The following is a 71,450-nucleotide window of genomic DNA, read 5'->3' on the forward strand; positions in this document are numbered from 1 at the left end:
AATTAATGAGAATTAAGTTTAGAGAAATACTCAAATATTATGTACATAATAACCTCACAACAAAATCCTAAATGGTATGATAATACTGCTGCTACTTTTGGATAAAAAAGATAATTTCAATAGTGAATTTAAAGCAAAACCAATAATAACTTGTCATCTCAAATTTATTGTGAAATAGTTGTCTCCTATAATTGAGTAATGCTAGGGTAACAAATTCTTATTAATTGGCAATTGGCATCTAAGCCGACTATTTACTTATCTTTTTTTTACTTATTAATAATCACTTAATCTAGTAATTTATTAAAAATTTTTTTTTTTTCATTTTCTTTGTACTGATAATTAGCATTCAAGTTTAAGCTAGTGAACTATTATCTATAGCCGTTAAATAGCAAGACAACAGAGACAAGCCGTGACTGCGCATATATAATTTATTAAAGGAAAAAAAGAAAAAAGAAAAAGAAAAAAAGATTGGCGCGAAGTTCGAGGATGGTTCTGGAGCAAAACTTAGGTGTGGCGTGTCGGAAACGTAGGCTTATTTATACTTAAAGCTCCATTCACCTCTCATTATAAATTTTACTAGTAATTTTTAAGCCCTCCATTGTGTTTTATTTTTACTTTTGTTCAAACATTATCGAATATATTTTTTTCAATGTTCTTTGATTGGTCCATGTTTTGTTGGGCCAGGTTCATTGTTTGAAAAGCGAGGACACCCAGGTTCAGATACTTTCTTTTTACTTTCCATTAGCGTACAGGCAGAGTTGTTGGAGCACGTTTCTCTGTAAGTTTTGAGAGCTTTTGATGAATTTTTGAATCTGGGTTTTGTTGTGTTTGACATTCTGATGTTCTGTTTGTTATTGTTTCAATCACTTTCTTTACATTTTTAAGAATGAAAGGAAAAATTTTCTGGTTCTCTCTCTGTGTGTCTTGTAACTGCTCTTTTTTCTTTTGGATAATGGGTGGTTGTCTTTTTGGTCTGAGAATGATGGGTAGTAGTTAGATTGCTTGGTGACTGGAGTTTATGCCTTATCCAACCCCCCTCTTGTTAACCCTTTAAAATTTAAATTTCTCTCTCTGTTTTTTCTTTTGGGTTGTTCCTGATTTTATAGGTTTTGTGGGTGCCAATTGTGACTAAGTTTTCTATATTTTATTGACTCTTAATTGATGAATTTTGAATTATTGTATGCTATGCTTTGAGTTGGTTGTTAATATGAAAGGGGATGACATATTGACATATGCCTTATTTTCAAAACAAGTTTGAGGAAGTTGGATGTATTGATGTTGGGCTGTGCTGATTTTTCTCTAGGGGGAGTAATTTGTGTTCAAAACATGTATTCGAGTTTCAGGATCATAGTGCTTCCCTTACTGATATTATTACTTTTTGTTTAGTTGTTACAGCTGATTTTAGCTGTTTGAATATTTTTTCTTGCTATGGATCACAATATATTGAATTTCAAAGGATGCATGAAATTTTAAAAGCTGATTCTTTTTGTGAAAGGTGAAGTTTGATCTAATTTTGAGCCTTTACTATTGTTATCTGGCAGAAGTATTTTAAATGACAACTTGTATACCTGCTGGAAGTGGCAACTTGCATTGTAGTGTGGCACCATGCAGGGGACAAGATTATAGAAAAACTTCTTGGGTTTCCGGTGTAGCATTCAACCGATGCATACAGAAAGAGCTCTTGTGGTATGTGATTGGTTTAGAAATAAATTTTGTATAGAGCTACTTCAATTATTCTATAAAAAGTGAGTCTTGTAGCTTAGCTGACACCTCCTGATATTTCCAATAGAGACGTATAGGGTTCAAATCCTCCACAACTGTCGAGTTATCAAAAATTATTCTATTAAAAGTTCTCAATTACATTTTTCAAGAACAACTTCCTTGTGTCTGAAAAGGCTTCTATTTGAGAATTAGTTGGATCTCTTCATACATTCTACTGTAGTTTACAGATACTGCTGCTCTACCAGAGCACTTTGGTTATAAATTTACTTTTGTTCACATATCACTTATTTTGTTATTCCTATATATTTTTTGTGAGATCTAACTTTCATTTTCACTTTGACCATGTTGTTCTAGGGAAAAGAATGCCATGGATATGAATTGTTGAGAAAAGAATAATCAATTTAGTAGTTTATTTAGCATGAAAATGATAGCCCAGAACAACTTGAATAGTTTTGGCACATTGTAAGTTTGCAGGAAATGAAAATATAATAATTGTTCAGCACAGACAGTGGTAGCTTGAACAGTTCCGTTGATTATATTCCATGTCAATGCACTAGAAATTTCAATTTTGTGGCTCATACTTGTATTCTAAATGTGTAAAAGAATTTTCTTTTGCATTCTTTCAGGTCATGTGGAGTATCAAAGTTCTTGCAGACCCAAAGATGTAATTATTCCAAATTTCCATTTAGTGAGAACTGGAAGTCTCTTAGAACTGTCACTTCATCATGCTTGAGAGAGGGTTCCACGAAGTATTTTGATTTTGCTGTCATTGGCAGTGGAGTTGCTGGCCTTCGCTATGCTCTTGAAGTTGCAAGGCATGGGTCTGTTGCTGTGATTACAAAGGCTGAGCCTCATGAGAGCAACACAAACTATGCTCAGGGTGGAGTTAGTGCTGTGCTATGCCCTTCGGACTCAGTGGAGAGTCACATGCATGACACCATTGTAGCAGGGGCTTATCTATGTGATGAGGAGACTGTCAGGGTTGGTTTCTGATTTGATCATTTTAGCTTATATCATCAATTAATGAACTTTGATCTCTGTATGAAATTTATTTAATTATGATATCTCATGGGCCATACCGCCCCTTTTCATTTATAACTCATGAATCTCTTGATGTTCTCAATCTAGCTATAAATTAGATGGGGATCAATCAAATTGAAACAGGATGTGTATGGTCCAGTATCTCAGGCCCTCATTTTTCCCAACCCCGTTAAAGTTAATAGAGGGAATTATAAACAATGCCCATGGTTTATAAAACTGAGAATGTCATAATTTTCCTCTGAATTAGTTTCACTTAATAAACACTTTGTTGTGAGAAAATCAGTACTTTGAAATTTTGTACATGCTCTCTGGTTGTGTTCACTTTTTTATTCTTGTCTCATTTGAATGCTAATTACCACCGTCTCTTGCATAACTGTTGAGCTTTTCCTTTTCTTTTTTAAATTTTTTTTTTTTTTTTTTTCATTCTTTATGTTATCCAGATTGTTTGTACAGAAGGACCTGACAGAATTAGAGAACTAATTGCAATGGGTGCCTCATTTGATCATGGGGAGGATGGAAAATTGCATCTAACAAGGGAGGGGGGACACTCTCATCACAGAATTGTTCATGCTGCTGATATGACCGGAAGGGAAATTGAGCGGGCTTTATTGGAGGCAGTTGTTTATGATCCAAATATTCATGTGTTTGAACACCATTTTGCAATTGATTTGCTAACTTGCCAGGTCACTATCTCCACCCATTCTATTTGTTGAAAAATGTTTGTTTCATATTGTATTTTACATGGTCCTATATGCTATGCTTTTGGGGATAATGATTCTAAGAAAGAAAGTTTAAGCATATCTTAGGGGTGGTATTAACTTTAAGACCCTGTTTCAACATATGATCACCAATTGAATGTTCTGAAGGTCATCTTTAGTGGTTTCCTCTATGTCGATTTGGTATTTCTAAGTGAACTTCGAGATTTCATTTTATAGGCATTCGCTAAAGTAAGTTTGTCGTTGATATTGCAGGATGGTTCTGACACAGTATGTCTTGGTGTTGACACAATGAATACTGAAACACAAGAGGTGACGACAGTATTTACTGTTTAAAGTTTCTTAAATTCTATGGGGGAAGTATTTTGCCAAAAAATCATAGTCTATATTCTATAACCTTTGCTTTCTTGAATTTTCAGGTTATAAGGTTTATTTCAAAGGTGACTTTACTTGCATCAGGTGGGGTTGGACATATCTATCCATCAACTACAAATCCTCTGGTACTTATGCTTTCACACTTCTACCATAAATTGTTGTTTCCATCTTCATATCTGAGGAAGAATGCTGCACAACACCCACACACCCCCCCCCCCCCCCCCCCCCCCCCCCCCCCAAAAAAAAAAAAAGAGAAAAGAAAGAAGAAAAATTTGGCCCTTTTTTTTACCACCTAATTACATCCTTTTACAAGGGAATTTCTTTGAATCCACAAATTCATAGCGATCAGTATGAATTTGCATTTTATGAATTTGTGGTCCATTTTCAAAATTGACTGCAAATTCGACTATCTCTAGGGCTTATCAAAATGTCTTTAAGTGGTTGTCTGATACCTATGACCTCATAAAGGTGATATACATTACAACAATAAAAAAGTGTTTTGTCTGAAAGGGTTATTTAATGTGGCTTTTTTTGCTGAGAGGAAAGAGCTTTTGAAATGTCGAAAGACCTCAAGGTAATTTATGAGAGTGGACGAAAATACTTGACATTAGAGATATAGCTTGGCCTTTTATTAAACACCCTATCGGTAATGGACAAACTTTCTTGTGGCTTGCCATTTGTCACCCTAATGGTGCTTTGTTTCCCAAGTTTGTGTTTAGGTTGCCAGCTCCATAAATGCTAAGGTTCCAATTACAATCCCTTAAGGGCAATGGCACTAGCTCCTTGGTCTTTTGGATGAGCTCAAGCTGGCATATCTTGAGTAATTTTGGCTGAGGAAGACACTGTACATTTGCTGTCATCAAATGTCAGGCAGAGTCACCTGTTACTCAGTATAGGATGAGATAACTGATAAGGCCTAAAAAATATGAGTTAGATTGATGCAAACTGGTGGGGGTATAGAGCTGCTATTCCCAAGCATTCATTCATATGCTTGTTGGCAATAAAGGACAGGCTATGATGGGAACCTGTTATGTGTGTATTGCAGAAGTAAGCTAGAGAGCATGACCATTTGTACTATGTGTGTTTATTGACTTTATTCACTTGAAGGATATGGCAAAAAGTTGTGGTTAAGCTTGGTGGATAAGGCTGAGTATGGATGGGATGCAGTTCTTCACTGGGGCATTAACAAGCTGCAAGGGAAAGGCTTTAAAACCACTGTGTCATGTATGGATCCAAAGAAATGCTCGGGTGTTCAATGGAAGAATTCTTTAACGGGAGGGAATTTTTTGATTGATCACAATTGATGTGAGGCATAGAGCTGTTAGTTGTAAGGGTGTTTGAAATTCCCTTTGTAACATGGTGTTATGTGGAAGATGTAATATCTCCTTGTCTGTTCTAAAGGAGGTGCAGCCAAAGAGTTTGCTTTTAGTTTTAGTTGTGAGGAAGGTTTTTTTTTTTTTTGTAATGTTTGCTTTGATCTGATCCAGTGTTCTTAGTGTGTGCAGCTTATTTTACTGCTTGTTTATTTGAGCTTGCTGAAGTGATTGTATATTCTTTGTTGGTTTTATTAAAAGCTGACTCCTTCATCCTAAACAAACAAAAAAAAAAAAAAAAAAAAAATGAAAGAAAGAAAATAGAAAACTAAAACTTAAAAATTATAATCAAATTTGAAAAAGAAAAAGAAAAAAGTAATATTAGAAATATAAAAAATGATCTCAACTTTTAATATTTTTGAAATCATCACTTTTGTGCCCTCACTGTTGCTCTTGCTCTATGTATCCTAGTTTTGAACATATTGATAATAATAAATGAATACTTTGGAGGCAACTGGATGCTCTAATTTTTTAGTTTTTCTCACTAGAAGTAGTGTCTGTAATTTTGCTGCTGCTGCTCTCTCTCTGTTGGCCATATTATCTCTTGGATCTCTTATCTTCTTTTGCATTTAATATTTATATTAGATACCATATTTCTGCCTATAATTGATAAAATCTGACTACTTGGATATTTAATCACCATCTAAAAAATTAAACCTGTTTAGGCATCAGTATAATGCTCTTTTATCTGCTTCATGCCAGGTAGCTACTGGAGATGGAATGGCCATAGCCCATCGGGCCCAAGCTGTGATTTCCAATATGGAGTGAGTAATTATTTATTAATTATTGTCTGAAATGTAAAAGCTCTCTGTCATAACTGTCTTACTTGTTAGTTTTTATTTGGAAATAAAAATAAAAATTGTAGTGCTGTGTTACTTACAAGTCATAATTATGTAATAGAAGTCTGGAAGAATTTGGAAGATTCCAAATTGATATCATAATGCCTTGATCTCATGGCATTTGAATATGCAAGGTCAACTTTCAGGATGATACCGGATGAGTTACATTGCTCTTATTTAGGGGCCATCCCCTTTTTATGATTGTGTATGAGGATTACTACTTTTCATTTGGTTGGTTAGCCCAAATGTGTAACATTTTATATGAAAAGAACTCTTAAATTAGGATTGTGCCTCTGCTCGTGTGCACATGAATCATTTTATTATTAGATCTTAATTCATTGTGTGTATATGCAGTGATTAACTGAGTATGCACTTATATGCCTGTATTGGTGTGAAATGGAAATAATAGTTTTTTTGGCATTATTTTGTTGCCCAGATTTGTTCAGTTCCACCCAACTGCCTTAGCTGATGAAGGCCTTCCTGTCAAACCAAGCAAGTCTCGAGAGAATGCGTTTCTCATCACTGAAGCTGTTAGGGGTGATGGAGGCATTCTGTATAATTTAAGCATGGAAAGGTTCATGCCCTCGTATGATGAGAGGGCAGAGCTTGCTCCCAGGGATGTTGTGGCAAGAAGTATAGATGACCAGCTTAAAAAGCGTAATGAGAAGTACGTGCTCCTTGATATAAGTCACAAGCCTAGGAAAAAGATTCTCTCACATTTCCCCAACATTGCTGCTGAGTGCCTACAGTATGGCCTGGACATAACCTGCCAGCCAATTCCAGTGGTTCCTGCTGCCCATTACATGTGTGGGGGTGTCCGTGCTGGGCTCCAGGGGGAGACAAACGTGCAGGGCTTGTATGTGGCAGGTGAGGTTGCATGCACAGGTTTGCATGGAGCAAATAGGCTTGCTAGCAACTCATTGCTTGAAGCACTGGTATTTGCAAGAAGAGCTGTTCGGCCCTCAATTGATCACATGAAGAGCTCTAAACATGACCTCGGTACTTCAAATTGGTGGTCTAGACCGGTTGTTCCTTTTTCACTTGGGAGTGAAGCTATGGACAAAATTTTATTAATGACAAGGAAAGTAAGGAGGGAATTGCAATCAATCATGTGGGAATGCGTGGGAATTATTCGGTCCACAACAAGGCTGCAATTTGCAGAGCAAAAGATTGGTGAGTTGGAGGCTAAATGGGAGGAATACTTGTTCCAACAAGGGTGGGAGCCAACAATGGTGGGCCTTGAGGCTTGTGAAATGAGGAACCTCTTCTGTTGTGCAAAGCTGGTGGTGAGCAGTGCCCTTGCTAGGCATGAAAGCCGTGGACTTCACTACACGATTGATTTTCCTAATCTGGAGGAAAGTAAGAGGCTGCCAACAGTGATTTTGCCTGGTTCATCAGTAAAGGGTACATGGAGTTCACGACAACTACACAAGCAGCCCCTATAGCACACAGTTCAGCCTTGCTGGCAATATTTGTATCTACAGGTCTTTTACCTTTACACGTGAAAAGCCAACATTGAGGCTGGGGTGGAAGTGTCTCTAAGAGTATTCACATCTGAAAATTCTATCCCATCCTATTTTACTATCCCAAAAAGTTAGTTTATCAATTATATCATAACATTTAACAATACTTTCAGCATCCCAACTTTTATTTTACAATACAATACATTAAAATAATATTTATACACAATAAAATAATATATCCCAAAACCCAAATAAAAACAAAAACCCAAAACCCAAAAACCGAGAGAGAGAGAGAGAGAGAGAGAGAGAGAGAGAGAGAGAGAGAGAGAGAGGAATTGATAAAGTAAGTGAATAAAATATTAGTTTTTTTATTTTTATTTTTATTTTAATTTTAGAATTGAGCTAGAATTGCATTGTAGCACTATTGCAATTTATTTATTTATTTATTTATTTTATTTTTTTGCAATAGTTGGTTTTTACAAGTCCAGATGTATAGGGGGTTTTGGGCTTTTATGCTAAATTTTCCCTACATATAGCGTATGCCATTTCTAATGTGAATGCTTTTACAGTATTAGTTGTTGGCTTCCAATTTGTTTTACATGTTATTACTAAGTTAAATTTTTTTTTTTTTTTTTTTTTTTTTTTTTTTTGTGAATAAAACAAAATTGTATTTAGAATAGTTTCAAAATGATTATGTTATAGTTGTCCAATTTATTTATTTATTTTAATGGGAAAAAAATGCTTGTTTTTAATGTTTAGTAGGCCTAGCTATAATAAGCAACATTAAAAAGAAGTATCTTTTACATTTAGGGTCTGTTTGGATACCGTTTATTGCTTAAAATTGAAAATACTGTAGCAAAATAATTTTTAAATATATGAATAGTGCTGTGGGACCCAGTTTTAAAAAAAAATTTGCTGAAATCCGTATTTGCGGATCTTGTGAATAGTGCATGAGACCCACATGTTTAAAATGCAAACACAGATGTGGTTGGATTTCATTGCAATCCAAACTCACACTTAATGGATATCCAAATGTTAACTTCTCTGCATAGGTTCATATTTGTTCTAATTAACTTCAGGATGCCATAACTTAGGGCAAGGATAAGGTGTTAGTTTCTATTCACTACTGGCAATCTTACATTATAGATGATAGTAATAATTGATAGTCCTTGTGCGAGTGATTATTAAATACTTTAGGAGTATAATAATATTGTATTCCTTTCTCTCACATAATGGTGGGATCTTATTAGTTAAATTCATGGTGAGACTTATTATTTATGTGAAAGGAGGGAGTACAACATTATTGTACTCTGAAAATATATTACTAAAAATTGAAGCGTAGTATTTAATGTTGCTACGCTCTCGCTGAGCCACATCAGCAGCCATGTTACTACCTTTCTTTTTTCTAAAATTTTCCCATAATTTAAAAATACTTTTTCTAAATATTTCTCATAATTTTAAAATACTATTAAAAAGAAATGATTTCCAAGCCTATCTGCACCATAAAGCCAATCTTACGTTAATGTTATTAATGTTGTCTTTAATGCTAACCCCACTGTCTCCCCTCCTTCTCCTTTTGCTCTTCTTCTCTTTCTCACTTTCAAAACTTTGGAATTTCACATTTCTAACGCCAAACTCTCTTTCTTCCCTCCTTGGTCTCTTCATCTCCTCTGAATCACTTCTTCATACCTGTTCAATTGCCACTTTGCTAAAAAAAATCACTTCTTCATACCTGTTCATCTCCTAGGTATGCATTATCTCTTCCTTTTGTAATTAACATTTTGCTATTCTTTCAATTAATTGAGCATTAATTCAGACTTTCTTCAAATCTGTCTCTTGATTAATGGTGATTCTTCCTATTCCCAATTAAGAGGTTTTTCAAAATGTTCAATTGTTGCTTATTGGAAATAGAACCCCCACTGCTTTATTTTTCTATATATATTTGCAATCTCTTTGCCTTCATAGATAAAGAGCCTATTAGCCTAACCTATACCAATGTAGAATCCAATCCTTCCCACTAATAAGCCCCCATGAAATTATCATATTTAAAGACATGGATATTTGTTGTGGGGTTCTCAGCAATCAAATAGACCAAAAAAAAAAAAAAAAAAACCAAAAGCTTTTAGAATCAAAGCCCTTCAACCTCCAAACCAAAACGTTGTCAACGTTAAAGAAGTGTTTGAACAATTTGTAATTCGGTTCTCATAGGTTCAGATCATATATATTATTATTATTATTATGGGTACTTACAGCCATTGTTGAAGCTTCAATCGCCATGAGATGCTATCAAACCATGAGATTGTCTTTATCTCTCTCGCTCTCGCTACATTTTCTCCATTTCTACAGGTCTTCTTTGCTTGACTGTCACGGTGAAGGTTTTGGCTGTTGCAGAAGATGGACTGGTTGTGCTTGACCCACCAAATGCTTAGGCAAGCTTAGCTGTCAGCCACTTTATAGTGTGTCAAACGCTTGCAAGCCGTCAACCACTTATTTCTTCCGTAAATTGCCTTGGGCTTGTGTTTTTACTTAATCGGTTTTTTAATGGGCAGACAAACCAATGTCCACCCCTCTTCAGTTTTTGTATTTTTTGATTAATGGGGTTAGGCATAATAAAAAAATATTGGGCAATCAAATGGGCTAGACATGATGTAAGATAATTTAAATAAAGACTTGCATAAAAAGTAGTAGAATATTAAACTCTACCAAAAAGTTTAAGTATATATCCATTGATTAAAATACTCAATATTTATTTATGTTTGCTTTTGATTTAATATTACTTATTTGTCTTATGAAAGTTATGATATAAATTTTTTTTTTTTGAAATATAGATATTTATATTTATTTGAATTATTTTAGTCAATTTTTATATTTTTACTAATTTAATATATTTATTTTTTAAAAAAATTATTAAATTAATTATGATGTCATCATGGTTCGACTTTAAAAACCTTAAACCTCTTTCTTTTACGGTTCTTTGAATGATCCGGATTTCAAAGCTATGTCTGTAAATGACAATGTCATAAACAATCTCTACCCACTTGGTGTCACAGATCCTATTTGATCCCTCAAGAGATTATCTTTGCTTGAATATATGTTATTGGTATAACAAATTGGAGAGCAAATTATGGAGAGAGATCACAACTCTTCTTTTCTTTGTTTCTCATGAAAAAAGTATATGGGAAAATGGTTTTTTTTCTTCCCAAATTTGGTAGGCTGTGGTTGGTTATGATTATTGAGAGTTAGAGTTGTTTCGTTGTTGACGATAAATGCATGAATGTTTTTAGGAATGGGTCATAAATGTTTTTAGGGCTTGACAAGTTAGTTGTCAGTTGGAGCTTGTGTGTGTATGTTTTTTATTTTTATTTTTATTTTTTATGTAGGGTCCTTGGGCCCAAAAGTGCATTATTTATTCATATATTGGGCATGTGGCTGAAGCCAAGAACAAAAATCTGCCTGAGGATGAGATGTCTTCGTCGGAGGAGATTGTGCTGATGAATAAAAGGTGGGGTTTGGTCCTAAAGGCTCCAGAAAGTGTGCCGAGGATGAAAACTTCCTCGGCCGAACTTGATCAAGGTCCTGGAAAATGGATTGACAGCAAAGATGACAATCCCTGAAATACATTTGGGGCGAACAAGCACTACAGATATATAAGATAAGGATGAGCCCCAAAATATCTAGGGAGAACGCTGCTGCCTCCGCATTAAATGCACTGTAGCTAATCCCCTGGCCGCATTAATGTAGAAGTGATACCTGAACAATGTATTTCAACCTTACAACTACTACTTGAGGACTTATGAGAAGGGCTGATGGGACAAGTATCAACCTTAGCCATTTAGCATACAGGTGGACGGTGGAGGTGAAAAGGGAGGTGAGTATAAAAGAAGACCAGAGAGAACAAGGAAGAGGATCAGAAATTTGAAAGAAGAAATACTGTAGCAATCCACAATCAAATTTGTAATACTTTCTAAGAACATTATATTAGAACTATTGTCCTCGGATTTTGCAGAGGACGTTCTTTCTTCATTGCATAATAGTCCATTTTTATCTTTTTGTCATCAAGCCTATCTATATCGTTATTTGATCAACTAAAACCTAGTTTTCCAACCCATTCCCCTACAAATCCATTATTTTGGGCTCCTTGGGCCAAAGTTCGTCCACGTGCTGGGCTAGGAACCCAAGTTCGGGTCTTTACAATTGGCGCCGTCTGTGGGAAACCTGGTGCGATAGTGAAGCAGACGCATAACGATGGTAGGATCGGGTCCAAATCCAGCAAAATCAATGGGCTCTCAACATCAAGATCATTTCCATGAACTTGAGCGAAAGAGAGACCGGGAGGGAAGTGTGCGCACTACACACACCAGCAAGAGTCAGTCTCGAGGTAAAAACCATATCTCTCATGAGGAAAATGCTCGAAACATGCAGGAGAAGATTGATCACCTAAAGAGAAGCTTATGCCACGAGCGCAGAAGGTGAGCTCCCTCCAATTTTGACTACTCTTCTGATGATGAGGAGGATCAAGACTATAGGCAAAGGTCAAGAACTCCCCCCAGTGAATCTTTCTTGTATGACGAAGATTACTGCCGTAGTCGCAGAAACAATAATTCATTTTTAAGAGGCTTGGTAAATGATGCTATGAATAAAGCGCTCAACCAAGTTTCTAAATCACCATTCACCCGTTGGATTGAGGAAGGAAAATTTCCTCGATGGTTCACTCAACCCACTTTCACCTTGTATAATGGCAGAACGGACCCTGTTGAACATGTTAGCCACTTTAATTAAAAGATGGTGGTACATTCTAAGAACGAAATCTTGATATGCAAGGTTTTTCCGTCCAGTTTGGGGTCTGTGGCGATGAGGTGGTTTGATGGTCTGAGGGCAGGATCCATCAGTTCCTTTAAGGAACTCACCCAGACGTTTGGGTACTGTTTTATTACGTGCAGTAGAGCGCCTCGTCCTTTGGTTTCTTTGCTATCTCTGTCCATGAGAGAGGGTGAAACTCTGAAAACATACTTAGACCGATATTGGGAGATGTTCAACGAGATAGAAGGTGACTTTAAGGACGTGGCCATCACTACTTTCAAACTTGGCTTGCCTGCAGGGCACGGTCTAAGGAAGTCTTTAACGGGGAAACCTGTTACCAGTATTCGTCAATTAATGGATCAGATTGACAAGTATAAGAGGGTTGAGGAAGACCAGCTGCAAGATAAGGGGAAGGGCAAGGTTATCTCTCAAGAGAGGAGGGATTTCAGGTCGGATCGTTACAACAATAACAAACCCCGACGATATTTTGTCGGAAAATCTGGACCTACAGCCCCACAAGTAGTAAACACCGTGTTTCGAGAACCGGTGCATCAAGTTTTAGAGAAGATCAAGAACGAGCCGTATTTTAAATAGCAGAACAAGATGAGTGGAGATCCTTCAAGACGTAATCAAAGCCTCCATTGCCAGTATCATCAGGACCGAGGACATACCACTGAAGATTGTCGAACATTGTGGAACCATCTAGAACAATTGGTTAAGGAGGGGAAGCTGCAACAATTTTTATATCGACCTAATAGACAGGGAGACCATTCAAGGTCATAGGGCCAGGGGAGTGCTTCTTCAAGGCCCTCATTGGGTACAATTAATGTTATATTTGCTGCACCTGGAAGGACTGGCTCTCAACCTGCCAGGGTGATGTCTGTGGCCAGGTCACCAGCTGAGGACCCAAACTCTAGACCAAAGAGAGCTAGATTAGAGATTCGACCTTCACTGAGTTTCTTGGATGAAGATAAGATTGGAACTATCCAACCACATGGTGACACTTTAATAGTCACCCTTCGGATAGGGGGGTATAATGTGAAGAGGGTTATGGTGGATCAAGGTAGTTGTGTAGAAGTCATGTATCCTGACCTATACAAAGGATTGAACTTGAAACCTGAAGACCTGATAGCTTACGATTCGCCTCTGGCGGGTTTTGATGGAAAACTTGTTGCCCATAAGGGTCAAATTAGGTTACCAGTGTAAGTCGGTTCAGAAGTGGTGGAAATAGATTTCATAGTGGTGGATGAATATTCCCCCTATATGGCCATTGTTGCCAAACCTTGGCTTCACACCTTGGGTTCCGTTTCTTCAACTCTACATCAGAAGGTTAAGTATCTGTCCGAAGACAGAGTTGAGAAATTAGTAGGGAACCAAGCTATGGCTAGGCAATGTCTCGTGTCTGCAATTTTGCATCAGCCAGCAGCTGCGTCCTCGGCCATAGTCAAAGAAGGTTTATAGCAGTCAATGTCTCTTGAATTACCAAAGAGGGGGCCTACCAAGGATGCCAAATGTGAGGATTTGGAGAAATTCCCTATTGGTGACGATCAAGGCCTGAGATGGATGAGGTTCTGTTCGCTTACCTTGCCGTGGCCACTCATGCGGTAAGTCTATTACATAAGCAAGTCATTACATGAAGTTGAAGTTCGATGCTTACCACTTGAAAAGGTTATTTTGGCGGTAGTGCATGGCACACATAAGCTCCCCCACTATTTCCAATCACACACAGTTGTTGTTTTGACTCAACTCCCGCTGAGATCCCTACTTCAGAGTGTCGATTACACAGGGAGAATTGCGAAGTGGGGCACGATCCTAGGGGCTTTTGATATCAAGTATATGCCTTGCACTTTGGTCAAAGGTCAGGTCCTCGCTAATTTGGTAGCTGAGTTCACTGAGACCCCATCAGAAGATAAATTAGAGGAACAAAACATGGATGAAAAATCGGTTGGCATAATCACCTTGTAAGAACCTTTGTCATGGAAGGTTTACGTTGATGGTGCAGCTAACTACAAAGGATCTGGAGTGAGGCTAGTCCTAATATCCCCAGAAAGGATCACAATCGAGAAGTCCTTGAGATTGGGATTCTCGGCTACAAACAATGAGGCCGAGTACAAAGCTCTCTTGGTAGGGATGACCATGTTTCAGAAAATGGGTGGAAAGAGAGTGTAGATGTTCTCTGATTCAAGACTAGTGTTAGGTCAAGTCCAAGGGGAGTTGGAGGCAAGGGATCCCAGAATGTAGAAGTATTTGAGCTAGGTTAGACACTTGCAATCTGGATTTGAGTCTTTTGCTTTATCACAAGTTCCTAGAAGTAGGAATGCACATGCAGATTCTTTTGCCACATTGGCAACCTCCTCCACACAGGACTTACCTCGGGTAATCCTTGTGGAAGACTTACACAAACCTTCCGAAGAGGTAAGGAATGTGATTCAAATTCATTAGGTCAGGGTGGGGCCTAGCTGGATGGATCCTATTGCACTATTCCTTAAAGAAGATGTTTTGCCCGAGAATAAATCCGAGGCTGACATGGTGTGAAGAAAAGCACCTCAGTTTTGGTTGTCCGAGGACCAAAAACTATATAAAAGATCTTTTTCTAACCCGTATATGTTGTGCGTGCATCCTGAAGTGGTGGAGTTGCTCCTAGAAGAATTGCACAAAGGAATTTGTGGAAGCCACACAGGAGGTAGATCTCTATCTCATAGGGCCCTCACACAAGGCTACTGGTGGCCAAACATGCAAAGGGAAGCTCAAGACTATGTAAAGAAGTGTGATCAATGCCAAAGATTTGCACCAAACATCCACCAACCTGGAGGAGTCCTTAATTCCTTGACCAGCCCTTGGTCTTTCGCTCAGTGGGGCTTAGATATTGTGGGGCTTTTCCCTAAGGTAGCAGAGAATAAGAGATATTTGTTGGTCGGCACAGATTATTTCACTAAATGGGTCGAAGCTGAACCCCTGTCAAACATCAGGGATGTGGACGCCAAAATTTATTTTTGGAAGAATATTGTCACATAGTTTGGGATTCCTCACACTCTCATCTCAGATAACGGGCTTCAGTTTAATAGTAAAACCTTTAGAAGGTACTGCTGCGATCTTGGAATAAAGAATAGGTATTCCACTCCGACCTATCCACAAGGAAGTGGGCAGATCGAGGCTGTCAACAAAGTTATAGTGAGTGGACTCAAAAAAAGACTAGACCATGCAAAGAGGAAATGGGTAGAAGAATTGCCACACGTCCTTTGGACTTACCGAACTACACCTCGTAGATCTACTGGAGAGACGCCTTTCTCAATGACCTATGGTGCCGAAGCTGTCATCCCTTTGGAGACTGGTTTCCCCACACTTAGAACAAGTTCTTTCACTCCAGGCGGCAACGATGGGCTGTTGGAAAAAAGCCTAGATTTAATTGAAGAACGGAGAGAAAATGCCAGGGTCCAATTAGCTTATTATCAACACAAGCTCAAACAAAAATACGATGCTAACATGAAGCTAAGGCCACCAGCACCTAGAGATTTAGTTCTAAGAAAAGTTATGGGGATTGCCAAGAACCCAACATGGGGGAAGTTGGGACCTAACTGGGAAGGGCCCTATCGTATTACATCAGTGGCTAGAATTGGTGCTTATTATCTAGAAGATCTAGAAGAAAGGGCGGTACCACGCCCTTGGAATGTATATAATCTAAGGAGATATTATTATTAATGGAGATTCTCTTCACTTCAGTCTGGATTTGTTATGTTGCTTGTCATGTGTTCTGGACATCTATCTAAGTATCAAACTGAACTTTGGTCATGCCTGACTCCTCAAACCACATGCCTTGGGAAAATTGATAACTTTAATCATTATTCTAAGTATTAAACAGAACCTTAGCTATGCCTGGTTCCTCGGACCATCTGTTTTGGGAAAATTAATACTCATTGGCATTTATCTAAGTATCAAACTGAACCTTGGCAATGCTTGGCTCCTTGGACCACATGCCTTGGGAAAATTGATAACTTTATTCATTATTCTAAGTATTAAACAGAACCTTAGCTATGCCTGGTTCTTCGGACCATCTGCTTTGGGAAAATTAATACTTGTTGGCATTTATCTAAGTATCAAACTGAACCTTGGCCATGCTTGGCTCCTTGGACCACACGCCTTGGGAAAATTGATAACTTTATTCATTATTCTAAATATTAAACAGAACCTTAGTTATGCCTGATTCCTCGGACCATCTGCTTTGGGAAAATTAATACTCATTGGCATCTATCTAAGTATAAAATTGAACCTTGGCCATGCCTGGCTCCTCGGACCACATGCCTTGGGAAAATTGATAACTTTGTTCATTATTCTAAGTATTAAACTGAACCTTGGCCATGCCTGGCTCCTCGGACCATATGCCTTGGGAAAATTGATAACTTTATTCATTATTCTAAGTGTTAAACAGAATCTTAGCTATGCCTGGTTTCTCAGACCGTCTACTTTGGGAAAATTAATACTCATTGGCATCTATCTAAGTATAAAACTGAACCTTGGCTATACCTGGCTCCTCGGATCACATGCCTTGAGAAAATTGATAACTTTGTTCATTATTCTAAGTATCAAACTGAACCTTGGCCATGCCTGGCTCCTCGGACCACATGCCTTGGGATAATTGATAACTTTGTTCATTATTCTAAGTATTAAACTGAACCTTGGCCATGCCTGGCTCCTTGGACCATATGCCTTGGGAAAATTGATAACTTTGTTCATTATTCTAAGTATTAAAAAGAACCTTAGCTAAGCCTAGCATACTCTGGGTACAGTTACAATGGTCTAAATTAGATATTCGTTAGCATCACTTAAAGCATTTGCAGGCATACCCATGTCTGTATGAAAGTGGTTTGCTACTCAGCTCCTATAAAGTTATTTTTAAGTAAGGCAAGTTGCAACTTTAAAACCCATGCTCATGTCACAATGTTGAGTAAGTTTTTTTCAAAAATTAGGCAGGGCTAAGGTGTTTAGCTTAGTGAATTCAAGTTGTTTTAATATTGATCATATTTTTGCGTAAGGCATGTATTGTTACTTAGACGGATTGGTCACTCAAGATATATTCCATCACAACAAGCAAAATCATAAAAAGAAAATCTGCAACTTCCATTAAAGTTTAGGCCTTAACAAAGGCAATTAAATAACAAGGAAAAGATATAATCATTTTTTCATCTTTATTACAAGTTTTTCCTTCACATCTTTGGGAGGCTGGGTATTTCCTGCTGTGGTGGATACTTGAGCCTTATCCTTAGGGTCCACTTTTGGAGGTATGGCAAGGGTTGCCAATACTAGCTCCATACTCTGGGAATTTTCTTTTTCTTTGAGGAAATCCTCTGGAACAGTTGGAGCTAAGTTAGCGCCTTGGACTGCACCTTGGTTGGCATCCCCAGCTTTTGTAATGTCCTCGGCCTGCTCTCCACCCTCAAAAGAAGTGTTAGCTGCAGGAGGGGTTATGGTTGGACTTCCTTTGGCTTCAGCTGTTTCCGAGGACGCTGGGTTGGCCTTAGAATCTGAAGAGCTCACAAGGCGTATGGCCGGCGGGTAGTAGAAACTTTCTGCCCTCCTGAGCATGGAAGAGGCCTCAACCCCAGCCTGGTTGAGGGCTTCTTCCTATGTCTGGGTGCAGCAAGTTCTGCAAATGGCAGGGACCTCGGCCCTAAGGGTGTCCTCAGTCTCAACCACGCCTATGTCATAGCCATGTTGCTTTGCTTCATCTTTGGCTTTCTCTGCCTCCTTTAGAGCTTTCTTGGTGATACCTCTGGCCTTCTCGGCCTCTTCCAGTTTCTTTTTTAATGTGGTAATCTGAGTTTTGGAAGAGCCCAGGTTGTCCTCAGTAGTACGCAGCAGCAACCTCTAACTTTCAGCTTGTTTTTTAGCACTCTCCAGGGATGCCACCGTGTACTTTCTCTCTTTCTCCTCCTCTTGAAACTTTTTCTTAAGCTCCTGGATACTCTTCTCGGCCACATGAAAGGCGTCCACAGCAGTGTTACACCTCCCTTCTTCCTCCTTCATTTGTCGATGGCAGGAGTTGGCTATCTCTTTAGCCCAAAAAAATGCTTAAACAGCCTGCCAAGGAAAGAAAAAAGAATCAGAAGAGAAAAGTGAAGAGAATAAGTTAGAAAGAAAGGAGAGGAACGTACCATAGCCAGATATCTTTTGAGACTGAGAAAAACCTCATGTCTCATAGCTCGGCCATGTCCTCAGGGAGCAGCAAAGCTTGCTCCACTGTGTCGGCCACATAACCAGCTACTCCTCTTTGAAAATCGCAAATTGAGGCGTTAGCAAGGAGAGGTTCCCCATTCAGCATTGGGACAGGGAGCCAAGCTGGAGGCCTAATCTGGGGGTTGCTCCTCTTCTCGACAACCTTTTCGTTGCCCCTCTTTCCCTTTTTGGCTTGTTTGGACGCCTTTTGAACCTCGTCCTCGCGAAGGGGGGGGGGGGGAAGGGTTTGTTTAGCTCCCATCACCCCCTTCCCCTTTGACTCTTTCTTCCTCTTCAGTTCTGCTGCTTGGGAGGGCAAGGCAGGTGGAGGAGTGGGAATCCTAGTTTGGGATGGAGTGGGAAGCTTAGCCTGGGTAGCCTTCCCAGGTGCATCCCTCCTAGGTTGTGACTCTATTAAGTCAAGCAAACTGGACTTTGGTTTGCGTTGTATCCCCATCTCGTCGATTAATGGTGAGAATGGAAGGCTGAGATCAGGATTTGAAACTTCCGGGGACAATGCTCGGTTGAAAACTTCAAACTTGTCCTCGGAATCAACTACTTCTACCACTTCTTCTTCTTGTATATTGGGGGGGGGGGAGGGGGTTAAGATGAAGTGGCCGCACTGGTTGTCTGTGGTAGCGATGAGGCCCCTACTGTTGGTATACCTTTAGGAATGGGGGTTGTAACTTCTTTGATTTCTACTTTTGGACCAGGAAGAAGGAAACCGGGAGCAGGTACGCTTATTCAATGTAGGTGGGGGTCTCTAGCCCTTATGACGCACTTCGGAGCTTGGAAGCTGGACGAGATCGGCGTGTATCCGAGGATCAAGTGAGCCGCTCGTAACTGGCCGTCCGAATTTACAAATACCTCGGCCTTAAGGATTTTGTCTAGGCTATCCTTGTTGACCAAGTTGAAATTCGATTCAGCAGCGCGTCTGTTTGCAAATCCATTAGTGAAATAAAATTTTGTCAGATAAAAAAAAATACAGTAAATCAAAGAAAGGACTTGTAAATGAATACCCTAGTCTAATTATCCCACCTGGTTCTCCTTCTCTCGTCGGGCAAGGGAGACCATCACTCCACTCCCCTTGCAAGATTAAGAAGTCTTTATTCAGCTCCTTGTTGGATTCGAGGAGGCATTGAATGAGCCTAACCTTGGGATACCTTGATTTCAAGTAGTATCCCTGTCCCTTTAGGCGGTGAAGGTTATAAACCCAATTGATATCATGGTGGGTTAGACTTAAACCCATCTTTTCGTTGAGGGCATCCACAGAGCCTAGGATCCTAAACATATTAGGGGCACACTGAGTGGGAGCCAACCTATGAGCTTTAAGGTAGTCTTTAGTGACTCCACCCATGGGGATTTTCATCCCTTCTTCTATGAATGCAATCATCAGGATCATTACCTCCCTGACTTGCCTATCCTCATGTCATTGACTCTCATCACAGTATCTAATTCCTACTTCTGGAGGGATATTATAACGAGCCCTAAAGCTTTCTATCCCCTCCTCGGAATCTACTAAATTCTTAAATCTACCCATTTCTAGAAGAGGCTGAGAAAACTAAAGAGATTGACAAAGAAAGAACGTGAAGAAAAGAGGAGGATGTAGAAAATTAAAGAGCAAAAGTTTAAGAAGACTTACGAGGAGAGTAAAGGTGTCCTCGAACGGGTCCTTAGTATTTGTAAGGGCTCAGGAAGGTTGAAAAAGTGTACAGGTTCAATGTATGAGTGCTAGAACGAAATGAATGCTAAAGTGAGGGAGAAAGTTGATTTAATAGGTATTTATACCAAGGAGAGAATAGAGAGCGCGAAAATATGAAAAAGAGAGAAAAAAGGGTATAAAAATTGTGATTCCATATGAAAATCTCATATGGTTAATAGGCTACAATGAGCACTTTCTACCTCAAAATTCTGTCTTGTCCATCCTGACCCTTCCTATTAAATTCCACAAATTGTAGGAGGGGAGTTAGGAATTCCACTTATATTAAAAAAATTTAAATTATCCATTTTCTCCTTGTGATGTGAATTTATATCTACTTCTTTAAGGCTAAATTTGTTTCGACGTAAAATTATTTTACCCCAGTTTTGAGTGTTTGATGCGACTAAAAAAGCCGATTAACTTGGAAATATTTTTCGAGTTTATCGTAAAATTTTGGCTCAGGAGGCATAAAATGGTTTACGCCTAGGATCATGTGTAAACAGGGCCGGCTCAACGAATTTGGGGGCCCTAGGGAAAAATTTTAAATGGGGCATTTTATTATAAATTAATATATATTTTTTCAATTAAAATTTATTTTTCTTACTTTTTGAGAGACAAAATTACTAATTAAATTTTTGCATTCAAGTTCCGCTAACATTTCCTTTTCAATTGATAATATAGCTAATCCACTTAATCTTTCCTGTGACATAGTTGATCTTAAATATGATTTTATTAATTTTAATTTTGAAAAACTTCTTTCTGCGGAAGCAACTGTAATAGGTATAGTTAGTAATATTCTGAAAGCAATACATGTATTTGGAAAATATTCTAGCCTTTTTATATAATTTAGTACATTAATTGGAGAGTTATCATTTATTTGCAAAACTTCTTTTAAAACTTTTAGCTTTGAATATAAATCAAAGCCATCAATATCAGAATAAGTTTCATGTGTAAGAAAACATTCAAGATTAAGACAATTTTTTTTCAAACTATCATCATCTAGTGATTTTAGTTTTTCAAAATTAAATAAAAACCCAAAAATATTTTCATATATTTGAAATTGTTCAAACCTACTTTCAATTGAAAAAATAGCTTGATCTACTATATATAAAAAATAATTAATTCTAAAATATTCTTCAGCGGATTGTGTTGTCTCATCATTGACATTCTCATCAAATTGTTTCTTCCTACGAATTATACGTTTTTCATGAAATATAGGCTCTATTTCCATTTTGCTTGCAATTTCTTTAGATGAATTCATAGCAGATGTAAATCCATCTTCTCTATATTTTTTTAAAAAAGACATGAGACCTTTTAATTGATCTATAGCAATATCAATATGCATGTCTTTCGATTGTAAATTTTTACTAATAGAGTTAACAGCAAATAATATATCATACCAAATAGTCACAGATAGCAAAAACTCAAAACTTTCAATCTCATATGTTGCTAAACAATCAGCTTCACTTTTTGTTTTGGGATCTTCACTTGTTTTTGCCAATTGTAACAAAGCATCTCTTATTTCTAGAACTTGAAATTTTATTGCTTTCACACTTTCAATTCGACTTTCCCAACGTGTTTGTGACAATGGCTTAAGAGTTAAACCTGTCACATTATCTTGTAAAATGTTCCATAATTTTGTGGAAGAAGAAAATAATGTGTATATTCGTTGTACTACTCCAAAAAAAGAAATAGCTTTAGGACAAGAATTAGCCATATCACACAGGACAAGGTTGAGATTATGACAACCACATGGTGTGTAAAATGCTTTAGGATTTATATCAAGAATTCTTTTTTGTACCCCTTGTTTTTTCCCTTTCATATTAGACCCATTATCATATCCTTGTCCACGTACATCATTAATATCAAGTTCAAGATTTTTTATTGCATTTATAATTTCATTGAAAAGACCTTTTCCAGAAGTATCATCTACCTTTAAAAATTCCACAAAATGTTCGTCTATTTTTATCAGACTTGTTGAAATATCCACACATCTTAGTATGAGAGTCATTTGTTCTTGATGACTTACATCGGGGGTACAATCAAGTATAATTGAAAAGTATTTTGCTTCTTTAATCTTTTTTATAATTTTACTTTTAATTTCATTTGCTAATAATTGTATCACTTCATTTTGTATATTATGTCCAAGATAATGATTATGGATTGCACCATTTTGAATACGTTGAACATGTTCTTGCATTATTGGATCAAATTCTGCAATCATTTCAATTATATTTAAAAAATTTCCGTTATTTTCTTGATAGATCTTTTCGTTTTTTCCTCGGAATGCCAAATTATTTTTACCAAGATTTTTTACCACCGCTATTATTCTTAATTACACTTTTTTCCAATGATCTTTCTCTTTCTTAATTTGTTCTTGGACATTTTTATCAATTGTTTTATTCTTCAATAATCTAAGTTCTAAATCAATCCAAGTATTCATATTAGTAATATGCTCATTAGTTGTTTCGTGATTTTTAAGAATAAAACTAATATTTTTCCAATCCTTAGTTCCTCCATTAGCTAGTTGATTTGTATTAGATTTTGAATTAAACAACTTGCAACAAAAACAAAATACTTTATCTAGGTCTTTTGAATACACTAACCATTTTCTATCATGTTTCTCTCCATTTGGTAATTTTCGAATATAATGCGTAGTAGAAAAATGTCTAGAGTTCTTATCTATAGGAAAGTTTAGATCATCAACTCTTATTGGACCATTTTCTACTAACAAATCTCTTAATTTTATATCAATAGTTTTCCATTGACTTGGATCAAAAATATTTGTAGGAATATAATTAGGTTGATCATTAATATTTTCACTCTCCTCTAAATTATTTTGAGCTTCATTATCAAGAATGGTGACATTACATGTTTGAACATTATCATGACCACCTTCATTATTATCATTTTGTTGTATATTTTCATTATCTTCTAACTCTTTTTGATGAATTTCTTCTTCATTTATGAAACTTTCACTCAAATTTTCTACAAGATTTTGTTTTTTACTAGTAATAAATTTGTCCATAGCTCCTTTTTGAGATTCAATTAGTTCTTCTCTTTGTCTTTTCTTTTTTAGTTTTTCATATCCGGATGGATATTTTCTAGTAGACATTTGTAATTAAAAAATATTTACAAATAAATGAAATACAATCTATAATAATAATAAAAATTACAATTTAACTAGAATAATATAAATTTAACGTATAAAACAATAGAACCTGGTTTATAAAAAGCACAATTGTAGCTTTACTTAATATGATCACTTTACACTTTAAACCTGCACAAAAAAATTAAAATTAATATTAATACAAAATAAATTATTCTAAATTTATAATTTTGTTGTCAATACTCTTCACTAACAAAATATGTAGAACTCAACTTGATTCACACATTCACTGATACTAAAAGTTCATCATGGCATCACACTAAAAAAATCTGATTTCTTAAAAAAAAAAAAAAAAAAAATCAAATATCAAAAAGCAAAAGGCAAAACGCGTAAGGCTTTCTCTGATTTCTTAAAAAAAAAAAAAAAATCAAAAATCAAAAAGCAAAAGGCAAAACGTGTAAGGCTTTCTCTGATTTCTTAAAAAAAAAAAAAAATCAAAAATCAAAAAACAAAAGGCAAAACGTGTAACTGTGTAAGGCTTTCTCTAGAAGCCACAGCCAGCTTATTTTCACTTTTTGTAAAGTGAAATCAATGGTCCGGATGAATTGATGCTTCTAGAGATATCTTTAAGGGCCCGGATCAACCTTTTAGAGAAATCTATTTCTCTTTTCACTTTTTGTAAAGGCAAATCCTTTAGTCTCTGTGTTTGTTCTCTCGCCGCAGCTGCTTGTGCTCTTTACTCAGCAGCAATGAGCAATAGCAGAGCTGAGCAAACTCCTCTTCAACAAAAAAAAAAACCCAGCAAACAATGAAGAAGACGAAAGAGGTAAAGGAGGAGAAAACAAAAAATGAACCTGAAATGAAGATCTGTGAACACATCAAGTCTATTGCCAACACCAATTGATGAGTAAGTCAACAAAAAAAAAAGTGTTTTTTGTTTTTTTGAATCAAGATGGAGACTGGAGAGAGTCAAAGAGTGGGCGATTTTTTTCTTCTTTCTGCCTTTTGTAATATTTTCTTTTACAAACCAAAGATTATTGCTTTTTGTAATCTTTTCTTCTGCAAGTTAAAGATTTGATGATGGGATTTCATGTCACTTCAATGTAAGTAACGGGCAATTTTTTTTTTTTCAAGATGAGAAACGGGTGTTTTGTGATCTTTTCTTCTGCAAGCTAAAGATATCATGTCACTTCAGTGAGAAACGACCCCTTTTTTTTTTTTTTTTTTTTTTTTTTTCTCCTCAAATGAGAAACGGGCCTCTTTTCTTCTGCTGCTGCAACCTAAAGATATGGTGACTTAAATGTGAGAAACGGTTTTTTTTTTTTTTTTCCTTCTTCAGATGAGAACACAATATTATATACTATGTTTTTTTTTTTTCATCATATGAGAACACAATATTATATACTATATATATATATATATATATTTTTTTTTTTTCAGATGAGAACACAATATTATATACTATATTATTGCTACTTGGGGGCCCTCTTACATGTGGGGGCCTTAGGCGACCGCCTAGCTCGCCTATAGGTTCAGCCGGCCCTGTGTGTAAAACAACTTACATTTCTTCTTCAACATCGCCTGAGCCCTCCCAACCTCACATATTGGGATTGGCTATAACGAGATTGGACTACTGATGACGAGATCGAACCGCCACAACTGAGATCGAACTGGTTCTTTCATGGTCCAACTGAGAGAGAGAGAGAGTCGCTGAAACCCACCCATGGCTAGAGGACCGCTGTAATCCACCACTCTCTTTGACTCTCAGTTTCATGCATTTTTTTTTTTTTTTGACATTCAGTGGATTTTGGGTATATTTTTTGAAATTATAGTGAATTTGTTTAGATTTTGTGGGTTATACTATTGGTATGGTAAATTTTGTCTTCATGAACATTTTTATTTTCTTTACAAGCCAAACACAACATTTACAATAATACAAGTAGATACTAGAAAACAAATTGTTTTCTCTACAATATTTTTAACTGAAAATATTTGGCAGTCAAAATATATTACATCAAAACAAATGCAGTCCAAAATTAGCAAAAAGATGACCTCAATTATCATTTTATATGAACATTCATCTCTACAATATTTCGAAGGACTACCATTTCTTGTGTTGTCCCTACGTATCATTTCTAACATAGAAAATATGTCTCCTTCCTAAATGTGATAGGGTGCTTTATAGGCACGGGACACTGGTCCAAATAGTCCCTACTATTTCTCATGTGAGATATATATATATATATATATATATATATATATTATATGTAACAAGGACCACCTCAAGCTAAAATTGGCTGTCGAGGGACTTATCGCTTTTCTACTTTAGTTCCATTCATTACTGATGAGACGGTATTATTTGTAGCTGTTGCATTCGTATCTCTCTTACATAAAGGTGGATAATATATTTATAGGGTCTATACCTAAGAGAGATGTTACATAAAACTATTAAACAAAATAATAATAAAAAGTCCGGTTAAAGAGAGTGCAATATGAGATTGTTTAATGTGAAAGGTAAATCAGTCTTTATATGCATCATTTCTTTTATAGCATATATTCTGTGAGAATAAAGATACAATGTATTTGATGCATGACATTCTTGTGCTTCCATGTAACAAATGCCACAGGTCCGCATCTGTCAAAATCCTGATTCCAAAATTTGTCGGTGACTAATGACAAGTCATGAATTAAGAAAACAACAAAATCAGCCACTCATTCTTGTCCACATAGTAAGTAAAAACAAACAAGTATATATGTGAGACTGAGTGCATACTTTTTGATAGGATGCTACAAGGAAAACCATGGACTCAATGAGGCTATGCTGTGTGTTGGTGGTATTGGTTGTGAGCCTGGTAAGATTTCCAGCATTGGTGGTGGGTGGTCTAAGATGTGATTTTCCCGCTATATACAACTTTGGAGACTCAAACTCAGACACAGGAGGCATTTCAGCAGCTTTATCAGAGATTCATACACCCAATGGTGAAACCTTCTTTGGACACCCTTCAGGAAGGGCTTGTGATGGTCGACTCATCATTGATTTTATAGGTAAGTAAGGTTGTAAAGCTTCCTCCTTTTTTGTTGCATCAATAAATTGCATGTAAATAGAAAGTTCATACAAATTGTACATGTTAATGTGCTATACTGTTACTAATCATTGTATTGTATTGTCTTGTCATGCTTCATAGCTATGATCATTGATCAATTCTAACATCTTAATGTTACAACTAGTCCTCCCAATTTAAAGGGGTTTAAGACTTAATTGAATTGAGTTGATCTGCTATATGTTAGTGCAGCTAAGGAGCTGAAGTTACCGTACCTGAGTGCATACTTGGACTCACTAGGTACAAATTTTAGGCATGGTGCAAATTTTGCAACAGGTGGTTCATCAATTCGCCCAGGTGGTTATAGTCCATTCCATCTTGGCATTCAAACATCCCAGTTCATACAATTCAAATCTCGTACAACTGCTCTATATAATCAACTCAGCCCCAACAGTAGTGAGTCTCTCTAGCCCTCTCTCACTGACTGGTTCTTGTGTGCTAAAGATGCTGGGAAACACAACATTTTGTGGGTACTAAACGCTTACTAACAATGAACATTGAATTGGTAAATTTTGGCACCAGGAGAGACCCCACTACTTAAAACACGGCTCTCAAGGCCTAAGGACTTCTCAAAGGCTATTTACACATTTGATATTGGACAGAACGATCTTGGTTTTGGTTTTCAACACACAACAATAGAAGAAGTTCGACTGTCCATTCCTAATATCTTAAGCCAGTGGTCCCAAGCAGTGCATGTAAGCAACTGATGATTATGCTAGAACAATATATGTACTAATTGATAATTCTAACATTTTTTAGGGCTCATGTTTTAGCTATTATACAAGGAAGGTGCAAGAGTATTTTGGGTACATAATACTGGCCCAATTGGTTGCTTGCCATATACTGTTATATACCAATCAAAGTCAGGTAATCTGGACCAGATTGGGTGTGTGAAGCCTCAGAATGAGGTAGCTCAGGAGTTCAACAGGCAGCTTAAGGACATGGTGTATCAGCTGAGGGCACAGCTTCCTAATGCAGCATTTACATATGTTGATGTGTATTCAGCTAAATATGCTCTCATTAGCAATGCAAAGAATGAAGGTAATCTTAATTTATTTTACAAACATAAGTGTGAGCTTTTATGCACTGCTTAAGACCTTTTATTTGGCCTGTTCGGATATGGCCACGTATGGGTGGCGGTGGGATAGTGATCCACTAAACATTGCAATATACTATGTTTCTAATCTTAGCTGTTTGGCGATGACAGGTTTTGTTGATCCATTTGAATTCTGCTGTGGGAGTTTCTATGGGTACCATATTAATTGTGGGCAGAGAGCCACAGTTAATGGAACAGTATATGGTAACCCATGCCACAATCCATCAATGCACATTAGCTGGGATGGCATACACTACTCTGATGCAGCTAACCTATGGATTGCAAAGAGAATTCTTAATGGTTCCTTATCTGATCCACCGGTTTCTATTGGGGAGGCTTGTTATCATCCAAACAATTCGTAAGCACATTGCAGTATGTTAATGACAGTTATTGCTCAATTTCTTAGAAATGGTTAGGAGTAAGATTTTCACAATCATAAATGTTGGTGATGTTGAACATGTAGCATTCATCAAGTGAGCCGTGTCTCAATCATTATGTCTTTCTGGACAATCTGGACATGTGTCAAACGTTTGCTCTTTGATAACTTGATGTTGCAATTAAGAAAACATTTAAGACTTCAATATGCTACAAATGGCTAGGTTTTCTATCCATATAACTTTGACTAGATTTTAATATACTACTTTTTCCATCCATCAATTTAGTTATTTGGTACCACAAAAAGCTACTTTATTTATTTTATCTTTCTTACTTTACAAAATACCCAATATCAGTAGTTTTATTTTAGCTTTCAATACAATAAAATAATATATCTACTCTAATAAACAATCATCACAATCATTATTGCAGTGGATTTGGCTTTCTATTTTTCTTTTAATCTGAACACACTAACACACAAATTTGTAATAAAAAAAAAAAAATCAAAAAATTCCAATTTGCAAAACCCATAAAACAACCCAACATATCAAATATAAAAACTAAAGAGAGCTGAGAGTCATTAGCTGAAAAGTAGCATGCAAGGGAGAGAGGCCAAAAAAAAAAAAAAGAAAAAAAAAGAAGAAAACAGCATGGAAGGGAGAAAGAGAGCCTGGAAGTGTAATAAAATAAAGGTAAAAATGTAAAACTGACCCTTTAATTTTTACATTTTTTCATTTTAGTTCTCTAACTTTCAGTTTTGTCAATTTAGTCTTCTAATTTTCAATTTTTGTCAATTCAAGGCTCCATTAGTGCTTCTGTTACTGTTGCCGTTAAACCCACTAAACGACGCCGTTTTGCATGTGGTTTTTTTTTTTTTTTTTTTAATTCGAAATTAAAAGAAAAATCCGAAAAAAAGAAGAAAAAGAAAGTTCACCAGTTCACGGCCATCGTCTAGAAGCTCGTGGAGTAGCTCGAATGCCGTCAACAAATACCTCTCCTCCAACAGAAAGTTCACCACGCAATTGCACAGCGAAGACCTCTCCACGTCCATCTCTCTCTCACTCTTGGTCCGGAGTGATAGATCCAAAACCCTAATATTATCTATCTCTCTCTATCGCCATTGAAGAAGGAAGAAGAAGCTTGTGTGCTAGTGCTAGATGAGATCTCCGTGGGCTTTGTAGTTTGTGCGTGAACGTGAACGAAAGCTCAGGTCGTTAGAGAAGAGAAGGTAGAGAAGAAAACCCTTAATGTATTCTTCTTCTTTTTTTTTTTTTTTTTTTTTTTTCTTTTTTTTTTTCAGATTTTTCTTTTAATTTCGAATTAAAAAAAAAAACCACATGCAAAACGGCATCGTTTAGTGGGTTTAACAGCAACAGTAACAGAAGCACTAACGGAGCTTTGAATTGACAAAAATTGAAAGTTAGAGGATTGAATTGACAAAATTAAAAATTAGAGGACTGAAATGAAAAAATGTGAAAGTTAGAGGGCCAATTTTACATTTTTGCCTAAAATAAAATTTTTTGCTTTAGTTTTTTTGCTACAGTGTACAGTTATAGATAGTTGTGCATTGTAGCAAGAAACTAAAATATTTTGGCTATGACACCACTATTGTAGCATGCTTTTTAATATTAGTGGTGCTAAAAATAGTAACAGGACTTTTTAGCATCATCAGTAGCAATGCAAAAGAATGAAGGTAAATCTTAATTTATTTTACAAACATAAGTGGGAGATTTATGCACTGCTTTCAAACTTTTTTTTTTCACCATATTCAAAGGACCACCATTTATAACTCAGAAAATATATGTTTCCTTCCTAAAATTGTGCACGCTTCAAGTAAATTAACTGTTGGCAACAGCTAATCATATTCATGCTTCAACGCTAGTTATAAAACACCAAAATTTTTAATACAGTTAAAAAAAAAAAAAAAAAATCCAGGTTGAGAATATGAAATTATTCGTTGTAATACTATGCTTCTACAGAAAATTTGAGCTTAGCCGTATAAAGTATAAACCCAAGCCCAACCCAAATCCTGGACCTGGAGGCCTAGTATTGTGCACTTCGGTTACAACTTACAATGGCAAACCAGCCCATAAAAATATAAAACCAACCAACGCCGGTTTCGGTTCAGTCGGTCCGCCTGTGTAGCGGCCTGGCTCACACTTCAGCGTCACTCGAATCTAGTTGAAACATGAAATTACTATTTGGGAGTACCAGCTAGCATTGGACCATGCTTCTGGAGATTAGCTTCTGTTTTAATGTTCAGGTGAAGATCATCAACTGTCCAAATGCGCTACAGAATGTTACAAAGCATCCCTAGTCCCTACTATTTCTCATTTGATAGATATATTACACGTAACAAGGACCACCTCAAGCTAAAATTAGTTGACAAGGGGCTTATCTCTTTTCTACTTGCTTAATTTGTTGCATTCCTTAATGGGATTGTATTATTATCTTATTTTTATCGGGGTCTACCTCGATGCGAGAGAGATGTTACATAGATATGTCAAACAAAATAAAATATGGTCTAGTTTAGAGAATGTAGCATCAATCTCTATAGTTGAAAAGATATCTCATGTATTGAATATATGCATTATATCACTTGTAGCATATAGGTTTCGCATTACTATAAACTTCATACACTGTGAGAAGAAAGATGTAATATATTTGATGAATAACATAATTATTGTTCCATATGTTTGTGCCACTTAACAAATGCCACAGGTCAAAATCTGTCAAATGCTGATTCCAAAATTTATCGGTGACTATGACAAAGTGAATTAAGAAAACAACTATAAAGATTGAAGGTCATCAAAAAAAAAGAAAACAACAAAATCTGCCACGCACTCTTGTCCTCATAGTGAAGTGAAAACAAACTAGTATGTGAGTGCACACTTTTTGATAGGACAATGTTGCTAGGAAAACCATGGACTCAGTGAGGGTATGCTGTGTGTTGGTGCTATTGATTGTGAGCTTGGTAAGACATCCAGCATTGGTGGTGGGTGGTGGTGGTCTACGAAGATGTGATTTTCCAGCTATATACAACTTTGGGGACTCAAACTCAGACACAGGAGGCATTTCAGCAGCTTTGTCAGAGATTCATGCACCTAATGGTGAAACCTTCTTTGGACACCCTTCAGGAAGGGCTTGTGATGGTCGACTCATCATTGATTTTATAGGTAACTAGAGTAGTAAAGCTTCCTACTTTTTTTGTTGAATCAATAAATTGAATGTAAATAGAAAGTTCATACAAATTTTACATGTCAACTAACCTGCCATACTTTTACTAATCATTGTATTGTCTTGTCATGCTTCATAGCTATGAACATTGATCAATTCTGACATCTTAATGTTACAACTAGCTCTCCCAATTTAATGGGGTTTAAGACTTAATTGAATTTAGTTGAGTTGCTATATTTTAATGCAGCTAAGGAGCTGAAGTTACCGTACCTGAGTGCATACTTGGACTCACTTGGTACAAATTTTAGGCATGGTGCAAATTTTGCAACAGGAGGTTCATCAATTCGTCCAGGTGGTTATAGTCCATTCCATCTCGGCATTCAAACATCCCAGTTCATACAATTCAAATCTCGTACAACTGCTCTATATAATCAACTCAGCCCCAACAGTAGTGAGTCTCTCTAGCCCTCTCTCACTGACTGGTTCTTGTGTGCTAAAGATGCTGGGAAACACAACATGTTGTGGGTACTAAACGCTTACTAACAATGAACATTGAATTGGTAAATTTTGGCACCAGGAGAGACCCCACTACTTAAAACACGGCTCTCAAGGCCTAAGGACTTCTCAAAGGCTATTTACACATTTGATATTGGACAGAACGATCTTGGTTTTGGTTTTCAATACACAACAATAGAAGAAGTTCGACTGTCCATTCCTAATATCTTAAGCCAGTTGTCCCAAGCAGTGCATGTAAGCAACTGATGAGTGTGATTGAACAACTTATGTACTAATTGATAATTCTAACATTTTTTATGGCTCATGTTTTAGCTATTATACAAGGAAGGTGCAAGAGTATTTTGGGTACATAATACTGGCCCAATTGGTTGCTTGCCATATGGTGTTATGTACCAATCAAAGTCCGGTAATCTGGACCAGATTGGGTGTGTGAAGCCTCAGAATAATGTAGCTCAGGAGTTTAACAGGCAGCTTAAAGACATGGTATTTCAGCTGAGGGCACAGCTTCCTAACGCAGCATTTACATATGTTGATGTGTTTTCAGCTAAATATGATCTCATTAGCAATGCAAAGAATGAAGGTAGTCTTAATTTATTATACAAACATAAGGGAGCTTTATGCATTGTTTACGACCTTTTATTTGGCCTGTTCGGATATGGCAACATTAAAATGGGTGGCTGTGGGATAGTGATCCACTACACATTGCACATATAATGATTATAATCTTAAATTTTTGCTGATGACAGGTTTTGTTGATCCATTTGAGTTCTGCTGTGGGAGTTTCTATGGGTACCATATTGATTGTGGGAAGAAAGCCACAGTTAATGGAACAATATATGGTAACCCATGCCACAATCCATCAATGCACATTAGCTGGGATGGCATACACTACTCTGATGCTGCTAACCTATGGATTGCAAAGAGAATTCTCAATAGTTCCTTATCTGATCCACCAGTTTCAATTGGGGAGGCTTGTTATCATCCAAATCATTTGTAAACACATTGCAGTATGTTAATGACAGTTGCTCAATTTCTTAGAAATGGTTAGGAGTAAGATTTTCACCGTCATGAATGTTGGTGATGTTGAACATGTAGCATTCATCAAGTGAGCTATGTCTCAATCATTATCGTGTATCTTTCTGGACAATCTGGATATGTTGTGTTAAACTTTTGCTCTTCGATAACTTAATGTTGCAGTTAAGGAAACATTTAAGACTTCTAATATGCTACAAATGGCTAGGTTTTCCATCCATATAAGTTTGACTAGATTTTAAAATTTTAATATACTTCTTTCACCTTTTTTTTTTTCCTTGTTTTAAAAAAAATATTATATATATATATATTTAACTGTTTCATTCTATTTTGTGCTAAAATTAGTTGACTAGTTGAGATTGGTATAACATAAATTTTTTATAATCCTATCAATATCACTTACATTATTTTTATTGTACACCAATTACAACACGTCACCTTAACAGTTGAGAATTACAACACGTCACCTTAACAGTTGAGAATAATTGTGTATTTTTTTTTTGGTGGTCCATAGACTTTTTGAAACTTTGAAAGCATCTCTTCCACTATTAGAGCAAGTTAAAAAAGCTGCATTTTTAGGACCAAAGGGAAGGGCAAGGATGCTTATGTATGGCATTTAATTTTAGTTAATCTCTACAAGTTGGGTCCCTTTTAGTCATGGGATGAGGGAATGTTTACAGATGTTCTTTCACCTCAGGACAATTGCAGTCCAACTACAACCATAAATGTTTAAAGTCTGGAAGTAATTTTTGAGAATTGAATGTGGTATTCTGGTATTGGTAATAGATTCACCTAATTGCATAAATCCAGCAAGCTTAGCTACTGCATGATGGTTGTAGTCTGCTGGATTTATGCAATTAGCTAAGCTTGCTGGATTTATGCAATTAGGCAAAATCATGCACTAATTGCATTGGCCTAAGCTTCAATATATTGCTGCCAAAATATGCAGATACACTATCAATATCAGAATCATTTTAGTCATTTATGAATCAAAACTTGCAACCAGTCTACTGAACTTGCAAGCAGCTATAAATTTAACCCTCCTATTAGGTTATAGGATTGAGATATGGTGCCATACAATTGCACTATAATGTATAATGGCTAAATTTGAAAGTTAAAAAACTTATTTTTAATCTCAACCTTTGGATAAAAATGTTAACTTTTAACTTTTATTTTTTATTTTTTTTATTTATCATTTTAACTTCTCAACTTTTTCCTCTCACAATTTCATGGCGGTGCAATAGCCCAAATCCCAAGTTCTCTAAACTAACACTAACAATTAGCTACAATTAAACCCTACATAACGTGTTTTTATTTCAAAACTAAGATAAATTAAATTAAATTAAATTCGAGGGACCAAAGCAATAGCAATTTGAAAATTCAGGGGTAAATGGCAAGTTTTAAAATTTGAGAAATCAGAGGACGACAACAACAAAGTTAGAGAGACTAAAATGTATCTTTGCTAAAAGTCTTATTCTTCTTCTTAAATGGTACAATTTCTTGATGGTCATCATTATCAATTCCATATCATCACCTAAAAGAAGAAGAAGAAAAAAAAGGGTCCACATGCATACTAGTTGGACTTGCGTGCCAATTGCCATCCATGAAAAATTCAATTTCAAAGAAAGATGCATAAAATAACTTTGCTCTAGGGGCTTGTGCCACATGACAAATGTCAAAGTGAAAGCCAACTATTATGTGAATGCACACTTTTTGATGGGATGTTGCTGGGAAAAGCATGGATTCAATGAAGCTATGCTGTGTTTTGGTGCTCTTGGTTGTAGGCTTGGCAAGATTACCAGCATTGGTGTGGGGTGGTAATGGTGTACGAAGATGTGATTTCCCAGCTATATACAACTTTGGGGACTCAAACTCGGACACAGGAGGCATTTCATCTGCAGCTTTGAAAGAGGTTCCTACACGGCTACACCCAATGGTGAAACCTTCTTTGGTCACCCTTCAGGAAGGTTTTGTGATGGCCGACTCATCATAGATTTTTTAGGTAAGTAGGTTAGTAATCATCAATAATTTCATGCAAATAGAAATTTCATACAAATTGTTCCTGTTGCCTAATGTGCTATGCTTTTACTAATCATTGCAGTGTCCTGTCATGCTTCAATCATAGCTATCATAATTTATGACAGGTAAATGTTACAGCTAGTCCTCCCAATAATTAAGAATTCATTGAATTGAGTTGAGTTGTTATGTGTTAGTGCGGGCCGCGGCTCAGGAGCTGAAGTTACCATTCCTGACTGTGCAGACATGGACTCACTCGGTACGAATTTTTGGCATGGTGCAAATTTTGCAACAGGAGGTTCATCAATTCTTCCAGGTGGTTATAGTCCATTCCATCTTGGCATTCAAATATCCCAGTTCAAACAATTCAAATCTCGTACAACAGCTCTATATAGTCAACTCAGGGCCAACAGCGAGTCTCTCTAGCCCTCTCTCACTGACTGGGTCTAGTGATCCTTGGAATTGGAAACAACATTTTGTGGGTAATAAATGCTTATTTAATAACTAGTCGCAGACTCACGTGATGTGTGAGAATAAATAATTATTTTGTATTGTAATAATTTTTTCTTTAAAATTTGTTGAAGATAATTTGTTCTTAAAAAAATTTAAACAATTTCTATTTGGTCCAATTAGGTCCACTTTTGTCCAATTAGGTCTACTTCGGTCCACTTGGTCAATTTTGATCCCCTTCAGTTCATTTTAGACTAATTGAGCCTTCAGTTGATTCTTTTTGTAGGTTTTCTTTCTAAGTTTAGCTCAAAATTTCTTTTTTTTTTTCTTCTTAATTTTTGGGTTGGAAAGTATGAAATTTTATTATATTTGGGCCAAACTCTTTAGTTTTGAGTTAAAAAATAAAAATAAAAAAACTAAAATAGACATGAGAAATTAGAAATATGAGCCCAAAAATGCAATAAAAATGATAAATATTCAAGTCTTATTCAGTCCACATTGGTTCTATTCGGTCCAATTTGGTCATATTTGGTCCATATGGTGGTAATCGTTCTATTCAGTCCTATTTAGTCCATTCTGTCCACTAAAGTTATATTCAATCCATTAGGTCTTATTCAGTCTGCTTTGGTCTCATTCAGTCTATTCGGTCCACATTGGTCCTATTCTGTCAATTTTGCTCCTATTCAGTCCATTCTGTTTATTCCGGTCTTATTCGGTCTATTCTGTCCACTTTGGTTCTATTTGGTCCTATTTAGTCCATTTTATCCACTTTGGTCCACTTCAGTCCTATTAGGGCCATTCGGTATACTTTAGTTCTATTCGGTCCATTTTGACCATTTCTGTTCCATATGCTTCATATTGGTCCTTTTCGGTCCAGTATGTCCACTTCAGTCTAATTTGGTTCTGTTTGGTCCATTCCATGTACTTTGGTCCTATTCGGTCCACTTCGATCCTATTATGTTAAATGCCAATCAAAGGCAGGTAATCTAGACCAGATTGGGTGTGTGAAGCATTGGAATGAGGTAGCTAAGGACAAGGTGTTTCAGCTAAGGGCACAGCTTCCTAATGCAAGATTTACTTATGTTGATGTGCACTCAGCTAAATCTGCTCTTGTTAGCAATGCAAAGAATGAAGGTAATCTTAATTTATTATACAACATTTAATTGAACTTTTGGTCACATTAAAATGGGTGGCTGTGGAATAATGATCCACTAAACATTGCATATATAATGATTCTAATCCTAACTGTTTGGTGATGGAAGGTTTTGTTGATCCATTTGAGTTTTGCTGTGGGAGTTTCTATGGGTACCACCATATTATGTGTGGGAAGAAAGCCACAGTTAATGGAACAATTTATGGTAACCCCTGTGACAATCCATCAATGCACATTAGCTGGGATGGCATACACTACTCTGAGGCAGCTAACCTATGGATTGTAAAGTGAATTCTTGATGATTCCTTATCATCCCAATGATTTGTAAGCACATTGCAGTTTGCTAATGACTGCTGCTCAGTTTCTTGAAATTTTAGCCATATAAATGTTGGCCATGTTGAACATGTATCATTCATCAATTGAGCTGTGTCTCAATCATTATCAAGTATCTGTCTGAACTCTTTGGATATGTTGTGTCAAACGTTAAGAAAACATTTAAGACTTCTAACATGCTACAAATGGCTAGGTTTTCCATCCATGTAAGTTTTGACTAGATTTTAATAAACTTTGAGAGAGAACCTTGAGATCCAAAAGATTTCACAATTCAATGAGCTGACCAGTTATTATTAGTGCAACATCACTTATATGTAGTCTTATCACTATCACTAACATTACTTTTATTATACACCAATCATAACATGTCACCTCAAAAGTTATGAATTATTTATTTATTTTTGTGTTTTTTTTTTTTTTTTTTGGGTCTTTAGACTTAAATGAAACTTTGAAAGCATCTGTTCTACCATGAAGAGCAAGTGAAAGAAGCGTTATTGTTGGGAAGTTCTCCATCAGAAATTACTTTCAAGAAAAGGAAAGGGCAAGGATGCTTATATATGTGCCATTGAATTTTAGTTAATCTCTACAAGTTGGGTGCCTTTTAGTCACAGGATGGTAATGTTTACGGATTTCTTTCACCTCAAGACAGTTGTAGCCCAACTACAACCACAAATGTTTAAAATTTGAAGCAATATTTAAAAAATTGAATGTGTTATTGGTAATAGAGCCGTGGAATGGCGTGTAATAACTAAGAAGTGTTATATAACGGTTTGTGGGCGTTGAGATAGTGAAATTTTGCCTAACAAGAAGCTGGATTACATTGCTATAACTGCCTTCAACTTCAATTACAGGACTGTGACCGATATTGACCAATGTCTGCCATGAATTTCTGAAATTTATTATTAATATGTAAATAAGAATTTTGTTTTATTTTTTACAATAAAATTTTAAAATTAGTGTGTTGTCCAATTTGATGTCAATGAAGTAAGAAAATAATAGCCTTGAGCATATTGCCATTGCGTAGACCTTGAAGACATGAAACAGAAAAGGGCAAAAAAAAAAAAAAAGAAGAAATCTTTAAACTTATAAGCAAGTGTAGAATTATGGCCCTTTGAATCTTTGATGTTATAATTTTTGTATTATTCTGTGACTTTTTGAGGCGTTAGGCATTGTCCCAACCATTATACATGACATGAAACATAGCGAAACGAAACTTCTTAAAAAATTAGGACATGACATAGAGATATTAGCCTTAAAATTGGCCATTGCATAGACTTCAAGGATTGATTTGTTACTTTTGAAACTATATGGATTAATATGTTATATTATTGAAATAATAGGGTTTAAAATGTAATTTTTTTGGGCTATTGAGGAGTTTAGTTTGTATTTTTTTTTTTTTTTTTTTTTGAGAAGATTTTAGTTTGTATTTGATCTGGATTATAACCTGACCTAGTAGAGGAGTAATACTTAAGGATAGATTTTCAAAGGTTTAGTTCATGACCCAAACCAAAGTAATATTTTTAAGCTTGCTTTGTAAGCTTGAACTCACACATCTTTGTCTTTTACTATTTATTGACTTACTTTACATCAAACTTTTAATATTGAAACTCCTTCCCCAAGGTTATATTATGCAAAAACTAGGGCGATGCACAGGTAATGTTGTAGTGTTTATGTAAAATGATTTTGAAAACTAAAAAAAAAAACTACGAACATGGATAACTAAAAAAAAAAACTCTAAAACCAAATTCATAATTCATTATTGCACCTAAATCCTAGACAAAACTAAAAAGAACCACCGAAAGTCACTTCAAAATCATAGTGATAGCTTAATTATGCTCTTCATTTGGATAAGTATGTCTGTTGAAGAGCCAAACTGAATCGGCAGCAACGGCTTCATTATCGTCGTTACGGTGCCAAGTATAGTGGGCATGAGTGCTATTTTTTATCTCGAGAATTGCATGCCCAAAGCTTGCTTCTCTATATGCAGAATAACTTGGTTGTGGATCAACAAAACTGCACAAAAAATAATCATGTATAAAATAAGTGCTGCTACTTAGTTTTATTTTAGTGGGTGATAGAAATCATTTTTAAGACTAAATGAATGAGACTCACCCAGAAGCAAGGCCTTCAATGTTACCTCCATCACCAATAGTTATGTACACTGGTGCAGAAGGGTCCTTTACCGGGGTGCTCACTCCATTTGTTATGTTGTACTTCACATTCGATATGCGCTCCTACAATACATTAGAATGACTTAGAAAATTGAATCATTGATTGACACAAATCTACTAAATGTAAATTAGAACAACTCACCGAGCGTTCATAGGAATGAACATGACCAGCAAATACTAGATCAACTTTGTGTTGAACAAACCAAGGTTCAAATGTCACTCTCATGGCTTCCCCTTCCATGTAATGGTAGCTGTTGCTATTATACCATGGTGAGTGCAGAAGAACAATTAGCCATGGGGTTTCAGCTCTATTAACCTTTGAGAGCTCTTTTTCAAGCCAAGTGTATTGAGGAGTGTATTTGGCTGTAAAACAAGATATATATATATATATATATATATACCATCAATATCAAACTGCTTTATTTCAATAATTTTATCACTTTGTAGGTGATATCATATACAAATTGGAGGAAAATTTCTCACCAAATGCAGAGTATGAAGACAAGACAATGATGTGTGCAGATGCTCGCCTAATGGAATACCAAAGTGGCGACGTACTCTGTGATTCCTGATAGGGTGTATAGTACCTATGCAAATACGGCTTGAAAGGAACATTTTCTTCCTGAAAAATTACATGAACAGGAACCATCATTAGTACCATGAACAATCAACAATTAAAACCAAGATTATCTATATATTAGAAGGCAAACAGTGATAAAGCTCTTACAATCTGTGGCGCAAAATCAAGCTCATGATTGCCAGCAGCCCAAATCCATGGTTGATATGCAGTACTCTTTTCTACGAATCGGCCCCATTCATCCCATCTCTCATTGTCATGGTTTGGGTGATCATCAGCATAAGAAAGATCTCCCACAAACAGCATAGCTTGGGCTTTTGGATTGGCCATATAATGCTTTAATGTCTCATAAGAGTCAAATGTTTGTCCCAAATCACCTGCACAATACACCATACACGTTACATCTTATAGCTAGCTAGCACTAAAGACCAACAATACAATTCATAGCATGTAATTTTTGGTACTGACCGATAACGCCAAATGTGTATGGAACATCTGGCCCTATTTTTGGTGGAGTTGTGAAATGAAATTGACGAGCTGAATTGCCTTGCCCGATCTCATAAAAGTATTTAGTGTCATACTGAGGAACAAGAATATAATCAAAATCATGTCAATTCCCCAAGCACTACTACAAGTATGGCCTAAAATGAATCTATCTTGCTTAAGCAATGTAAAGTAAGTAACATTTGCTGCCATAGGCAATGTCAAAGTAAATCTAATCCACCAAGACTGATGAATTGGTTTTTCAATGGGAAAAATAAATATAAATTCATATAAATACATTAGAAACACAATGCATGTATAGTATCCAAACATACTAAGACTTGAAAATCAATCACTTACTTCCAATCCTTTAATGGTAGCATGGTGAATGTAGCCTGAGTTATAATTATAGTATTTGTAAGTAGTGATTACAGAATGAACTGTATGCTTATGCTTGTGCTTGCCCTCTGCACCTGCAGCCCAATAAGACACAACATCTGGGTGTTTCATAACTGGTGTCACCCATGAAATGATCACACCTCGCCCATCATAATCTCCTTGAGTTATATGAACCTTCACGTATATAAAATCTTTTAGCTAACAAAATCTTAAAGGCACACCACATATAATTACATAAATATGATTTTTATTTCAAATTTTAAATATGAATATATATATATATATATATATATATATTTCAATGCATGAAGAAGCTTTTTGATTGCTAAAAAAACATGAAAAATCAATAATAAAACATGAAAAAAGTTTATGATAATACCTGCTCTGGTGCATTGAAACCTGGAGGAGAAGGAAAAGTATCTTTTGGCAAGTCATCAGAGGCGTATAGTTTCCTAACATAAGGGCTTGTTTTCCCTCCATTGCACAAACCAATATACAGCAACACAAACACCATTGCTACCATCCACAGTGCACCCATATTTTTGGAATGCATATTTGGGTTAGAGAGAGTGCAAGTTACGTGAACAGTGTATGTGTTGTAGAGCAAGGTATACGTGAATATGTATATATATATATATATATATATATGATTATATAGAGCAAGTTCGAATAGTAGATGACTAAGGACTCTAAAGTTTAGGAGTCAGAGATAACTGATAAGATTTTAAACTTTTCGAATTTGATAAGGAGATCACTTCCAAAATCTCTAATACAGTTTGGAAATTGATTATGATGAGTTGTGAATTGGATCTCTTCAGAATTTTTTTTCTTCTTAGAAAGTATCTCTTCCGAATATTGTTTTGCTCTGTTTTTATTTCTTTTGATTTTTTTTTTATAGTTTTTTTTTTTTGGTTGGACTATAACGGTTGGCCTAAATTTCTAATCTTGCTATGTAAACAATAAAATTATGGCACATAAAAAAAAATTATGACATATAATAAGTAAAATATATATATATATATATATATATATAACCAAAACCTTTGAAACTCTCATAATTTTCTACGTCAACATAATATTTAAATAAAATTGTCATTTTATTTAAATAAAATTATTTTTGTTTTGTTCAAACTTAACAAGGAGTGAAACTCTATCTCTCTAACAAATCCAACTTAAACTCAAACTCATCATCAATTTTTTAAAACAACTATATATATATATATATATATATATATATAACCGAAACTTTTGAAACTCTCACAATTTTCTACGTCAGCATAATATTTAAATAAAATTATCATTTTATTTAAATAAAATTATTTTTGTTTAGTCCAAATTTAACAAGGAGTGAAACTCTATCTCTCTAATAAATTCAACTTAAACTCAAACTCATCATTTTTTTTAAACAAAATTATTTTTATTTAATACAAACTTAACAAGGAGTGAAACTCTATCTTTCTAACAAGTCTGATTTAAATTCAAATTCATACGTTGATAATTTATCTCAAAATTTGAAAGGTTAATCATGAACACTATAAAAGCAATGTAAACACCAATATATATATATATATATATATATATATAAAGCCGAGTAAAAGTATGAGCTTTTTTTTATGTTATTTTCTTCTCCTCTACTTTGTAAAAAAAAAAATATATTTTATGGTTTTTCATGTATTTTTTTTAAAAAATAATTTTTGTATATGAATCACCAAACTCTAGTTAGCCATTTTTTACAAGATAAAAAAGCTTACAATAATTGAAATTATTATTTTAAATGTAACCCATTTTTCTTTTATATTTCTCTATTGTTTAGTTATATATATATATATATATATATATTTTTTTTTTTTTGTTTCAATAATTTTTAAGTCGTGAATCATCTGAGTCTTTAATATTTTTTGGTCTTTTAGAAGTTTTAATATTTGAATTTTTGAGTTATTTTTTTGTAGTATCTAAAATTGTCTGACAATTTTTTTGTAAACCATTACACGTTCAAGCAATGGCTTCTTCATCAAATTGTAACACAAATTAAAATCATATAAGAGCAAATCATGCAATGGTGTAGTTTCTAAATCAATTTCAGATTTTATAAAACTATTTTAATCTATCTCACAAATAGGTAGGTTCCCGTGCATAGCACGGGTTAGCGACTAGTTAACTACTATAGTAGTTTTTCTAAAAAAAACTACTATAGTAGTTATTGGGGGCATATTTTCGGATTGCCCATATGATATTTGGGAAGTCAATAACGAGACTTTACTTTGGGCTTAAAATATGGCCTAAAGGCTATCGGTGAAGCGCGGAAAGCCCATTTTTGCTCATGGTCTGGGTTGCATCCAACAAAAATTATAATAAGGCCCCAAAAATACATTCTACAAAAATAAGCTAGCACAAAGGATGACCCACCACAATAAGTGCTTAAATAATAGTCCAATGGTAGATGTTTAGAAAATTAATAAATGTATTTGCATAGTAAAAAATTATGCATTTCCTCTATAGTCGGTTAATATAAAAGTGGGCCTGTTATAACAAGTACACAAGAGGAAAATGATTTAGCAATGAATATGACAGACTTCCAGCGATAGACGTTTGACAAATTATTAAGTGTATTTACATGATCAAAAATCATATAGTTTCTTTATTATTATTATTATTATTTTGGAGAAACAACCATCTAAAATAAATTAATCAAAGAGCTAGTACATCAGCAGAAACAAAGTTGACAACATTTGGAGGGACATGCTCCAACCAAAGTGTAGAAGGAAATGAAAATTTGGCTCTCTTAGCTAAAGCATCTACCACAACATTACCCAGCCTAAGAGTACGCGAGATCGACCAACTCTTTAAAGAGTTTAACAAACACAGAGTATCAAAAAGGAGGTGTCCAAAAGCTGAGTTAAAAATATCACCATTCGTAAGAGCATTTATGATTATTTCTGAATCGCCTTCTAGGACAGTGCCATCCAGCCCAAGCTCCTAAACTAACATGACAACGCGCTTTGTTGCCAACAGCTCTAGCACAGCAACAGAGGATGGGTTTGGGATTCTCTCGGAGAGAGAGGCCAAGACCTGACCTCGAGAGTCCCTAATAACCACCCCAATTCCAGCTTCATTAGTATCCGCGAAGACTGCCTCGTCAAAGTTTGTTTTGATACTTCCACTTCCCGATGGCTTCCATTTCACACCTCTGACTGGTTTCACCTTCACTGACGCTGCATTGAATTTCCTGTACTCAAGGAGGTAGTGGCTGACTTCACTTGGTACCTGTGATAGCGGTGTGATTGTCTGATGCAAGTGAATTTTATTTTGCCTATTCCAGATGAACCAGGCTGTGACTGCAAACTGCTCCCTCGCCTGTGGTTTGGAGCTAAGCAATTTCCAGAGATCAAAGAAGTCAACAAGAGGGAAAACTTTCATAGTATCCAAGACATTATGACTTTCATTATAATATCAATAAACAAGTATTAAAGGTTTTATAATTACAAGTAAAATAGGAAAATTAGGATGGACTAAGGGGAGAGAAAGACCCCCAGCTTAGCGCGGCAAATATGTAACCAAGATTCTTATGCCCATGATGGAATACATAGAAGGATGTATGGTAAATGATGGAAACGACTCTTATATGAGTGGGTGAGCAAATATATGGTGATGTGGGAATAATATTACCAATGAGAAATATTGTTCATCATTGGACTTTAAGTGTAATACTTATGATATAGTATTTTGCCAAGTATTAATAACCTTGGGCTTTTGACAAAATAGTGACAACGTAAGTTGGGTTTTTGATATTGTCAATGTAAATTGGGCTTTTAATATTGCCAATGAGAATTGGGCTTTTGATGTTGCCAATGTAAATTGGGCAAATTGGGCTCTTGATATTGCCAATATGAATTAGACTTTTAATATTGCCAATAAGAATTGAGCTTTTAATATTGTTAATGAGAATTGGATTTTTGATATTGCCAATGCAAATTGGGTTTTTGATATTGCCAATGCAAATTGGGCTTTTAATGTTGCTAATGTGAATTGGGTTTTTTATATTGCCAATGCAAATTGGGTTTTTGATGTTGCTAATATAAATTGGGCTTTTAATGTTGCAAATGAGAATTTAGCTTTTGATGTTACCAATGTGAATTGGGCTTTTGATATTGCCAATATGAATTGGGCTTTTAATATTGCCAATATGAATTGGGCAAATTGGGCTTTTGATATTGCCAATATGAATTGAATTTTTAATATTGCTAATAAGAATTGAGTTTTTAATGTTGTTAATGAGAATTGAGTTTTTGATGTTGCCAATGAAAATTGGGCTTTTGATGTTGTCAATGCGAATTGGGTTTTTAATGTTGCTAATGTGAATTTAGCTTTTGACGTTGCCAATGTGAATTAGGTTTTTGATAAATAAATTGTAATGGGTTTAAACCATGGGCTTTGCTTATAGGATTTGAATTCCATTGATAAAATTGTCATGAATTTAAACCTTGGGCTTTGATTATGAATTTGAATTCCATTGATAAAATTGTTTTGTCATGGACTTGAATCATGAGCTTTTCAAATATTGCCAAACATAAGTATTCTTGAGCTTTAAATAGAATGGGATGTGTGCAGTGGGCTCATAAGACGAGTTTTGGGCTTAACTAAATAATAATAATAATAAAATTTGATAGAATATGAGTTTTTAGGATTTTTTGTGATAGTTTATATCATGACCCAATTTAGATAATAAGATATGAAATATTTGTGAGCCAATGGGATGAGATATATTCATGGAGGCCCAAAATAATTTATGGGTGATATTTTGTTATTTTTTGGTGAATAAATAAATGTGATTAAATATGATTGGGGCACGTGGCATGAGTGAAAAAATTGTACCTCAACAGTACTATGATGTTCTTCTAATTTTTAATAATTTTTTTAAAGAGTTTCAATTTATGATGTCCTCTCTTGATGATAGTTTTTTTTTTCTTAAATAATGTGTTTGAACTTGGTGAGAGAGTGTCATTAAGTATGTGTATTTAATAGTTTATTTCTAAAAAAAAAAAAATCACCAATCGGTTTTTAGTGTAAGTGGGGATTGAACTCCAGATCTCTTATTCAACCATCAGAAATTCTACTAGTTGAGCTAACTGAAACTAGGGATGGCAAAATTTGACACGACTTATGAACCCGACATGAAATTAGTGGGTTATGGGTTAAGGCTTAACGAATTTGAGTCATATTTGGGTTGACATGGCTGACTCGTTTAATAAACAGGTTGGGTTAGTGTTGAACATATAGAACCTGTTTGACCTGTCTCACCCGTTTAATTAAATGACATTTTACTAATATACCATTCAAAATCTAGGTATATAAACTTATTAGTTGTTGTGATTTATTTTCTTTGACATATTGTGATTAATTATTTGTGATCTTGGGATATGCTTTAGTTTTGAATTATTATTTGTAATGTAATTACTCGTTAGTTCTGAATTTATATTACAAATATTTATTTGTTTGTCTTTTCATATATATTTTTTCATTTTGATAAGATTTGATAAACCGGTTGATACGACTAACCCGTTTAATAAATGGGTTGTGTTAGGGTTGTGAAATCTTGACCCATTTTATAAACATGTCCGGTTAATGTTGACCTATATAGTCGAATACTCATGAGTTGACACGACATGAACCCGACACATGAAGACGAATTGGCACCCCTAATTGGAACCCACAACTTTTAATAATTAAGTATGCGTGGGAATATACAATTGTTTTGTAATGTGATATAATATATAATTTATTCTATAATTATTTTTCTTCTCTCCATCTCTACAAATATATCATTCTATTATTTTGAGTTTTTTAATTTTAAAAAAACTTAGGTGCATTTGATTGATATTATTCCTTTTTTTTTTTTTTTGAGATAAAAGATAGAAATAGTAATCTTTTTTTCTAATGATCTGTATTATTCAAACTTTTGTATAGTGTGTTATGGTTTATTTATTTATTTTTTATTTACAACTAAAATTTTTAAGTTCCAAAATTAATTCTTTGAATTTTTCATTCTCTTAAGAAGATTATCATGATAACCAAACCTCATCACAAATTTACAGTTGATATTACTCAAATAATTTATAGAGACATTCAAATACATAATCATCTCACTTCTAAAATATCTAAAAATTAACTCAAACCAAAACCATAAGAGGGATAGAGAGTACATGTGATAAATAACTCAAAAAACACACCACTAAAGTGTATCATCCAAAAGTAGAGATACAAAAAAAAAAAAAAATCAATCTAAAATGGAGTTCCAATAAAAAGAATTAATAAGAGAGAGAGAGAGAGAGAGTATTCACATTTTTGTGTGAGAAAAATATGGATTGAATGGAATAGAAAATAACAAATTTTTATAGTAAAAAAATTGGGGAGAAGAAGAGTCAAAATAAAAGGAAAATGAAGGGATGGAGAATTGTAAGGTTAAGGTATAAAATAGTGGGGAGATAAAAAGATAAAAAGAAGTAAATGTTGGAGAATGTGTAATTGTAAAGTGACAAATTAATAAGGAAAAAATTAATTAAAAAAGAGAGAAAATATTGAAAATAAGTTGATGATGTGGCGCTGATGTGGCTAAATAGGAGCGCAGCAACATTAAACTCTATGTTTCAGCTTTTAGATATACTAGTCACGAATCCACGCGTTGTGCATGATAATCATTTTTATGGTGGTTTTATTAATTTTTTACAATTAAAACTAATTTAATAAAGAATTGAAAGCTCGAAAATGTGTTAAAAACACAAAAACTGTTTAGACCCCCAATTAAAATTACGGCTAGATTGCTTTTACTATAACCTATCTAAATGCGGAAACAAGAGTAAATGAAGCGCAATAAACCGATACTACTCTAGTGCATAAACATGAACAACAAACATTAAAAGTAAAGCACAAGAGTAAGGGAAGAGAGAATGCAAACACAAGATAACACGTCGATGTGTTATCGAAGAGGAAACCGAAGAATCTCAGGGAAAAATCTCTCCGCCGCCTTCCAAGCGGTAATCGATTCACTAGATAATCAGTTGGGATACATGGGTTAGTAAGAGACCCTCCAAGCCTAATCTACCTGCTGTACCTAAGCCCTCCAAGCTCCTACTCTAACAAGACTTCTCGGAACCGTGTCTTGTCTAACTCTCCAGATCCCGCAACAAACTCCATGTTGCATCTGCCATCCTTGGCTTCTTCCAATACTTCCCAGCAACTCCAAAAACACTCACTACACTCTGAAAATGTATGGATTGTATTTTGGTACAAATCTCCTCTCAATGTATGATAATGAGAGAGGGAAGGAGAAGAGGTTACAATGAATTCTCACAAAGGATGAGTAGCTCTCTCTCTAAAAGATGGGTGTGTGTTGTAAAAAACCTATCTAGAGTTTTTCTCTCTGAATAGCCTCATTTACATTTGTGGGTAATGAGGGTATATATAGTATGGGTGAAGGGTAAGGAATTCACACATAAAAATCCTCCAGGTAGAATATTTTGCAACTATCTTGCGGGAAGGCCTCACCTGCGAAACACTCGCGAAAACACTAGCCGGGCATGACTCTTCAGCTTCCAGTCATGTGCTCCTCACATGCTCTTTCGCGGCTTAGCTTCTTGCGAGCTTCTTGCGAAATCCACTGATTCTTCATTTAAGCTTGAGTCTTCACCAACTTAATACTAAATCCAATACAATAAAATCCCACAAAATACAAGGAACAAAATTAGAGCAATTACAACATTTTTTGTCATGGAATAAAGCCAACATAAAACATAGTTGTAAATCACAACTTTACAAGAATAATGTATTTCATAATCATATTTTTATTTATTATACGAACAATCATAAATGTAATATAAAAACAATCATAAATCATAAATATAAATTTTGTTATACCAAAATGAAAACAATACAATTTTTCTCAAAATTTCAAAAGACAAGTTAACGAAAATATTCATTTTTAATAAAAGTTATTTATAACATTTTTTGAATCATTAAAAAGAATATAAATTTTGGAAATTATTCTTTTAGTTTTAAACAAAATTTCTCATTTTTTTTTTTTTTGCCTACAATCCAAAACACCAAAAAACGTAACTAAGAAAATTAATAAACTTAAAAGTGATTAATTGGACCAATTAGGAAAAACAATTTGTTGTTGATAATCTATTAAGGTTATTTTATTTGTAGAAATTGAAATTTCATCCACCCAAAATATATTATCAAATAAACAATTATCAGCAAAATCTAATGATTAAATTTCTATGTATGCATTGTTAAAAAATAATAATAACAATTAAAGAAAAATTGCAAAAGCTAAAATTTGTCACTCATTTGATTATTTTTGTTTGGCTAACCTTTGTTTTTCTTTAAATAAATGGCATTATAAAGTACTTCTAATACAACTGTAAGGACTCAATTTGTAACGACCCAAAATGATATTGGGTTCGCACGTAAAAAGGTCCAAACAATATCATTTGTAGAGCGTGGGTTTGAAAGGGTAGGCCTTGGTCACCGGACGGTGGTTAGTCGTGGTGTTCATACAGAATTAAACCGTGTTCGCTCGAGGAGTCTTTCTCCTTGAGGCGGTCTGGGAGGCTCTGGTTCTTGGCCTTTTTTCCCAGCCTCTTCTCTGGATTGCTTACTTTTCCTTTTATACTAGCCTGTACCCCTCATCCAGCGTCCACGTGTAGGTTCGACTTTCCAAGACTGATACTTGTCCCATCAGCCACTACCCAAAGTGGTTGGGGTTGGTTGTAAAAGCTGAAGAGTATGGTTCTGTCAGGTGCAGAGTATTCAATGGCAATAATGGCAGCTTTCCCTTTGTCCTTGGTCGCCATACTGTCCAACGGTCCTTTCTCTATCAACGCAGATATTTTAGGTTTTTTCCAAAACTGTTCCTATACTGTTCTTGCCCTTTCTTTCAGGGGAACCTCGGATATGCCGAGGACATAATTATCCTCGGTTATGTCTCAAAACTACTTGGACTTTTATTACACGTCCTCGGCTATACCCCTCCTCGGCTCGGGCCTTGGGCCCCAATGTAAAAATGGGCCAAGACCACAAATTCTTGGGCCCCACAACAACTATTAACAGTACTTTGTTCACTACAAAGGATTAAAAAATAAACAAAAATTAGTAAAATCTCATAATTTAACATCTAAATTGAGTACTATAAAAATCATGATGTGTGATAGAATAAATACCAAATTATCCAAGTAGTGCTATGTAATAAAATAATATTATATTATTATATGCTACATTTAATTTTTTATAACGCAATATGATAAAATTTAACAATCAAAGAGAACAAAAAAAAATTAAAAAAATAATAAATACCAAATTATCTAAATCATGCTATGTAATAGAATAATATTATATTTTTATATGCTATATTTAATTTTTTAATGCAACAAGATAGAATTTAACAACCAAAGAAAACAAAAAAAGCAACAATTTAAAAAACAAAACTAAATCGCATTAACCTAAAGTAGAGTTTTAAAGAATATAAATAATTATCAACCTAAAGTAGAGATACAAGAAAAATAAAAAATCCACCAAAAAATTGAGAGAGAGAGAGAGGAGAAATGTTAGAGAAGTAGTAGGGAGATGAAAAGGTAAGGAAGAGAGAAAGGTTGGAGAAGTGTAAATATTAAAAAAATTAAATATTAAAAAAAATTATAGAAAAATTGAAAAGAAAAAAATAATAATGACGTGAACGTTAATGTGGCTCAACTGGAGTGTAGTAACAATAAATGTTACGCTTCAATTTTAAATATAATATAGATATAGATGAATATTCTATAAATATTAACTTCAAATCCAGCTAACCAATTAGCGGTGCAAATTAAAAGTCTCATAAAAAAATGTAGTCAAAAAGGATTTTCGGCTCTTACCGCTTCTTTTCAAATCCTTTTGTTCTCAAATAAAACCGTTTTTTTTTTTAAATGCTGGCACATAGGCAGATATAGCAATAATCTTAAAACGATACACTAGTATTGATCTATATTGAAACATTTTGAAACAGCTCCAATATGATATTAAGAGTAGGGATGGCAAAATTGGATACGACCCGCGAATCCGACATGATATGACACGAAATTAGCAAGTTATGGGTTGAGTCTTAATGGGTTCGTGTCATATTTAAGTTGACATAACTGACCCGTTTAATAAATGGGTTGAGTTAGTGTTCAACATATGAAATCCGTTTGACTTGTTTGACCCGTTTAATTAAATGACATTTTACTAATATATCTTTCAAATCCTAGATATATAAACTTATTAGTTGTTGTAGTTTATTTTCTTTGACATATAGTAATTGATTATTTGTGATATTGACAGGGATGTAGCTAGCTTTGGACAAGGGGGGGCAACAGCCCCCCCTAAATTTTTTTTAAAAAAAATATTATTATATATATATGTGTATTAATTTTAGCAATTTTGTTCTATAAAATTACATTTTTTTTCCTTAAACAATATCATTGATTCTTTTAACAGTAATGCTATACTCACAAACTTTTTTACAACATTTTTACAAACTATTTTAGTAGCAAATTCTTATTGGTTTGCACATGAACCCACCACTTACATCATTTTTTTACTTACTAGCAACCACTTATACATCAATAATTTATAAAAAAAAACGTTTGTAGCGCAAGTATTTTCCTCATTTTAGTGACTATAAAAAAATTTATATATCTAAAATCTAAAACAAAATATACAAACTCAAAAAAAATAGTTCAACAACAAAAATTAGCAATAGTAAAACTTTGAAAAAAATTAAACTCAATTAACCAATTTTATTTAAAATAAACAACTCTGTCATTTAAAAAATTATAAACAAAAATAATTTTGTTCTTACCAACAGAAAAAAAAAAAAAAAAATTTCTAAGTAGTAGCAAAGTTAAAGGTCGAAACCGTTACACAAAGCCAACGGTAAAGTCGCTTCCGTTAATTCAAAGCTCTAGCTCCATCCTTGGATATTGAGGTATGCTTTAGTTTTGAATGACTATTTGTGATGCAATTATTTGTTAGTTCTAAATTTTATATTAAAAATATTTTTTTGTTTGTTTTTTCATAATTTTTTTTTCCATAAATTTTTTTTCTTTTCATTTGGAAAATATTCAATAAACAGGTCGACACGACTGACCTGTTTAATAAATGAGTCATATTAGGATCGAGGAATCTTGACCTGTTTAATAAATATGTCGGGTTAGTGTTGACTTATATAGTCGGATACTCATAAGTTGACACAACACGAACTTAACATGTGAATGCGAATTGCCACCCCTAATTAAGAGATTTCATTTTTTTTTTTTATCGAAAAAATATATTTAAGCGGTGGGAATTTGGCATTGGACCAATGAGATTGTAATACAATGATCAAGGATCAAGGCAGGAGAGTAGTTGGGGTAGGTGGAAAGGGAAGGTGGATATTCAAAATCACATGGTCTTCTACAATACTCACGGGTCAAATGAAGGAAGATCACACGGATTTCGGAATGAGGATGTGTGTAGAAATGAAAATCAAGTTTGAAAAAGGTTAAATCGGAAAGCGCAACAAGAGACCGTGGATGGACACGGTAGCTTTGTCCTATAATCAAAATAATATTTAATTAAGGGTATGTTTGGAATTTGTTTATTTTATTTTATTTATTTATTTTGTTGAAAATAAAAGTTAATTGAAATAGTATGGTGGGATCTATGAATAGTACCAAAAAGTATAATGGAACTTATGAATAATAGCAAAAATAAACTAAATAGTAAAATAAGTTGATAAAATTAATTATGACAAACGGATACTAAATAGATTTTTTTTTTTAAAGAATTAAATAGAGATTGAAATAGTGTGGAAATTGGTAATTGGACAAACAACAAAATGAAAAAAAATAAAATTGATAGTGGTAGTGGAGTTCAGCCATGCTATTTGTTCATTCACAATTTACTAAAAAAAAAAAAAGAAAAAAGAAAAGAAAAAAACATGAAAAAGCTAGGCCACTTACCTTCATTAATCAAGGGTTATTTTTGGCCTTTTATAGCCCACCGTGAAGGATATGATATGTGAGATATAAATATTGTTGCTTTAGATTAAGGTTGGTGTGTTATTTTAGAGAGAAAAACTATATTGTTGTATCTTGTATTAAATAAAGTAGGCAAATTATTATACCACACAATTTCTTGTGTCGTATGATTATTTTTGTGTATAATTTTTTTTTTCTCATGTCTCACAAATTTGGGAATTTGTGTATATTCCCAACAATTTTCCTTATCATTTTATGTCTAAAGTTGGAGAAATTATACAGTCCTCTGGTGGACCACGTCATTTGTCCACCATTTCATTAAAAAATGCTATTTATTTAAAATTGCTGAGTTAGTAATCAGTTTTTATTTTAAAAAATTTTCTAACTCAATAATTTTAAATAAATAAATTTTTTTTAGTGGAATGGTGGATCATGTCACTTATCTACTATAACAACCTTATAATATCTGCAAAAGTTGAATGATACATTTTTGAAGAATTTATTAAGTTCTCCTATTGGACCATATATGTTTTTCGTAATATCAATAAATAAACCATTTTGGGTTTTGGCGACTGTGTAGACTTCTTGAAATTAGCAAATGATAAGATATATTTTTTTATTGGTTAAAAGGATCACGTGACCGTTCTCCCATTGCATTGAATAATTTCGCCCACTATTGAGGGCAACTCAAAGTGCAAAGGCGTGGGTCCGGTGTCAAACACTTTATCTGCAGATTTTCTTCTTTAGCTGACAGATATCTAATGTCATTCCGAACAAATTACTTAGGAAACAAGTATTGCTTTTATAATTTTTCTATGAACATCAGAATATTTTTTGTTAGTAAGGTTTGTAACTTAGTATCCTACTCATTTGAGGTAAGAAGCAATAGAAAATTTTCAAGCAGTGGGTGCACCAATAATAGAAAATGAAGTATCACCAATTCTAATATTGACATTGAGAAACGATATTCCACCAATTCTTTTATTAACATCCCACAGAAATTTCATCAATCAGTAAACAGCAAAATATAAATGTGACTTCTATTGACACCTTCTTATACCATATCCAAAGAATTTGAATCAGAATCTCTCCCTTGCTGCTATTATTGACTATTTATGTATCTGTTTATTTTTTCCAAACTTCTCAACGATCTGCTAACCAAACAGACCACCTAGTGCTCTTGTGCAAGATACTTTACAAACAAGCATATATACACCATCAACATTACAATACCTAAATACCATCATCTTTTACTATCTCAGGGTTGTTGTCAAGAAGTGTAACTAGTGATCTTGATTGCCTGTTCCGGGCTCTGCCCGCTTCTTTCAACAACTCCGATAACCTCCTCCTCTCATCATCCACATCAGGATTTGCTGTTCCAAGCTTCTCTTCTCTCATGCCAACAACATAGTCCAAAATATCAATGGCATCGTCCAGCCTGTAAAATCCATAAGTTGGAAAGCAAAATGATATTACAAAGTATAAGTAAAAGAGAGCCAATGCTTTGATTATATGTCTTGCAATGTAACATTCTGTGTTTAATAACCACTAAAATGAAGCGAAGTGAGAAGATCACAGCTAAAAATGCAAAACAACAAATATTCACATATGTGATAAATCAATTTGCTAAAATATAATGAAAGAATGGTACCTGCCCATTGCATCATAAGTTCCAGCAAGATTACTATAGACCCCTAATGTATCAGGGTGATATGGCCCATATTCCTTCTCTAAAATACTCCTTGCTTCTTCAAAAAGATCTGCAGCCTTATTTATCGCATAGCGCTGCACACAGGCAAGTCCCATTTGGTTAAGAGCAATCCCAAACAGGGCAGATTTCTTCTCTCCACTTGCCCGGAACTTCGTGATGGCACTTTCCAAGGTGTTATGGGAGTCAGAATAGTTCCCCATCATATAATACATGACTCCCATTTGAGCCTCAATTCCAGCAATTGTACTTTGTTGACCTGGGGTGTCACCATATATTTTCAAAGCCTTTTTAAGTAACTTGAGTGCCTGCTCCAATTCATTCATGGATTGATAGATAGCAGAAACATCAATAAGACCACTGGCAATCTCTTCTGAGGGGATCCCAGGATTAGGCCTTCCATAGATTCTGAGTGCATTTTCACAATAAGATTTAGATTCTTTAAACTTTCCTATCTTGTGGTACAAGTCAGCTAAACGGACAAAAACGGAAGCAACGGCTGGATGATTCTCTCCTTTGGCTGATTTAAAGACTGTGAGTGCTTTCTGATAAGAAAAGATGGCCTCATCATACCGAGCCAAGGATAAATACGCATCTCCAATGCTGCAATCAATTGAAGCCACATCTATTTCCTGCTCATTGGCTGCCATGGCCATGCTTGCTAAAACATAGTGCTCAAGAGCAGCTTCATAGTCTCCCTTTGCATCATAGACAAGTCCCATGAGTCTCCTATCTGCTGCTTCTTCAAGAGAAGCAGGAGAACCATTCTCCCTGTGGATGTCAAGGGCCATCTGACAAAACTTCTCAGCCTCATCAAACTGCAATGCTTGAACATGAGCCTCAGCTACATACCGGCATGTTTCACCAACTCGAGGGTCTGTTTCTCCCAAAACTTGCCGTTGGATTTCCAAACCAGCGGTATAAAACAGTATTGAATTCTCAACCTGGCCTAGCATTGCATAAGTATCACCTAATTGCATGCATCCAGCAAACTTAGCTAGTGCATGATTTTGGCCATCCTCTATCACCGGAATATCAATTGAGCGCTCCAGAACTGGTATTGCCTCATTGTAATGGCCTAAGCTGCAGTATATTGCTGCCAAAACATGCAAACACATGACCAGCTCCAAATTGGGCTTCTCATTTGCACATATCTCAAACGACTTCCTTGCCCGAAGAGCCAGTTCAAGAGCCTTCTTAGGATTTTCACCGGAAGAAATCATATTCCTAGTTTGTTTAAGCAAGAATGGGCCAAGGTCTGGGTTGTCTAGTCCTGCCACAAGAGGGTCCTCAACTCCATTCTGAAATTTTGCTCCCAATAAAGCAAAATTTCTCTGTCTTCTCATAGCATTTGCTTTTCTTGAATTCTTCTCTTGCCTTTTATCAATTGGAGGCCTTTCATGAGAAGAATTACTCCTAGGACGAGATTTTGGTGATGTTCCAGAGTCCAATGGCAACCGAGAAAGCTGCTTAGGACTACCGGATTGGGTCCTAGCCTTCTTTGTAGACTTTTTACCAATAGACCCGTTTTCTTTCTCTGGAGTCAAGTCACCTCTATTGCCATCCTTATTTTCTATCACCACCTCCTTTGTTACCTCAAATTCCCCTATATCCCCAACAAGGTGACGCAATTCTGAATCAATCCTTGATTCCTCACCATATGACAGAAAGCTACGCCTTGAAAGGGACTGATCAGAGCTCTGCATCTCACAGACATTGTAATACAGCTGCTCAATAGAGGTGTCGATCATGCCATCAATAGCCAGATCAAAAGAGTCACTATGAGGACTTTGTGGACTCAATGGACTTCTTGGAGAGCCTTGCTGAGTAAAGCTTTCCTTATGTGGTGTGTAGCTTCCATTGGATTCGTCTACTACACCATCCCCATGTAATGCATCCATAGCTAATCCAGGCATAGTAACTACTTATGTACTAATCAGATAAAAGAGAAAAACGAAAATGTCTATCAGATAGCATCAACAAACCAAAATTTAATGCAGTACTCACAAAATGCATATCAACCATTTAACAATACTACATTAGAATTAGAAGAATATATATATATACATATATATCAAATTTTTAAAGAGAGCATTCAATATTAAGTTCATAAAAAAACTCTGTCCCGCCTTCCATTTTGCACTCATAGATTCTTGTTGGCAAGTTCTTCCATTATTAACTTATATCCAAAAGCCAAACGACAAAATATTGAATTTGCTGCATCAAATTGGTTTTATACTTTTATTCACATATTGATGGAAAGAAAGCCTAGCAGAGAACAAAAGTTCAATGGTAATTAGTGGGGTCTCTGCAAAGAAGACCATTTTACAATTCAATGATCAAGAACCAAACCAAAGAATAACACATAAACACATTAAAAATATGGAACAGCCACACAGACATCAAACCTTAATAGCCAAAAATACAGACAACAAACGATGCTTGATATGGGGAGCCAAAAAAAGGAAGAAGATAAACAAGTCAACCTCGGAAATAAATGTCAAATGTACTTATATCATTAATTATTTTGAAACTCAAAAAACTAGAAGATATAAATGATAAGCATATGAGACATACCTTAATATATTTGCCAAAGAAGGAGAAAGCCAAAGAGGTTCTCAACTTACAAAGTTGTCTGGGTGTTAATATGTATAGAAAGATAGAGAGGTATGGGGGGTGATACATGTGTCTTAGTATGCTTTATATATGAGACATGAAGGTGGAAATTATGAGAGAAAGATGAGGGCAACATGGAGAAAAGACCACTAGAATATTAAGTTTTTGTGTGAATATTTACAGATAATATGTGTATAGGTGTGGGGTTGCAGAGAGTTGGAATGTTGAAGCAATAAGGAAGGTGACTTCTCTCCCAACCCGTCACTCTCTCTATCTCTTTCTCTTTGTGATTCAAAGGATATAAATTTAATTAATTAATTAATTAACTAACTAAATATTCTCCAAAAACATAAAAGAAGTAAACTAAGGGCAATAATTAAATTGAATTGATAAAAGTACTAAATTTTTTTTTTTTTTTTTTTTTTTTTTTGTGACTTCTCTCCCTCTGCAGGTTCAAAGCAATACATTAATTAATTAAATATTTACTCAAAAAAATGGTAATAAAAAATAAAATAAATAATTAAATGAACTAATAGAAAGTTTGAATTTCTTGTGTGTGACATCTCTCCCTCTTTCTTTTTTTGTGAATTTGTGATACATACATTATTAATTTTTTAAATATTTTAATCAAAACAAAAGGGAAACAAGGTAATAAATAATTAAATATGAATTAATAAAATTATTGAAAATTATTTTATATAGTTTTGCGTGTGATAGCTAGTTGGCGGGATTAACGGCCTTTTAACGTTAAAAGGACTGTGGAAATGTTAACGTGACAGTACTGTCGGTTTGGGAAGTTTCTATGAAACTTTAATTTTTGATTTTTGGCTTTACCACGTGGCAAAAGAAGGTTTCAGCTTTTGTCTGCTGTGATCTAATGATTGGATGCCTTTGCGGGTACACGTGGACCACATCCAGCCGTATTTGGGCTGTTTTCTTTTTTTATTTTTTTATTTCTTTTGGGATGGGGTCACCAATTTTCAAATTCTAAAGTTGGCCCTAACAAACACAAAAAGGTCCCATTGGTGGCTGTAATATTTTTAGATTATAAATTATTTTACAATATTTTTATCACAATTTTGACGTGATAAATTGTAAGTGAATAACCATCATTCATATATGAACTTATAATTTTTTTTTTTAATACTAATTATACTTTACCACGATACAATTGTAACAAGAAATTGTGAAACATTTTGTGGTTTTAGAATTTTTCCACATCACTCAAAGAGGGAGGGAAGAAGTGGGCTCTTTCATGTTGGTAAGGAGGGCAGAAGGGAAAGGAATAAATTCTCTTTTCTTTTGGACTCACTATTTTGGGAGGAAAAAAAGAAGATTAGAGATTTTTAAAAAAAAAAAATATTTATTAGAATAATATGATGGAATATTGGAATTCTTTATTACACAATTTATCTTGATTTCTCTTTAACCAACCAAAGAGAATATAACTTTTTTTTTTCCTCCTTCAAAAACATGGTGTGAATCATGCAAGGGATTCTTTTACTTTGGCAATGATTTGAGGGCAAATGGATTAATTATTGCTTACCTATCAAATCAATTTTATTGTCAAGGAATACTTTGTTCTAATTTTTTTTTAGCTCTATTTTTTATATTTTAAAAGCTAGACCATATAATATATAGGTCTATTTAATATAATTGAAATCTTTATGTGATTAACATACATGAATAATTTGATATATTTTATCTTATGAAGACAAGATATATTTACTTAAGTAAGCCCTCGTCCCATCAACTTCTGTTTGTTATTTGGTGGTTCCAATGTAAGGAATTATTATTCTCACAAGTCACACTACAGTCTGACAATGTGAGTTTAATTTTTAGATAAACTTCATAAAATGGAGTAATGTGAAAGAAACCAATTATGATATGAAAATATTACTTCTGTGGATTATCCAAATAAATAAATAAATTAGCAGCCAATAAACAAAAACTGGAAAGTCCAATCTACTTCGGCCCAAAAACTTGTTGCCCAATGGGCTCAACTGCCATATGAAATACGTTTTCAACTTTAGGGTATGTGTTTTTATTCATTTTATTTTATTATTATTTTTTCTTAAAATGGTGTTTTAACTTTACTCGGGCGAAAAATGAAAACCATAAATAAAAGAAGATAGGGCCTACACGAAGTTACCAACCTAAGATATTTTAGGAATTGAAGTAGTTGAATGAAATGAAAATGATGTAAAAATCTATCATACACACTTGTTTTTATATTTTCCATAATTTTTTTTTTTTTTTTGATAATTGGATAGTTATAACTAAGAAGGGGAATTTGAACTCTTTGTTTCCAATAGAAACACTAAGAAGTAAGAAGCATAATTGAGTTCTTAGACTCTTCTTGACTATATGTACCATAATAATAATTATAGAAATTATTAGTTTTTTTTTTTTTTTTTGTTGATGAAATAATAAAATTTTTTTTTGAGATAATTTCAACCTTTAACGTCCGCTTCTGATGATAGCTCTTTATTATCAGACCAAGACACTTATCAGTTTTTTGTGTAGGTGGGGATTAAACCTCAAATCTCTTATACAACCATCAGAAACTTTATTTGTTGAGCTAACTGGAATCTACTATAAAATAATAAGTTGAGTTACAATTATGCATACAAAAAAGAAAAAAGAAAAAAAAAAGAAGCCCATTATTCGATTCATATAATTGCAACTTTTTTGAGGTCAAAAGGTGAAAAACCAGGGAAATATGCCAACTACAATAGATGCGCTTGCTACTCTTATTAAAGAGTAGACAAGGAATGACATAAAAAAAGAAGAAGAAAAAAAAAAAGTAGACAAGGAATCCATGTAGGGTCATCAAACGAATTCAGGACAAAAATAAAACTAAAAATGTTATTCGGCTCCTATTATTCAACTAGACTTGAAGACAAGAAGACATACCAAGGTCATTGATTTATAATTATAATTAACATTACCATATATATATAATTTGTAACCACAGTATATTCTATTGGAGCAATACCCAGCTGCCTAGTGGTTAGGACCCAAAGTTGAGAATTTTAGTCAGATGTGGGTTTGGGTCCAAATTAAAGTACCTACTTGAGGAACTTGATAGAAATCTAAGCGATCACCAGGGCTTGATAGAAATTGAAGCTTAAATATGTTGCACAATTATTCAGCAAACTTGTATCTGAAAGATATAAATATGGCTGAACCAACTGACTCTACTTAGGACAAATCAATGTGAGTAGGTGGGTCTAATATCATGACAGGGAATCTAAAATTGATACACCAACCAACTATTAAACTTCAAATATGCCTAAATTTCTATTCAATTTCGATTGAACCGTCTCATCTTCAACAGCAAGAAGAAGACACCACCCACCAGAATTAAATAATAGAAACCAAAACGAAAAAGATGTAGGCAATTCTCAGCCATATGTCTTATTCAAAACTAAACTGCTAAACTTATAGTTGGATGGGAGATTTTTTTTCTTTCTTTCTTTTTCTGGATGGTATATATGATGTAGCTTCTTCTCCACATAAAAAAAAAAAAAAAAAAAAAAAAAAAAAAAAAAAAAAAAAAAAAAAAAAAATCCTAGTTTCTACTTTCTATTCATTTCTTCAGAAACAAATTAGCTCCTATTCATTTGTTTACAATATTACTTTTAAACACATGGGTACAGTTCCTTAAGTCTTGACTTTATTATGCTAATTCTTTTCCCTCTTGGATGAATGAAAATGTATTGATGTGTAGAGAAAATTTGAGGAATAATATTGGGCTGGGAAGAACCCTGACAATTCTGACTATAGAGTATAGTGGGTCTTTTTCAATCGATAGTGAAAAACACTCTTTTAACTTAGTATGGCTTACTACCAAATTTAACCAACAAATCAAGATTCAGTCCAAGTAGTTAATTAGTTAATTTCAAGTAAAGCAGTATTCATGGATAAATAGTAAAGCAAGTAATAAATCACGAACACCTGCGCACAAGGACATGTAACACGTTCATAGAGTGAAAGCCTCCTAAACGTTAAAAACACTAAGAGGCAAGCCCAAATCATCAAACGCAAATGCTAATTCTTCTCTTAAAAACATGTAGCTAATACATTAACTCAAATTTGCAGGAATAAAAAAATTATTTTTATAAACAACACAATTTATTCCAAACAATTTATACTAGTCAAGGAAAATACTTAGTATTTTCTCAAAAAAAAAAAAAAGATTCCTAATTTATTTTTATTATTATTATTATTAGAAAGAAAGACGTAAGTTTTATTAAGTAACAACAGCCAAATTAGCTTGAATTATAAAAGAGTTATGTAGTGAGACATCTTCCATCCACACTAGAAAATTTATCGACATGAAGTACATGTCTCTCAAGATTATGAGCTATAGAGTTTCCCTGAACATGAGAAAATTTAATACAAAGGAAAGACTCTGTAAAAGCTTTTGCATCCTGTAACAAAAGTCCAAAGGAGGCCAAAGAGAAAGATTCGTCCTTAAATATTCCTTTTCAACTTCTCTAGAATTCTCCAAACTTAACTTAAAATCAATCTCACATCAATTCAATTAGTCAACAGTATCCAAAATATTATACTTGGTTTTTCTAAGTTCTTTTCAGTGATATATGGTCATTATCAAAGATTAAAAGTTCATCGAAATAAAAATATTGATTCCTAACATGAAAAGTGTAGCCAAATATACTAATATTCACTCTCCCAATCATTAAAAAGGAAAAAAAAAATCAAAATCAAAATCAATACCTGTGTCTAGATCTACAATGATTCAACACTTTTGAGTCTTCGCACCACGATAGAGAGAGTGCAAAGCCTAGCTAGTTATTACACGTAAGTATAATACGTGTTTGTACTAAAGATTTAAAGAAACTTGCGTTTTCCGTTTTCCTATCAATTGTATGGAAACATACTCGATATTTTGGAACAAAAAGTTCAATTTGCGTTATCTCCGAAGACATTATGGTCTGTTTGGATACTGTTTATTTTGCTGAAATTAAAAATTTATTACTGAAAGTATTATAGATAAATATAAAAGTTAGTTGAAATATGATAGGCCAAATGTTGGGTGCGCTGCACCCTGTTCCAGTCCACATTTTGTCTTAGCTCATTAAATGAGCTTGTTGGACAAGTGCTGAGAAGTCAGCAAAGTGAAATGGGTTTGCTAGAGTAGCTTGTCCGAAAGAGAAGAATTGGGATCATCTTTTCCTCTATAATTATGTACAAAAGTCCAGCAACATTTATGAAGGGATGTACAAAAGTCAAACTACATAAGAGCACCCACACTAGATGTGGGATATGTGCCAAATGCTAAATATTTGGCACATATCCCACACCAAACCCAATTTTAGCCCATTTAGTAGATGTGGGATATTGTTTTTTTTTTTTTTGCAACATTGAACAGTACCGTGGCAAATTTGCCACGGTACGGAAGATATGTGGTATATTATTTGTTGTTTGTTTATTGTGTTGATGAGTAGTAAATATTATTTTAATGTGTAGTAAATATTATTTTAATGTATAGAATTGAATTATAAAACATCTGATAAATGGGATGTTGTAAAATGATGTGGTAAAATAATAAAGTAGGCATTTGATGTGGTAAAATGACATAATTTTTGGAACATCTGCTACGGATGCTCTCAAACTTGTGAGACACGTTGGAAGGAAGGAGGAAAAGAAAGAAGCAAAAGGCAAGGGTCATTCGGCTAAGGGAGAGATGAAGAAAAGAAATTGGTTGAAGCAAAGTCAAGATAAGTTGGCTTGCATTTATTGTGACTTGATGTGAAGAGTGTGAAAGGGAGAAAAAAAGGAAAAGATGAAGAAATAAAAGGAGAGGCCATTCGGCCATTCGGCCATTTGAAGAGGTGAAGAAAAGAAAGAGTGAAGTCCCAGAGTGTGAGGACCAGTGTAGTCTTGAAGAACTGTGTGAGTGAGAGTAAGCAAAAGAGAAGAGAAAAATAGAGAGGGTAAAAGAAAATACACAGTGAGGAAGAGAGCAGTGAGTAAAAAAAAAAAAAGAGTTTTTTCTTTACTCAAGTTGCATCTCTAAGTGTTGTAATCTCTATTTAATATAGTGAAATTATTTGGAGTTTGTTCCGTAGTTTTTCCCTTCAAGGAGAAAGGGTTTCCACATAAATCTTTGTATTCTTGTGTGGTTGTACTTTCGTTGTACTTGCTAAAATTTATTTATAGTTATATAGAATTTTTCCCAACACCAAGAATGTATTGATCCCTTTGGTAACTTAGTCAATTAATTTAACCAAGTGAAATTAGTTAGATTCAATTACATGCAATATGTGTGGTAATATAAACAAATCACCAAATAACTAAATGTAGTGGAAAATAAATTTGACACGGGTGATTTGTTTACGAATGGGAAAAACTATTGAGGCAAAACCCCATTGGTGAATTTAAGGTTACCACTCCTGAGAATCCACCAATATCAAAACAAGTGGTTATAAGTAAAAGGAATCTGAAAGTTCGAAAATGTGTTAAAACACAAGAGCTGTTTAGACCCCCAAATTAAAGATTATGACTTGATTGATTTTACTCTAACTTATACAAAGTGCGGAAAAGAGTAAATACGAGCGGATAAACAAACAAACTACTCTAACCCATAATCATTATAATACAGCAGTAAAATGAAAGGTAAAAGAGTAGGGAAGAAAAATGCAAACACAAGATAACAAGCCGATATGTTATCGAAAAGGAAACTGAAGTACTCGACTTAAAACCTCTTCGCTGCCCTTCAAGCGGTAATCGATCCACTAGATAATTAGTTGGGATACACAAATAGCAAAAGACCCTCCATACCTAGTCTACCCAATGCACCTAAGCCCTCCAAACTCCTACTCCAACAAGACTTCTCGGAACCGTGTCTTGTCTAACTCTCCAGATCCTGCAATATGCCCGATTGCATCCGCCAAAGCCTGGCTTCTTCCAATTCTTCCCAACAGCACCAAAACCTCATTTGACACTTTGAAAGGGTGTGGTAAGTGTTCGGGCTATCAACCTCTCAATGGTATGGAAATGGAGATGTAGGAGTTGAGGAAAATCCACAAGTAATTGTGTAGAGAATTGTGGGTATAACAATTTCTAACTCTTAATGTTTGTGACTAGGGTTTTCTCTCAGAAGCACTCCTTAACATATGTGGGTAGTGGGAGAATATATAGTGTGGGTAAGGATAAAGTGTATCAGAAATGACAATCTGGCAAAACAGAATATTTTACGGGTGTCTCGCAGGAAGGCCTTACCTGCGAGACACTCATGAAAACCAGCTGTCTCCATCCTATCCTGACTCTTTGCATTTCAATTATGTGCAGGGCATATGCATCACTTCACGGGAAGCTTAGTTGCGAGCTACTCGCGAAAACAACTTCAATCTTTAATTTGCCTTAAGTCTTCACACTCTCTTTCTCTTACACACAACCCTTACAAATAAATCCTACATGAAATACAGGGTACATAAGATTGAACATAATTACAATCAAATTTGGCATGGAATAAAAGCCAACAAATACAAAGTTGTAAATTACAACTTTACAGAATCCTAGTATCTCATACCAACTTACAATTGAACCCTTACTCCAATACACAATTGGACTTGTAATGTAGTGACAATCCTTCCTTTTAATGCACGGCTCCAAGTACGTGACTAACTAATCGATACATAAATCTCAGTACGTGACTAACACACCAGCTTGAGAAAGATGTTGGTTGCAAAGTTCTTTAGTTCATCCAAACAATGAAAATCAAGAAGCTCCTTGGTTACAAACCCTTGGCGCAAAGATGCAGCGGCTTCTTCAAGAGAAAGATGAACTAGGGCAAATTGTCTCCGATCACAATTTTAGTGAATAATCACTTTGCATCAAGTTGCATCACCTTAGATGGCCCATAAAATAATCATTAGATATGTCTAGGATTGTGAGAAAAAAAATCCTACACAAATAACTTGGATATGTGTGAAAAACAGATTTGGAAATTTGAATTTTGTAATTCTTGATAGATACAGCTTCTATCGAGAGTTGTCGAGAATTATACATTAAATCTCGATAGATATATCTATCGAGATATCTGTGAGTTTTAATGAATAACGCTTCTTCACTTGTTTCTTGAACAGACTTGCATGGCTTCAATATTAGACTTGAATTCTTGATCCTTGAAGTATTAAACACATCCTAGATCTACTCAATTACAAGTAAAGTGCGTTTTGTCAAAGAATTAGTCAATTTTATATGACATATGTTTTAACAAGTTCCACATATGTCCTAACAAAATATTACAATGGGGCCTATGAATAGTATAAGTGCAGTGAGCCTATGAATAGTAGCAAAAATAAGCTGAATAGTGAAGTAATTTATAATTTTCATTAGTTCCTAAATGCACACTATATTTGCCTAGTTGTAAACGTTGTTTAAAGGATTGAATTTTTTTTAATTGATTCATGTTGCCGTCATACACGGAAATAAAAGATTTATTAAGAATTCTAAAACATCGAAATGAACACAGGATTCACTCTATGTAGTTGTTGTCTCACCTCACGATTCTTGATATATTAACGACCAAACCATTTGTCTTTCATTCAATGTGATATATTTTATTTTCCTCGAAAAAAAGTGATATATTTTCATCTCCTCTCTTTGGCTTTTGTTTTTAATCTCATTTATCTATTGTTACTAGAAAAAATTTATAGATATAACAATTATACCTAGTTTTTCTATCCAAAAAAAAAAAAAAAAAACCTAGTTTTTCTAACACCAACAATTTTGTGCCATAGCTTTTGTCATTGTTATGATGTAGTAGACTCTGAGTGAATGACTGCTTATCACTTAGACTCACAACTTTTTTTCACCATTAATCATATCAAGTTGTGGCAAAAGTTGTGATATAAGAATTGTGTCCATAGATTTTCTCTTTTGTATCATAACTTTTGTCATAACTCTAACATGTACGAGTGTGAATGATGGACAACTCTGACATGTGCGAGTGTGAATGATGGAGAAAATGTAATAGGTCTATGTGAAAGTGATAATTTGCCAATCACAGTCGCATATGTTATCAAATTGTGGCAAAGTGTGTGATCTTTGAAGAACTATTATTATATTTACAACTCTCAAATGTTTATGTATTTTTTAGTTGAAATTTTAAAATATAAACATACTACACATACTGTTTATCCTCCATTTTTGTATTTTCTGCTGAATTTTTAAAACGTACTTCTTGAAAGGATGATGTATTATACTTATCCATATACTTAATGTAATATATGGGTACTGTATTTTACTAACTATGGTGCAAAGAGATGGATGAGTTTTTGACATTTTCTATTTGTGTGTGTGTGTGTGTGTGAGAGAGAGAGAGAGAGAGAGAGAGAGAGAGAGAGAGAGAGAGAGAGAGAGAGAGAGAGAGAGAGAGAGAGAGAGAGAGAGAGGTTACAGTAAACTTGTATAATTACAAGTTGTAAGGGTACTTTTTTTTTTTTTTTTTTTACACCTAATTTTATTTGGGTACGACCTATTTATTTTCAAACACCACTAATAAGTTATTGGGTTTTTCCATATACTTTTTGCTCTATTATTATGTTAATCACAAATGTTTCATATCTCATTATCTAAATTGAGTTATGATATAAACTATCACAAAAAGCCCCAAAACTCATATTTTATCCAATTTTATTATCATATTCTATTTAAAGCCCAAGAATACTTATGTTTGACAATATTTGAGAAGCCCATGATTCAAGTCCATGACAAAACAATTTTATCAATGAAATTCAAATCCATGATCAAAACCCACGATTTAAACCCATGGCAATTTATTTATCCAAATCCCAATTGTCATTGGCAACATCAAAACCCAATTTTCATTGGCAATATCAAAAGCCCAACTTATGTTGGCACTATTTAAATCCCAATTTTCATTGGTAATATCAAAGCTCAATTCTCATTGGCAACATCAAAAGCCCAACTTACGTTTTATTTATCCAAACCCCAATTGTCATTGGCAATATCAAAAACTAATTTTTATTGGCAACATCAAAGCCCAATTCTCATTGGCAATATCAAAAGCCCAACTTACGTTGGCACTATTTAAAGCTCAATTTTCATTGGCAACATCAAAGCTCAATTTTTATTGGTAACATCAAAAACCCAACTTACATTGGCACTATTTAAAGCCCAATTCTCATTGACAATATCAAAACCCAATTCTCATTGGCAATATCAAAAGCCCAACTTGCATTGGCACTATTAAAAGCCCAAACTAACTATTTAGCACTATTCTATCAAAAGCTCAAGGTTATTAAATACTTGGCAAAATACTATATTATAATTATTTCACTTAAAAGTCCAATGATCAACAATGTTTTAAGTTCTTAAACCTATTACTACAATATTACAAGCCTATGAAATCTATCTTATAAAACCCATGGTAACCATTTATGTTACGTGACACTATTCATTTTTCAAAAACCCATGGCAAACATACAACAAGTCCATGGAGAATTATGAATTTGTGTTACTAATATAAAAACCCATGAGAAGTTATGATTTATTTTAAACCCATAATATTTATTTATTTCATACCTTATTATAAACCCATGGTAAGTATTTATGTTACGTAACACTATTCATTTTTCCAAAACCCATGACAAACATATATTAAGCCCATGGAGAATTATGAATTGTGTTACTAATATAAAAGCCCATGGAAAATTATGATTATTTATTTTGGACCTATGACATTTATTTATTTTAACCATAATATAAACCCATGGAATTTATATAAGAACTAATGGTCACTATTTATCTTACATCACAACATTCATAATATTTATTACCAAAACTCATGGTAATTATTCATCCTATATGTCCATTATGATTATCTATGAAGAAACTATACAAGTTGTTATTTAAAACCCATGAAAATTAATACCCAAAATCTATCATAAATATTTCATAAAAGCTCATAGATTCATTTTATTTCTACTAACAACTAAAGCCCATGAAGAGTAAAAAACCCATGGCAAAGCATGTCTTTAATGCCCATTTTGTAGGCTCAAGAATCTCATGAAGAAGGGAACAAGCCCAAGCAAAGAAAGGGTCATGTGGCCCAACTAAAAGTGCTGAAATGGAGAAGAGTTCCAACCCAAAAAGGTCCCCCAGCAAGAGGCTTGAAAGTGGGCAACCAGCCTTTGTTCATTCCTAACCAAAAAGAGCAACTAGGTACTCATATAAGGGAACCAAGCCTTTGAGAATGGACTAAGGGTTGTCCCATCAGTTTTCTGCCACACTTTGCCTGACGTGAACAGTGCCCAAGGACTGTCATATCAGTTAAAGTCAAAATAACGAAGGGACTCTATCATCTTCCTCAAGATTGCACCTCCAGTGAAAGGGGAGTTGAAACCAAACTTCAATAAATTAATGCTATAAATGTTAAAAACATTCAAGACATGATTCATGTGCCAAGCCCATGAATCCTAAAGAGGAAAATTTGGGAACATGTGGTTTGGAGGGCATAAAGGGATCTCCAGTGGAACCCCCTGAAGTGACTAAGAATTTGACACCTGGCTTGGGGTGTTGAATCTTACTTCTTGGGAACCAAATCTCAGTTGCACCATTAGGATTCGTTCTTGATACTTGTCTTAATCCCATTGGCTGAACACAATCTCAGCAATCTTAGCATTTAATGCAAAAAGTTCTAAAATCCCATTGTTACCCAAAGAAGCAAGACAACCCCTCAAAGTGGATTTTCCTACTTCTGATAAAAAATCCCAGGAAAGTTAAACCTTGATTCGTCACCCCTAATGAGTCATGCATTTTTGGATTCTTGTCAATCAATGCTTCTCTAATGCTCCATTATAAAAACATACACACCTTAGCCCACAATAGGGGTAGGGGAGCCTCTCTAAAAATTTTCTGTCATTAACTACACTCTACAGAAATTCAATCCTTATTTGCTTTCTTTAAGCTTCCCCAAGTTCTCTTGAGCTCACTCACAACCTTTCTCAACCTATAGTCACCATAACACCAACATTCACCACCTTGCTTACACCTTCCTACTCCATAAACGTCCCATAACTGACCAAGACAGCCACTCCCTCTAAAACTCTTGGTTTGTTTACTACTTTGCTCGTGGTTTAGCTTTCCTCAAGCTCACCACTTATCATCTTTAGCCCACACTCATCTAATCTCAAATACTCTTTTCCCCTTTCACACAATCACAGCCCATAAATGTCTCTCAACTAGTCACAAACAAACCACTACTCACAAAAAGCCTTAACCTCAGAGTTAACCTCATCCCACTCACTCAAAACAGCCCATATTGTCTCATTCATGCCTTATGAACACACATTCACCAAAATCTTAGTCTAATACTTGCTGCACTGAGCTAGGGATCTTTCTCTCCCTTCATTCCATCATATTTTTCCTCTTTTATTTGTAACTATGGAGCCTTTAATCATTGTTTATTATTATTATTATTATGATGAAGGATATAATGTATTTGTAACAATTGAATTTTTCCTTCACATTGATGTAATGATGGCTGAAAGTGTTATAAATTCCCCTGACCAAGACACACAAGGACCCTTAGGAGTGAACACTTTCCTAAATTTATTTAATCATTGACTGTTGGACTCTAAGTATAATTTCACCCCTACCGCTGGAGATAATACAGTACCGCTAGAGGATTGATTTGAACTATGACACTGTAAAAAGACTGATAATATAACAAACTAACAACACTAACGTGTTTATTATGCTTTATTGTTGTCTTTTTGTTAGGATGCAGCCTCTATCTCCTGCTTGGGCGGGCTTACACCACACCGATAGCCTTTGGGCTTTATTTCAAGAGTCCATCGTCGAGTTTCGGCTTGGCTACCCCTATTCTATTTGGGAACATCAAAATTTCCCCCCCAACACAAGTTTGTTGCAGCTCTATAAAATTATTTACAAAATGCCTTACTAACTGTAGCATGGTTTTCTTGTCTTTTTAGCCACATTTTTCTCTATAATAGAAAATCTAATTTAGAGAGAAATGCCTAATGTGCATGAAATATATACAATAAAATACTCACACATCTACATATTTAGCTTTACTTTTATGTTATTTTGTGACTGATTATATAATATCTTTGTGTTGTAGGTAACAAGGGCTTTACATACAAAGTGAGGCTAGTGCTAGGGCTGGGGGTTGTACATAGAGAGTGCGGCTACTTCTTTGGTTTTCTTCCATGACAATTAGTTTTATTTTATTTGTCTAGTTTAATGTTTAGTATTTTATTTTTATGTTTTCTTTCAATTACTATGAGCAGCTAAATTTATAATTAGGGTTGAGGATGAAACCTTGCTAAAGATTATCAGTAATATTTATGTAATTTGATTTTTCCCACAATAATTGTTCTTTAATGATTTAAAGTGTTCTTGCTTCATATTAATTGACTAAGATGGGATTCTAGATATGAGTTCAATCATGTTTTTCTCATGATTTAAGATTTGTCTTAATTAATTGAATGCTTGGTTTATTAATTCTTGATTATAAAATTAGATATCTCTTGTGATTTGTCTGTCAATAGATACAATTTATGATTTGATTTTTAGAATTGGATATATCTTGTGATTTTTTTGGCTACGGATACAATTGATGAGTTGGTTTTATACTTAAGAAGCGAAGAAGAACATGCTTTAGATTTTTAAACATAAGTTTTAATGATGATATTTTCCATGATAGCAAGATTGATTTCTAGATTATCATGTAGTGAGTTGGGAAAAATTAATGATCATAAATATATACTGATATGACTTACAAGGCGGATTCCAAAACCTTAATTCCTTTCCCTTGATTGTTTACATCTTTTTATTGCTTTATATCTTTTGCTTAGTTTAACTATTTGCTTAATTTTATTATTTGCTTAGTTTATTTAATTGCAAACAACCAATTTTGATTAAACTAGATTAGGATTAATTTGGTTAAGGTTTAATTAATTTTCCTATGTTCATACAAGTCCCTGTGGGTTCGACCTCGTTCTTGTTCAACTATACTTCGGTACGGTTTGTACACTTGCGAGTATTTTAAAATTTCACAACTATGCCCTAAGAGCATTAGCATCCAGGATGCCAAAAAAGTTCTATTTTAGACCCTAAAAACCTACTTTATTTATTTTACAATCTCATTTTACACTCTTCCAACATTCCAGTTTTTATTTTTACAAACAACTCATTAAAATAATATAAAATATACCAACAAATAATATTAAAAATTATTATCTCTTTTGAAACACCAAACACCTAGAAACACACCAGCACTATCGAACACCAAACTTAACCACCCAAAAACACCAAACACCACCACCACCACCTCTGAAACTCCATTAAAACACCAAACCAAACCCCCAAACCCACCATCGTAACACTAAATTGAAATCCAAAATCCAAACCCACAGAACAAATCACATCCAAATACCCATCACTTACAACCACCAGCAACAATGTCAACCCACAACAGCACCACCAAAACAGCCACCTATAGTAGCACCATCGAGAAACACTCCAATAAAAACCCAGGTGCCAAAATACTCAAATCTAAACACTGATTCATCACCAAAAATATTCGCAAACCCAAATCTAAACACACGACCCACGGCGGCCCACAAACCCACGGTGAGCAAAACCACCCACCCACGGCGAGAAAAACAACCCACGGTGGCCCATGACCCCATGGCAAAGAAAACCACCCACCAATGGCCACACATGCTAGAATGAACCCATGCCTACCCACGGCCACCTATAGCCCGACGACCCCACGCCGATTTGAAGCCACCCAAGCAAATCTGAAGCCTTTTTCTTTACACCCAAAGTCGATCTTGAGAAGTG

At 34.6% G+C, this 71,450-nt stretch overlaps 5 protein-coding genes, 1 long non-coding RNA gene and 1 pseudogene across 10 annotated transcripts; 4 read left to right on the forward strand and 3 right to left on the reverse strand.

Moving 5' to 3' along the window:
* The first annotated feature begins 469 nt into the window (after positions 1-469).
* On the forward strand, positions 470-7,695 carry LOC126714885 (L-aspartate oxidase 2-b, chloroplastic). 5 transcript variants are annotated; one of them, XM_050415290.1, is made up of 9 exons: positions 470-579; positions 685-778; positions 1,542-1,686; positions 2,349-2,703; positions 3,204-3,446; positions 3,735-3,791; positions 3,899-3,979; positions 5,930-5,991; positions 6,503-7,695. In XM_050415290.1, the coding sequence occupies exons 3-9, from the start codon at positions 1,553-1,555 to the stop codon at positions 7,509-7,511; spliced, it is 1,941 nt and encodes a 646-aa protein (XP_050271247.1). In that variant the 5' UTR covers positions 470-579; positions 685-778; positions 1,542-1,552; the 3' UTR covers positions 7,512-7,695. The 5 variants fall into 5 exon arrangements, with proteins under 5 accessions (XP_050271247.1, XP_050271248.1, XP_050271250.1 ...); XM_050415291.1 differs by having other exon boundaries at positions 476-526; XM_050415293.1 differs by lacking the exon at positions 470-579 and having other exon boundaries at positions 586-778; positions 2,349-2,386; positions 2,499-2,703.
* Positions 7,696-26,104: 18,409 nt separating this feature from the next.
* Positions 26,105-28,125, forward strand: LOC126714887 (GDSL esterase/lipase At3g27950-like). The gene is made up of 5 exons (XM_050415296.1): positions 26,105-26,392; positions 26,641-26,844; positions 26,971-27,143; positions 27,222-27,489; positions 27,656-28,125. The coding sequence occupies exons 1-5, from the start codon at positions 26,149-26,151 to the stop codon at positions 27,904-27,906; spliced, it is 1,140 nt and encodes a 379-aa protein (XP_050271253.1). The 5' UTR covers positions 26,105-26,148; the 3' UTR covers positions 27,907-28,125.
* On the reverse strand, positions 26,639-32,662 carry LOC126714889 (uncharacterized). The gene is made up of 2 exons (XR_007651702.1): positions 32,520-32,662; positions 26,639-27,816 (listed from the first exon to the last, which is right to left on the reverse strand). It is a non-coding gene; the product is annotated as an uncharacterized LOC126714889 (long non-coding RNA).
* LOC126714888 (GDSL esterase/lipase At3g27950-like) lies at positions 30,588-32,773 on the forward strand. The gene is made up of 5 exons (XM_050415297.1): positions 30,588-31,095; positions 31,344-31,547; positions 31,674-31,846; positions 31,925-32,192; positions 32,359-32,773. Exons 1-5 carry the CDS (start codon positions 30,843-30,845, stop codon positions 32,607-32,609), a joined length of 1,149 nt encoding a protein of 382 aa, XP_050271254.1. The 5' UTR covers positions 30,588-30,842; the 3' UTR covers positions 32,610-32,773.
* Positions 32,774-34,382: 1,609 nt separating this feature from the next.
* On the forward strand, positions 34,383-36,554 carry LOC126702792 (GDSL esterase/lipase At5g14450-like; annotated as a pseudogene).
* Positions 36,555-38,331: 1,777 nt separating this feature from the next.
* Positions 38,332-40,791, reverse strand: LOC126707118 (purple acid phosphatase 5-like). The gene is made up of 8 exons (XM_050406719.1): positions 40,606-40,791; positions 40,188-40,400; positions 39,813-39,924; positions 39,495-39,721; positions 39,251-39,389; positions 38,910-39,130; positions 38,709-38,830; positions 38,332-38,609 (listed from the first exon to the last, which is right to left on the reverse strand). Exons 1-8 carry the CDS (start codon positions 40,777-40,779, stop codon positions 38,423-38,425), a joined length of 1,395 nt encoding a protein of 464 aa, XP_050262676.1. The 5' UTR covers positions 40,780-40,791; the 3' UTR covers positions 38,332-38,422.
* Positions 40,792-53,206: 12,415 nt separating this feature from the next.
* LOC126714890 (protein KINESIN LIGHT CHAIN-RELATED 2) lies at positions 53,207-56,764 on the reverse strand. The gene is made up of 3 exons (XM_050415298.1): positions 56,544-56,764; positions 53,910-55,898; positions 53,207-53,696 (listed from the first exon to the last, which is right to left on the reverse strand). The coding sequence occupies exons 2-3, from the start codon at positions 55,880-55,882 to the stop codon at positions 53,492-53,494; spliced, it is 2,178 nt and encodes a 725-aa protein (XP_050271255.1). The 5' UTR covers positions 55,883-55,898; positions 56,544-56,764; the 3' UTR covers positions 53,207-53,491.
* Between the last annotated feature and the right edge of the window lie 14,686 nt (positions 56,765-71,450).

This window comes from Quercus robur, chromosome 2 (genome assembly GCF_932294415.1).
Source record: "Quercus robur chromosome 2, dhQueRobu3.1, whole genome shotgun sequence".
NCBI classification, from domain to species: Eukaryota; Viridiplantae; Streptophyta; class Magnoliopsida; order Fagales; family Fagaceae; genus Quercus; species Quercus robur.

What these genes read in the sequence shown, in the direction of transcription:
- LOC126714885 (XM_050415290.1), top strand. Translation starts at nt 1,553, where the DNA reads ATGACAACTTGTATACCTGCTGGAAGTGGCAACTTGCATTGTAGTGTG. An exon ending in ATACAGAAAGAGCTCTTGTG is followed by an intron (nt 1,687 to 2,348) that starts GTATGTGATTGG and finishes GCATTCTTTCAG; the next exon opens with GTCATGTGGAGTATCAAAGT. An exon ending in TGAATACTGAAACACAAGAG is followed by an intron (nt 3,792 to 3,898) that starts GTGACGACAGTA and finishes TTGAATTTTCAG; the next exon opens with GTTATAAGGTTTATTTCAAA.
- LOC126714887 (XM_050415296.1), top strand. Translation starts at nt 26,149, where the DNA reads ATGGACTCAATGAGGCTATGCTGTGTGTTGGTGGTATTGGTTGTGAGC. An exon ending in TCAACTCAGCCCCAACAGTA is followed by an intron (nt 26,845 to 26,970) that starts GTGAGTCTCTCT and finishes TTTTGGCACCAG; the next exon opens with GAGAGACCCCACTACTTAAA. An exon ending in AGTGGTCCCAAGCAGTGCAT is followed by an intron (nt 27,144 to 27,221) that starts GTAAGCAACTGA and finishes CTCATGTTTTAG; the next exon opens with CTATTATACAAGGAAGGTGC.
- LOC126714888 (XM_050415297.1), top strand. Translation starts at nt 30,843, where the DNA reads ATGGACTCAGTGAGGGTATGCTGTGTGTTGGTGCTATTGATTGTGAGC. An exon ending in ACTCATCATTGATTTTATAG is followed by an intron (nt 31,096 to 31,343) that starts GTAACTAGAGTA and finishes ATTTTAATGCAG; the next exon opens with CTAAGGAGCTGAAGTTACCG. An exon ending in TAGCAATGCAAAGAATGAAG is followed by an intron (nt 32,193 to 32,358) that starts GTAGTCTTAATT and finishes TGCTGATGACAG; the next exon opens with GTTTTGTTGATCCATTTGAG.
- LOC126707118 (XM_050406719.1), bottom strand. Translation starts at nt 40,779, where the DNA reads ATGCATTCCAAAAATATGGGTGCACTGTGGATGGTAGCAATGGTGTTT. An exon ending in CTACCATTAAAGGATTGGAA is followed by an intron (nt 39,925 to 40,187) that starts GTAAGTGATTGA and finishes CTTGTTCCTCAG; the next exon opens with TATGACACTAAATACTTTTA. An exon ending in ATACACATTTGGCGTTATCG is followed by an intron (nt 39,722 to 39,812) that starts GTCAGTACCAAA and finishes TGTATTGTGCAG; the next exon opens with GTGATTTGGGACAAACATTT.
- LOC126714890 (XM_050415298.1), bottom strand. Translation starts at nt 55,882, where the DNA reads ATGCCTGGATTAGCTATGGATGCATTACATGGGGATGGTGTAGTAGAC. An exon ending in ACTTATGATGCAATGGGCAG is followed by an intron (nt 53,697 to 53,909) that starts GTACCATTCTTT and finishes TGGATTTTACAG; the next exon opens with GCTGGACGATGCCATTGATA.